This window comes from Aptenodytes forsteri, unplaced genomic scaffold (genome assembly GCF_000699145.1).
Source record: "Aptenodytes forsteri isolate BGI_AS27 unplaced genomic scaffold, ASM69914v1 Scaffold15, whole genome shotgun sequence".
In the NCBI taxonomy this organism is placed as follows: Eukaryota; Metazoa; Chordata; class Aves; order Sphenisciformes; family Spheniscidae; genus Aptenodytes; species Aptenodytes forsteri.
The window spans coordinates 25,347,711-25,419,799 of NW_008795129.1; positions in this window are offsets into that span (position 1 = coordinate 25,347,711).

The following is a 72,089-nucleotide window of genomic DNA, read 5'->3' on the forward strand; positions in this document are numbered from 1 at the left end:
GATCAGACCATCCAGACTGACTTGTGGACTTGAGAACTGCTCATTTATTTCATGTATTACTGTAAGCCTGTCTTGTCTCACCCCAACACACAGCTGTTGCCTTAGGGAACTCCATGGCGTCAGCTCAAGCATACTTCCTCCATGTCCCCGCTCCATTTCTGGCCTCATTACTCATAGATTAGTCACACCAAGATCTTTAAAGAAGCAATTCCTAGGCATGTACTGAAGAACCCTTTTCTTTCATTCAGAAACCAGTGATTTTCTTTCAATTCTTAGTTTGGGATGGTCTTTTGAAAAATAGACACTATGCCTTGCTGCTACGACTGCAAGCCCTGATAGGGTAGAGAGGTAGTTTTGCTGCTATTTAAAAGCAGGAGGGAGGAAGAGAGGGGAAAATCTCAGAGGTTTTGCTAAAAGAGTATCAAACCCAAATGTATTCTGTCATGCTACATGCAGAAGCGTTGGTTGCCCTTCCATTTCAGCCTGTGTGGAAGCCCTATGGGGCGGTCAGGAGTAAGTGTATTCTGCAAGAGAAAAGTCAGCGCACGGGGATGGATGCTTTTCACTTCTGCAGCTTTGCCCATTCCTGCGTCTGATGGGGAGCTTGAACATGCTGCTGGGTCTTTGTCAGCCCTTTTATGCTCAATTATCAAAAAACCACAACAGCCAGTAACAAACATTGTATCCATCTGTACCCTCCTATACATACCCATACCCATAAACCAATAATTAATTTGCAAAGTGGAAGATGAGATATACATAGTGGATATTTTTTTTTTTAAATATTGCCCCTGACCTGCCTTTACTTGTAATAGAGTGGCAGTGATCTATTTCCTATTTATTTCTGTTTATGTTTCTCATACAGAATAAAATCTATCAAAGATTAGTAAGAGTTTTTATGTTGTTAGGAAAAAAAAAAAGGTTTGGTTTTGCATAATAATACACTTTTTCCTAAAAAAAAAAAAAATTAATATAATGTGTTAAAAACTCATGATTCTAATTGTTCTTGCAATGGAAAAGGTACGACTGAATCAAATTAATACATAGGAGACTTGTTTCTTTCTGCAGAAACTACTACTGTTCTTTGAAAGGCTGTTCTTTTTTTTGAGTTCCTTATCTGAAAAGGTTTGCCATGTCTTCATGCAAGTAGTTGTCATGCTTTAGAAAAATCACAAGCAGCAAAAAGTCAGAATTGTCAGTTCAGAAGACACTGCTTGTTCCACTGGGTAAAACTGAGAAAGCAACGCTGGCAAACGATCTTTAGGAAAAAAAAAAGATGGAAACAGCAACGGAATGAAGATAAAAAGGGTTACAGGCTTTATTCTCATTGAAGGTTGGCAACGGGAAATCTGTTGGAGTGGAAGAAGAATATCTGATAGGTCATCTGTTGTGTAATGAAGAATAGAAGACAGAAGACAAGCTAGGAGAAGCAAGGTGATTCCAAACCTCGGAGGAATGTAAGATCTTATGAGAGAAACATGAAAGCAATACCTTTATAAACTGACCAAATTTAATTTACTATCAACGAGCCTTGTAAGACTGCAAGGTGACAAAATCCATTTATAATGTTATGGGTAAGGCTGAAGTCATACATTTTTCTCCTGTAGAATAATTTTATTATGTATTCGTTTCTTTTTTTGTGCAGGTTTTCTAATTAAAAATTACCACTAAGATGTCAAATATTTCCTTGTCCTCTGATATCTGGGCTTAATTACCCAATAACTTTTTCTGCCTATCCATCTTCTTTAGTCACAATAAAACGTGTTTTCAAAGGACAAACAAAAGCAGATAAATATGCTGTCATTTAATATGCACAGTTTTCAGCAAAATGTCCATGTTGTTCTGCTCTGTATGTTCCTTGAGAGACACTGGAGTTGTCAGTATGTTTTGTTGCAATATTTTAAATGCTTGGCCTCATGATCAATGAGCATCATAGCAAATGCAGTTGTGATTTCAAGTAGAAAGTCAGGAAATGCTCCGCGTGAGGTTGTGGTCACTATTCTTTTATTTTGTGACACTTTGAGAGATGCAAGAACTGGATTCTTTACATTGGGAAGATGTTTAGATGGGATGTGATAGAGCGGATTGGCATTGCGCTACAGGAATGTCAGGTACTGACATCCCCAGGCCAGGCTGTGTGGAGAAAGAGAAAATGGTTTCTAAATTGATTTTCGAATTCAGTGGTGGCCACTAAGCGACTCACTCATGTCAGTATGTTTCCGAGGTCATTTTTACAGACCCGGTAGGAATCTTTGCTCTCCACGAACAGAGCTGTTTGCCCTGGGAGGAGACTCTGAGCTTTGTGGTTATGAAGTTTAGTTCAGGAGGAGGAAGATATGACCAAGTCCCACCAGCTTCTGAGCTTTATAGACATGGGATTCATTAGCAGGACTTCTCTCTGGTCTTCCATGCCGTGGAAAGAAGTTGGGGTTAGAATGCTTCATGCTTCCATGGAGCTCCGTGTTTCTCTGCAGGCCAAATGGGTAAAGAAAGCAGAGGAGAGGGGAAAGCTTCCCATTACAACAGGCTTTGGAGAATCTTGACTGTCTTGTTTTAACCCTGATTTAGAGGGGCAGATCTGCAGTAGGAGAAGTCCCTCCTCCTTGATCATGGAAAAAATGGCTAGAAAACATAAGGTTAATTTTATAGAGGGGATAACGAAGCCTCGTGGTTGCATTTCCAGGATGCGCAGCCCACACTGAATGCGGAGTTCACCACAGCATTACTGAAGGGCTGATCTCTTTCAGCACTATGGGGTGAGTCCACTTCAGGGACTCAACTGCAACTTGGGAGATACTGCGGCAAAGTGCAAACCAACTTCTATATGATGTAATATGGAAAAACGTCAGTGTTGTGATGTCATAGTGGTGTAGTAAACTAAAAAATAAGAATGCATTAACAATGAGCACTGTATTACATTGTAACACTGTATTATAGTATGGGAGTTTCTTTGCCAGAATCATTCTTGAGCCATTATGAAAAGAAGCTCTGTACGTGGACACGCTAATTTTATTTAGTCTTGTTTTAGAAATCTAAGAGAAAAACAGCTAAATTAGGCTAAACCACTTGATTCTGCTATGCGCTTCTAAAATGTGGTAAAGTAAGACGGTTATGTTACCCCCTTCCCCATAAATCAGGATTAAACCTGCATTTTCATGTTTTTGTACCAACAAAATCCCCGATTTGTTGAGCTCAAATTCTCTAATCTCATGGCAGAGGCCAGAAGTAGCGATGCACTTCAGAAATGGCAGTGGCTGTATTATGGACATGGAAGAATTAGGACTTTTTTTCTAAACTATCAGTGCACTATTCCTCCTGCCATGCAAAGAGCAAGCTTCTTGTCTCTATAACTGTTGTGCTTTCTCAGCATGGTCCATGTCACCTTGTTTCTCACGTACTTGTATTAGAATCAGAAAATTTCACCTGCAGCATAGCATGCATCTATTAAAATCTGTGCCACTGTGCTCTCATATTATTTGTAAGAGAATGTAAGTTTTCCTTCATAAAATTCCAGTGGGCAATGAATTAAAAATGACAACTCTATGTACAGTGAAAACAAGAAAATAAAATATACAAAACATTGCTAATGATCAGTTCTTGAAAAATTTAGCAGACACATATTACCCAGGGAGCTAAACTCATTAGCAGAGACTGATAGGAAAGCTGAGATACTCCAGGATGAGGCTCAGACACAACATATTCAAATGAAATCTCTTTAGCAAAGTTGTTTTGTTTCCTTCACAGAAATATTTGGCAACAGCATGTCTTCCTTTAAAACCAAAAAGTATCTGGGAGGTTACAGCATGTCATTAATCAGTCATCCCGATGTTTATGTGCTCAGGAGCTCTTCCCTCCTTAGGGAAGGCAGAGGTGTTCCTAATGATGGGCCGGAGATTTTCCCTGTTTTATCAGGGTGGGTCTCACTGCTGTTCTGCTCGGCCGCAGCCTGGCCCTGCATCCCCCGGGTGATCCTGCACATCGCCTTCTCTCCTGGAGGAGCCGAGGGGGAGTTACAGACCCAGGGCACGCTGCAAAGTGACACAGGCCATCTATACAGTGCCAAGCACACTGTCAGCACTCAATAAATTGTAATAATTAATAGTATCTGGATGACCTCACTCGATGACTGCATGACATTGGATATATTGGATGACAGTATACGCCAATCCATTAACTTAAGAGAGCCGCGTACATACTATGTGTGGCACTTGAATGCTGACACCTTCTAGAAACAGACAATTGTTTCACACCTCATTTGCAAACTAAAGGAGATACGAAATGAATTAAACTTCCTGCAAACACTCAGGAGGTTTACAAAGAGTCCTATCTCTAAGTCTACTGTACTATTTGCATAAAAGAATTCAGTATCAATGTAATTATTAGTGATAATTCTAAAGTAGTTGTGCTGCTTCAGGATTTTTCAGATTAAGAATGTAATGAATTAGTAATAAAATCCTAACACAAATTTATTCCTAAATACAATTTCCTTTCTGGTTGTGAATCTCCCTGTATTTGTTATAAAAGATGTACTTGTTGAAATAGCTTTTCTCCGGTGGCGTGCATTTAAAGATGCATGTCTTCGACAAAGTCAAATTTCTATTAGCGAACCACTTTAGAAAAAGTCTGCCTTTTCTTTAAGCAGAAAGAGGATTTGACTGATGTGTCCTTGCATGCCGTAACGATAAATGTCTTATAAATATCTACCTCATCCATAGCCTTACCCTACGTGCAGCGCAAGCAGCGGCAGCATGCGGCTGGCAGCGCAGAGAAGGGAGAAGACTTTGAGAACTTGAGCTGTTCCTCTCCCTAATGAAGCCCATTAACCCACAGCAGGACCCAGCCTAATAGCCATGCCTAAGTGAGAAAGTCAGCCCTGTTTGCTCCTGATTGCGCCTCTTTGCTGGCTGCCTCCTCGCTCCCAATCTAAATCCTCCACCTTCTGAACTGCCTGCACTTACCCCCCTAATCGTTAACACATACCTTTTTATTTGATCCCTTTGCATGCTGTTAAGTCTGTGTGACGCTGCACATCTGCACCTCAGCATGCCTTTTCTGCAGACCAGTGAGTCATTAGGAGAGATAAGATGAGTCCCAGATGTTGAAGAAACATGGTAGCACTTCGTGGATTACAACTGGGACAAATAAAAGCCAAAGGTTTAACGTTTATTGGGCACCACAAGGTAAGCAAGTTCATTTAGTTACGTGGAGGTGGTGACACCTTTTAATTTAATTCTTTTTTTTTTAAAGCCCATTTCTTGAAATTATTTTCTCTTGAAATAATCATGAAATAATTTTCAAATGGTGAAGGCTGAATCCTAGCTGCAAAGTAAGAAAATTCTCCTCCCATCTTTTCTCCTCCCATTGCTCTCTCTCCATGAGGCAGCTTCTGCTCCTGGGACACCGGTACAAATGCTGTTACAAATTTAGCATTTGCCGAGTTTTCAGTTTTGGTGAAAGATGTGTTTTTCCTGGGAAATTATAGGGCTTTGTCATCAGCTCTAGGACAGGTTACAATTCTGTGTTGGTAATTTAGAACATTTTTTGTCTGTTTTGATATTCTGTGAAATTAGAAAAAGCAAAATGTAGTTAATCTGGTTGGTGCAGTAAAATCTGGACGTTGGTTTCATTCAAAGCAGAGGTCTGCTTCTTTATTTAATACCTAGATGGGAACATACCTTCCTGGTTTGATGGTGAGATCTGGCTCTGAGCATCTTTCCAGTGGATGTGGTCATTCCATACCCACCAGTCCTCAGCAGGAACCGACCACCAAACCCAGTCCTTCCAGGGAAGCTGATGGAGCTGAAATTTTCGTAACCTAAAGAAAAATCCCCATGCATTATATATATATATATCCAGTTTTGGCACCCTACCCTGTGCTAACTCCCGGTGACAAAGTAAAAGCTAAACCCCATGCCCCCATCGCAGTGATCTACCAGGTGACAATAACCCACCCTGGAAACACCTCAAACTCTGCCACGGATGAATACATTATCATCTTCCTGCTGCGGCAAGGCTCGCACTTAAATGGGTGAAACATTGCTAAAATATTGATTACTTGGCATGATAAAAATCCCAGAGGAGAAAGTACTTTTGTCCTGGAACACTCCCAGAGAAATTTTGCACTGACAGGATTGTTTAATGGTATTACCATGAAAAAGAATTGATGTTTGCTGAAAATGAAGATATGCTCTTATTCCATTCTCAACTTTGGCCTCCAGAGAACTAATTTACCAAGACATACTTTTTCTTGTATTTAAGACCACTGGAGCACACACTTTACATTAGACATCCTGATCTGTGTTAATGATGGCTCTGGTAAAATTTTCATCTATGAATGTATTTTTCCTAGTGATCCAATTTTCTGTTCAGATTATATTAGCATATTTAATGTGAATAATAGTGGATTCCTGTTTGTTTTAAGCCATGGCAGGAGCTCTGGAAAAGTGGACTTGCTTATTCTCTAAGTTATCTCCAGAACTGAGAGCTACAGGATGTAGTACGTCCTAAGCATGGTACGTACCTGTGTTCTAACACAGTGCTGTATTTTAGTCTTATAGCTGAAAGGTTAATTGTCTTTAAAATTGTTTGCACATGGGCAGAGCTGCAAGTCCATGTGCTTATTTTACTTTCCTTTCAAGCTGAAGTGAGTGGAGAATCAAAATGTCCAAATTGTTTATTTCAGGTTCGAGGCTGTAAATGGCTTGTTACCACCACCAGTAGTCTTTCTGAAGGAAGCAGTCTTAGAGCAGCTTTAATTTACACCATGGAGAGTGGAAAAGCAAGATTAGTGGCTAATTTTATTCCAGCAATACATAGCCATTTAGAACTCACTTGAAATGCTATTTCTAAAAGCAACAACAACAGCAAAAGCCTATTTTGTCCCCAAGTGTGGGATCCCCACTGGCTGCAGTCTGGGAACATCTGGGCATGGGTCTGCACCCATCACGAACCTCAATGTAAAACCCCGAGGGAGAGATCCTAGTTAGACCCAACAGTCACTCTTAGACTTGGAAAGGCTTGAGAGTTCAGACATAAAGTGTGTGAATGTTTTAGATCTGGAAAAAGAAGTTACATTATTTGTTGTAGGAACAAGTAAGTTTTATAAGTTCCCTGAATTTTGCTTCATTAAAATGGAGAAAATACTAAGGTAATCTTGAATTTGCTTTATGAACTACTAAAACTGAAAAAACTTTGGGCATATTACTGTAATGTTTAGTTAATGATTAGTTAAAAGCTGTGTCAAGAAGTAACATTGCAGATACCCAGGATCTGAGTTTCGAGTAAGGGATGCACAACTGCATCAGCATGAAGACCATGATGAACGGCTGTCACAGCTCTGACCTGTCTGCCCAAAGAAGTGAACGGGAAGAGAAGTAATACCTGATATTTCCTCCTGGGATCTCTTGCAAGAGCCCTGCCACTCCTCCCTACTTCTCTGCAACCTTGGTAGATGTCATGGAGGAGAGTGCTGTTGCCCCAAAGCAGGAGAGAAATCTACTTTCCTGTATTATCACAAGGAGGAGGCAGGGAATGTCTTGCCACTCTGAGACTCAGGCTCTGGGACAGCTGTTCCTAACTTGGGGTCATTTGCTAGGTCATTATTTAAGTTGAGCTGTGTGGGAAACCGTGAAGGAGGAAGTTATTTTTTGTAAATTTGTATTTTAGTATGTCTTTTCTCAACTAACAAGTCTTTAAAATTCTCACTGTGAAAAGTGCTGCAAGTTTAGTATTTGAAAAGACTCTTTTTTTAAAAATCTTGAAGTTTTTGCATCATGGAAAACAATTTCAGCCTACCCTGGCAGCCTGCCTTATCATAGCATTTTGGTTCAGCACTGTGCTCGTGAGTTTTCATGGTAATCTCCAGCCACTGAATGCAGCACTGCCAGCAATGCTTCAGCAGGGTCGCAGGTAGGGCTGATTTAGGAACTGATGCTGTAATGTGCTGAGCGCTCCTGCATGTTCCTGAACATGCTTTTCTCTGTTCTCTTTCATGTGTTCGGTACCTCCTTGGATCAGACACCGTGTGGCTCCGTGTTTTGGAATTGAATCATGACCCTACAAATATTAAATCACTGTACTCTGTAAGAACGATGTGAAATGCTGGACCTTGTCTACATCTTGATTGTTTGCAGATGTTGGGGTTGTCCTGAAGAAACAGTCAGTGTCTTGACTCATCCTAAAAAATGTTCAACATCTGTGCAAGCACTTTAAAATGTGATATATGTCAGGTAATTAGCACCACATGCCTCCCCCCTCCCATTCATATTTATTGATTTATTTATTTTCTCTTGCTAAGATAGCAAGCGAAGAATTAAGCTGTTTAGTACCTGAAATTTTCTGGTTTTCAGCCTGTATAATGCATTCTTACTTCTGCCACTTGTGAGACTTCTCTGTTTATCAGTGTGTTGTTTCACCTTTTGTTCCAAGCAGTTGTTCACTTGCAAAATAGCTCCATTATCTGTGCATTTGCCTGTTTGCTGTAATGAAGACAACTGGATTCGTAATAGTCTATTAAATGGTCTATTAAATAATGTAGTTGCTGGAGGGACCCTGGTAATACTGTATGGAGTGGCAGGGTAATAATTCTGCGATTCAGATGTTGCACGGATTTCCTTTCTATTACAGCTGTTTGAAATGTTTTCTTGAGAGTTTTCATAAATCTTCCTACTTCTCAGCTGGCATGCAGCCAGGATGGATCCACTTGTTTTGCTAGAACCTGAGATATTCAGCAGATGGGGCAAGTTCTTTACTGTTGGAACTGTCAGTCCATCATCAGGTTTAATGATCACTGCCCTACAAGATACAGAAAATACTCTGGCTGGACTGGCCACTTGGCTGAAGCTAAAATCACAGTTTTGGTTACAGGAGATAGAAATCTGTATTAACTTCAGCGAACAAAGGTGTGTATTTACTTTTCTGGATGTGATAGCAGAACTGTGGTCTAATGGTCCACTGACCTTGATCTGTGAATATCTATGAGCAGCTATTATTTGTATTGTAGTTTCAGCCAAAATGGCATCTCCATATATCAGGTGCCTTAAAAGCCTACTGACCATCTCAGCGTTTCTAAGGTTTTCTCTTCAAACACAGAAGTGATGCACCATTTTATAAAGTTTTAATTGATGCACAGACTGTGTAAGTGACTTGCTTATGTTGAAGCAGAGCCTGAAAATTATGTTTCTTGACTCATACTCCAATTCTTTAAGATCAAGGCTTAATTTCCCTTTAAGAACTTGATCCCAAAGGCATGTGAATGGTCCTGCTGAGGTTACAGTTTAAGGATTTTTCTGAATTGAGGATTAATTCACTACCTTGCCATTTGCAGCGGTGCTAGTTGTTAGACATTACTGCATTCATTTGGTTTAAAATGTGTACTCTACTAAAACTTTTTGAGTTTTTCTTTTTTCCTCCACAAAGAGAATAGTTTTCCTTTTTCCTCCGTTCTTCAGATTTTCTCCTCCACCTCTGAAATACTGCATTTACATTCCAATTTATGCATTATTACTCCAAATCTTCATCATGATATAGTGTCATAGGAAGTCTGTGCAATGAAACGTTTTTTGGGACAAGTGCTCATTCTTCATTAGAAGATGGACCTTCACTCAGACGTGATTGAAAATGAACAGTATTAAATCCCAACACTCCTTCTCCTTCCTGTTCCTTTGAAGTACAAGTAATCATTGTGCATTAAAACCACTTCAAGTGAAATGACAGCAACCATGAAGGCAACTTTGTTTAAAGTGTTTCTATTGGTAAGAGTTTTTATTAGTGTGACTGTGTTTTATATCACTAACAGCCAATTATTTTGTTCTCTGCCCTTTGAACCGAGCAGGAGAGGATGTTTTTGCTTTGGTCATATTTTGATTCATTTAAAGCTCGATTGGATACTGTCTTTCTGTCTTACGGTCTTTCTGGACTCAGAGCTGCTCAGAAGCCCACTGCACTCTCAGGGTAAGAACTTGTTTCCATCCCAATTTTGGCTTACGTGGAGTGACTCTGTCCTCTTGTTGTGTGGGGAAGGAGAATGACAGCGGTGTTTGCGTTATGGTTGGATGGTTTGATAGTATTGTTCCCTTTTGCCATCAGGTTTTATTCTGTACTGTTATATTCAAGAGAGAAGTTGATTCCAGAACAGACATGACAGTTCTTTTCTAGATGAACTAGCCATCAATGTTTGTTCTTATAGGTCTTGTTTCTGTGGTATTCTTTACCCAGAGACTATGGTGATGTTGGACTACTGGAAATGCTGAGACCCTGTGGGTGACCATCTTCCACCCTCTACATTTTTTGATAGTCCTGATCCCTCCGTTCATCATCATTTTGCTTGTTATCTGAAATCAGTGTACATTTTTAAGTACTATGTTGTTTTCTTCCCCTCTCACTTGCCCTAAGAAATTATTGGATGTCTCTCTGAGAGCTCTCTACACTAAGAGTTTGTTTTTGTTTACACTTTGTACTGCTGTTTCAACACTTGATTTGCTTTAGTACTTTTGCTGTGGCACCTCGGCATATTCCATGTATACTGCAGGATCCATTTTTTTAGTACATTCAAAACTTCCTGATGAACTTAAAATTCAAACTGTTGCTGACTCTAGGGATCAGAGACCTTCACAAACATTGCAGTTCTGTCCTGGAAGTGCATTAAATTGCTAATGGAGATGTATCTTGAGAGCACTGAAGCTCAAAAATGAAAATCTTGGAGTGGTGTCTTCAGAATTTGATTTCAACACTTTTTCTTGCTAACTGCATATCATCCCAGCACAATCCACTCCACTTGAATGATGTGGATCACACTGAGCATTGGTTGAAGCCGTGACATCATCCTTCTGATAGCAACTTTACAATTACATATTTTGGGTATTGTACTTGCAAAAATCCGGTGTAGTTGGAGAATGAGGTTGTGTGTTAGGAGCCAGAAAATTATTTTATTCTGTTGTTATTGTATGAGGGGACTTAATTCTGAAAAAAGTGTTGGCTTTACTTAAACTGGTTACCTGCAATTTGTTCACAGTATTGTTTCAGTTGGGAATCCCATTTCCCTGTGTTATCAACCTCAAATAATCATCCTATGGATTTGAACTGCAGTTGCTCTGGTTACTTCCTGAGGCTCACTGGATATCTGTGAATGAATTATTTGGCATGATTAGGTGCAGCTGGTACCACTATCAGAAAGGGTGGCTTTTGAAAGACTATTCAAGATGGTTTTGATAAATTCAAAGTTCGAGAGATTTTATTTGCTTTCCGTTAAAAAACTATAAAATAGAAGACTGTTCATATGTTGTAGGAGGAATTTCTTTACCCTGTTGAGAGATGGCAGATGGAAAAACAGGAATTTTATGTTTCAGTGGTACCCGGCATGTTGTATATGTTAATGTCCTGCTTCCCATCTTCAACAAATCTCTAAATTTAGAGATGAGACAGTGGTAAGATTACAACCCATATCACGATCTGTGTTTGTGGTTGCTTTCTGTTCTGTATGTGTGTGACTATGTTTCCCAGATGCATCTGTGCATTTTTGCCACTTATTTTTCCTGCCAGTTTGGAGATGGAGGTGAAGGTTTGACTTCCACTTCTGCTTTTCTGTGGCATATTGTATTTCTGGTCACTGTTAGTGTTTTGAGCCAGTGGTCTGCTGTTGGTGTCAGGGTACGCCTATCTCCTTCAGTATGGTGTTTGGGGATGTGGAGTGGGTGTTCAGAGAACTTTTCTGGTGAGATGTCTGTTGTATGCCCCTCTCTGACTGCAGCAGAAGCTGCTGTTAGTTGCTGTAAGGTTTTTTCCACCGGCTGCTATTGAGAACAAAGGCAAGGGGCAAGCTGAACATAACAGATGTTCCTGTTGCTTTTGCTGACATTCAAAATCCGCCTTTTTTGATGTAACAGATAATTTTTGTGTCAGCTGAAGAGATGAGATCCTTATTTCCCTGAACATCTCAAATGGATATGAAAGCAATATTTTGCTTTGTCTGATTTATGGGTATGTGTTGCCATTGCCAGTAGATTATCTGGACTGATAATGGATTTTTACTTGACGTTGCGGAGACTTGTTACAGATGTATGTTTCTTTCTCTTATCTTCCTCCAGAAGATTTGTATGTTCTGGCAGACATGACAAGCTTTCATTTTGGGTTGGGAAGAGAACAGAAAAGGTTTATGCTACTGTTTGCATGAGCCACCAGAACTGTATCAGCTTTCCTTGGATTTGCCACTTGTTTAGGATTTGCTTCTCTCCTCCAGTCCCTGGGAGGGAACTTGTATTGCCATTGCAGATGATGAAACGGGATCACTCACTCTCTTAGCAGTTTGCCTTACTTGCATCGCCGGCATTTAGTAAAGTTTTGTCAGCTCAGTTTTAGGTCATATTTGGCATCAAGGACTGGCTAAGACGCATCCTGTAGTTTGTTTTTATTTATTTCTTTGCATCAGCCTTTCATGCCAGTGGGTTTTCTGCTGTCCCTAAAGTCAGCGCAGGTGTATTTGCCAAGAGAGCGGACCCTGGCCAGGGCACGGCTCTCCCACATCCCCACCCCACAGTCGGGTTCCTGCACCTCTTTCCACTTCTATGCATTTCAAAAGCAGTGAAATATGGTAGATTTACGTCCCAGAATTGCTTTTTATGTAATGCAGTGTGACAGGAGCCGGTGCTTCACTTTCTGCACATGCCAGCAGGATTTGACCGTTCAAGAGATCGTGATAAGGCTGCATGTGTGGGGTGTCCCTGTGCAAAGCCCCAGGCTGCTCTACGGGCACACGAACCCTGTCTTGTGTTAGCAGGGAAGTAGAGGGGTTCAGGAGACCTGGGAGAAACCCCAGTGATCGGCTTTGCCATGCGCTTTGATGTCCGCTCAGGCTCAGCGGTACCTGGGTGCGAGGGATTGTCACCAATTCAGGAAAGGTTCATGCAGGACCTCATCCTGGGGATGCCTTGACAGCAAGATATGACCCCAGGACATTGTTATTCAGGTGGGCAAATAGAGAAGTTGAGGAAGACACTTATGGCTGCAGGAGGAGATGTCCCCGCTCACAGGGATACAGCAGGGACAGGCTGGGAGGTGGTGGTCCTTGCAACCCCGCTTGTGCAGCGCGGTGGGAGCGTGCAGCTTTCCGAGCCATCCACCCGATGGCAGCACAGCTATGGATGTCACGCCGCGCTGCGCAGCCCTGCCCCTGCCGTGGCCTTGCCTCGCACCACATGCTCGCCAGCTAATGAGCGGCAGTTTTTCCACAATCCAAAAATAATTCTGCATTTTTTTTTTCCTGTCATATTGTCCAACGCTTTTGCTTAAATACTTTGTTAAGATATATATTTAATAAATAATTCTCATAGTTAAGGCTTATGGGAAAATGCTGCAGCGCGTATAAAACAGACCGAAGAAATTCTCAGCATGTGGTCAAAATATCCATTTTCTGAATGGATGAAACTGGGTTTTAGAGTTTATACTTGTGCTATTGCAACTAAATTAAGTCATGAAAGAGGATAATACAATGTACCATCATTTTAAAGTAATTTAATCATGAAAACTAAAAATTTGGAAGCAAACAGATATTTTACTTAATAGAAACCATCTGCACTGTACAGTAGGCAAATTGTATAAAAATGAATAAAACTGTCTCTGGAGGAAAATGACTCAGGCACCAGCTTATATAATGAAGATGTATATGTGCCTTTTAGCATTTGCATTGTCTATTAGACTAGGTAAATCGCAGCACTAGTGTAAGTGAAACAGTTACAAATTTTATTACCATCATATGACTGATGACAAAGGCAGTAATAGAAGTAATGCCTATTAGAGAGGGCTTGTTCCAGACCCTAAATAGCTTTGTGCTTTGGACTGGTCTGTGCAGCTAAAGCTGTACTGAGGGGGGGTCACTGCGACATTTTCGGCAGGTTGCTGTTTTTCCTGGGGAAGCCTTTTCCCTTGTTTGGGCTTTTCCCTGTTTGATTTGGGCCCTCCAAGGGGGGAGACTCATTTATGACCATCCAGAAAGGATTTCCTACCAGACTTTTTATTTGGCAGAACCGGGCATATGTTCTTTAAACCTGTCCTTTAGTCCTGCTGCCGCGCAGCAGAATGCGCTTGTTTGACACAGAGATGCTTGTCTTCCTCACTGCTAGCACGTCTCTTTTCCCCTGTTGTTGAAGGACAGATTTCAGTACTTTTCAAAATATTTATTCGTTTGCATTCAGCATCTTTCCTAAATGACTGCAAATAATATGAATTATTCAATTTCAGGGCTGTAATAGCCCACGCCTAGTCTGTTTTTAAAATTAAGTTTATAAGAGCCACTTTCAGTTGCTGAGATTTAACACTCGAAATAAATGTGGCCTGTGTTAAAAGCTTTGTACTTTTTCTCCCAAATCTACAAAAACACCTGGTTAGAAAAGCAGGAATTTTCTGACAAAACATTTTTTACAACAAAGGAAAATCCCAACCCTCCCGGCGACATTTGTGTTACTTTCTCAGCTGACATTTTAAAGGGTGGGTGTATGAGGGAAATCTGTGTAATGCAAAAGCAGAATTATTTTTGGTTTAGGAAGAGTAAGGAGGTGAAAGCAGAATCGGTTTTCACTTGCATATTAAGCATATTTGGCAACGAGAACATTTCACATTAACAAATATGTAAAGTAAAAATACGTCCCAAAAGATTAAGACTTCTGTGAATTTAAAACAAATTAGATGTAATTTTCTACCCTGATATTCTCACTTTCTGTTTTGCTTCATGTTATTGTAATATACAAGTCCACATGCCTAACCTGCCCTGGTAACGAAGCAGAGTGGCGAAGAGCCGTGGAGCTGCTATTTCACACTTGGGAGCATAAGCCCCCGCCAGCTCTTAGAAAGCATTTTCGGTAAAACGTTGTTTTTTTTTTTTTGAGCATGGCTTTGGGTTTTTTTGGTAAGAGTATCAGCCCTCCTGCGGTGTTTGAATTCAGAAGTTCTTTAAAAAAGAAGCAAATCCTTGGGATCTGGAGGCTGCTCTTTAGCAGAACATAACGGTTTCAAAGCAGGCAGCTCAAATTTGGGGCCTGAATTGTTTAATAATGGATATATAAGGACAAGATGTTCTCTGGGGGCTTGATGCCACCCTCATCAAGGCACTGTGGGTCATTCCGTTGACTTCAATGGACCTGGATTAAAAACCCTCTGACAAAAGAACCCCAGATATTTAGTCCAGATCTACTGCACTGAGAAGGAATTAGGCCATCAAGTTCAGAGAAGGATCAGTCCCATGCCTTTAAATATCTTAACAGTATTTCATTAATTAATATCAGTAACTTTAACAAAAAGGAAAATATCTTTGCCCGCCAATGACCATTCAAATCTGAAGAAAAAAAATGCTTACCTGTTGTGTTTTTGTGAAAATGTAGCCTGCTTTAGGAAATCTCAGTTGTTTCCATTTTTTACTGAAAAATGTATGGAATTTAAAACCTTACAGATTTTTAATATTAGGAATATAATCTTTTGCATATTACTAAACCACAGGCACAAATAATAGTTTATCTTTTTATTTTTTAATTTGGTGATTGAAATAAATTAAAACATGTAACTCTGAGATGCAAATAGCCCTGGAGTCCAAAAGCACAAAGGAAATGGCTTCAGAATGAAGGCATTTATTTTCTTCTTGCTTCCTTGTAACATGGTTTATTTAGTTTCATGTGATTTGTGTCAGGACAAAGTGTGTTCTATAAACAAAACAGGGAAAAGGTTAAACCAGTAATAAAGTGCAATAATAATAAAAAATAACAATGATAAAAAAAAGATTAAAAAAAAAGAAGGGTGAAAAGTGTTGCAAGTATTGAGTGGGTGAGTCAGTGGGACCCCAAAACAGAGTCATTAGGAAATTAAAGATAACTATGTTTGGTGGGGGAAGAAGAGGCTTCAGAACCATTTCTGTGCTTCCTGGGCTGACAGGCTCCCTTGGAAGCTGCTGGGATTTGTGCTCACAAATCACTTGGGCATTTTGGAGGGCTTATCCCATGCTCTGGCTGTTGTTGTTTGGCGCTTGGTCAGATTTTTGCTCGCTACCAAATCCCACCATCCCTGAGATGCTGTGTAGGTATTCTGAGAAAATCGAGGAGTGGTACTTTTTGCAAGCGAAATATCCCCATGTTGGGGTGGCCGGAGTTTGAATCCCTCACCTGTGGCTTTTTGGGGATGGTGTGTGCCAGCCCCAGCCGGGGGACTGCACTGTGGCACGGTGTCTGGCCGCCCGGGGAGTGGGGCTGCAGGGGCAACCCCGACCCTGCTCCCATCCCAGGCCCATGGAGCGGGGACACCGAGTCCCTTATCCACACGATGGCACTCTTAAGCTTTCAAACAATTTCATATAACTCGGCATTTAATGTGAAACCTATTTTTTCCCCTGCCAAAAGCAAAGGAGGAGTTGGCGGGGGTGACACAGCACACACAACTTGGAGTCCCCCTTGAAATCCAAATGTCCCATGTTGTCCCCAGCCCACCCCATGCCGTGACCTTGTGAGCTGCACCCCAAGCACCACCACCACCGTGGGGTGGATCCAGCAATGATCAGGGCGCCCACTGCGCTCCCCGTTTTGCAGGAAGGGAGAGTGCTCAGTCCCTTGAGTGTCTGAAGGGCAATGGAGAGCAGCTGGAAATACTATTTTAGATGCACCAAAAAAACCTGTTAAAAAAAGCCCTTCTGCGTGGCAAGAAGGCCACAAACACTGCAGCCCAAGAGCAAGCTCGTGTTTGGACATTTATGGGGGAAAAAGGTCATATTTTTGTTTTGTAGCTTATTCTGCGCAGCCTAAGCTGTACAAAAGTCAGGAGCGCGGGCTGTTTTCTTGAACAGTTTTAGCTATTAAGTGTCTTTTAAAAACAAGAATTCATTGCTATCAATCTGGCAACTTCTAGGAGTGCTAAATTTCCACCATATTAAAGTGCGTGTGGGAGGGGAAGAAGATGGGGGGTGGTGCGGGCAGATCCTGTCCTTCTCAGTGCAGATATTCTGATGGCTATATCGCCCTGTCTGGGAGGTAGGTGTGTGCCTGTTGGAAAAGTCAGCAAATCACTGCACACCAGCACAGCCGTGGAAGCAATTTCTGCTCTTTTCTCCCCGCCTGCCAGGTGGGTTTGGGTATTGTGGTCAGGAGTCTGGAAGGATTTTCTGGGTCTGAAGCCTCATGGTATATGGTGGTTGCACAGGCAGCAGCTTGCTGTTGTACTTGTGTACAGGTCGCTGACCTGATATGTTTTCCTGGCAGGAAAAAACAAGACCTTGCTCCTTTGTTCCCTTCTTCACCTGAAGTTATCATCTACCTATTGGATACAGAGCTTCAAACTTCTCCATCAGGTCTTAACCACCAGCACTTAATGTCACCGGTCCTGCTAGGGCAGCATGTGCCAACCCATTTTTCAAGGGAAGAGAGTTTCACATCACCATTTCACTGATGCAAAAAAAAGGGCCGTATCATCACCAGGCAGGGCAGCAGCTGAACCAGGAATGAAGCTCCAAGGGCCTTCGGCATAGCCCCCGTGTCAGCCGTCCTCACATCAACGAGCCCATGCTGCTGGAGTCGGATTTAATCTTGCAAAACTGTGTGCAACCCCTTATTAAAAACTAAGTAGCAACGGGTCACTGCATCGCAAAATCAAGGGCAGCCACAGCACATGTTGCAAAAAGGACAAATTTCTGATGCCCTGCACACCAAATGAGCCCTTTGTGGGGATGCTTCCCAGGTACCAGCGTAATGCACATCCTAAAGGTACCAGTGTAATGCTCATCCTAAAGGTACTGATGTAACGCACATCCTAAAGGTACCGGTGTAATGCACATCCTAAACGTACCGACATAATGCACATCCTAAAGGTACCAGTGTAATGCACATCCTAAAGGTACCAGTGTAATGCACATCCTAAAGGTACCAGTGTAATGCACATCCTAAAGGTACCAGTGTAATGCACATCCTAAAGGTACCAGTGTAATGCACATCCTAAAGGTACCAACATAGCGCACATCCTAAAGGTGCCAGCACATTAGGAGAGGGGTTGATACTGGATTGGGATCTCTGCAGGCAGAAGACATCCTCCCCTGCTGTTGGGGTCTCTGGTGTATTGGTGAATATTGGGGTGGTGGGGGGAGCTGGGCTGGGGATGGGAAGCGAGGCGGTTTGGGGCAGGGGCAGGGCAGGAGTTGGGAGCAATGGTTCCCAGCCCTTACCTGCCCTTGGCTTCTTGTTGACCATTTCTGCTGCTTTCTGGGTGTTTGTCCACTGCGGGGTCCTGTTCTTACCATCACTGAGCACCCATGGGGGCACTTTTGAGAGTGGTTGGGGAGAGAGAGGTTTTAGAGCTGTGCTAGATTACATCTTTCGAAAATTGCCAAGCTGGGGTTAGAGGGCATTCTCAAGGGAGTGTCCAAAATCAACACGATTATCTTGATTATTAATATTTGCATTGGCAGAACTACTGTAGATTTGTGTGGAGAAACAGAGTCCCTCCACTGCTTATTACTGCATGTCTGCAGAGCCAGTTGAGCAGCAGCTAATCCATCTACATTGTGGATAATCTTATTTTTTGCTTTTTCATAAATGTCAAGATAGTTTAACATGCAATCTGTATTAGTGGCTGGCTGACAGCACCTCTTTTGGGTCAAATCCTGACAATCACCCCAGAATAAGATACAATGAACCCTGTGCAGATAGCCTGGATCTTCAAAGGAAAAGGAGGACCTGTATTTTAGATGGCTGTGGGAGATTTGTGCATATTTGGCCTGCACTCCTAATTATCATAGGCAGCTTAATTCTCTCTCTTTTCCATCTAAAACCAGTCAATTTTTGCTGAAACTTAGGCCTGGGTCATTTTTTTAGAACCCCCCCCAAACTTTACAAAACATTCTCTGGCATGCCAGAGGTTAAATATAATTCACTCATTGAATTCTTTAGCGCTTAATTAGACAAGAGATTATTTGTACAAACCAGGAAACAATCATTTGGGCAGAGTTCACTCACATGGTATGTTCTGCCTCATTTTTACTAAAGAAATTCTTTTGTTATGATTTTGGAGCATGAGCAGGTCATGCGTCATCCCTGGCTTTTTTTTTTTAAGTGTTATAGTGCATTTAATAGAAATATGATGGAGAGACCTATGCTGAGGTATTGCTACAGATATATATTTCTGTTGATGTACAAATATTGGGTTAAGTCCATTACTCATAAAACTCCACTTTTTTTTCATCACCGAATGTAACCTTACTATATTTTCTTGTTAATTGGAGTAAGAAATGGGGTTGTTTTGTAAATATGTGGTAGATATGCTCTAACTTGTTGCAAGAAACAATAGATATGTGCATAAGAAGAAGTTAGTGTTGTATCAATACTAAGTTATTTACAGTGCTTTTCTTTCTGTTAGCTAGAAAGGGGAATGCGGCAGGGACTCTTCACTACAATTACAAGATATCTCTTGAGGTCACCTGCATTTTCGGTTACATGTATTGCAAAGGGAGCATAATTTATTCCAGTTAATTTTGGATTTGAGGAGCAAAAATGCACAGGCTATTAATCTGACAATTGTGAAATGTTTGGTGCATATGTTGGTGTTTGCAATGTTTTCCTCTGCTCTGCAAGTCTCGGTTGAAGAGGGCAGTTCATCAGTTGGTTTGGGGGGGGCAGAACTGATCTTTCCCTTATAAAATGCAGAATGCTCAATGAATGGCAAAAATGCTTTTAAAAGGGGCTCGTGGAACACTTTGAAAATATTAATTAGTGTGTTGAAGCATTCTGCATAGCATATCATAGTAAAACTGCTCCAGGGGGTTGCTTGGAATGAATTATTAATATGAATCCCTCTCTCCCTTATGCTTCACACCCTGATTTTATGGGACTTGGCGTGGGTTGGGGTGTCTATTAGATTCACTTATTGCCTGTTTAGTGGGAGTACTTTGTAGACTGCATCAAAAGGTCACTAGTTTTTTTCAGAATCCCAAATTTTAATGAGTAAAAAGACTAGGGTCCTCCAAATGTGAAAGGCGAGCTATTGGGAAAAAAAAAAGAAGAAAACTCCCCACAAAGCCATGATTAAAATCGTATTGTCGTTATGCAGTAGAGAAGGGGAATATATCCAGACTGCTCAGTCCCTGTGGCACCGGGACCAAGCTCTTTTAGGTGCATCACCACTGGGTTGTGCTGAACTGGATGTATGCCACAGCCATATGCAAATCTCACCCACATGCTTGTCCAGACAACTCCGAGAAGAGCATGTTCGCTAAAATGGGGTTGTAACATGTTCATGCTTCTTTCACATGCATTTTGATGCCTTGTACCACAAGTAGCAAATTAATTAAATTCACAGAGTACAGTTCCTTTTCCCCTTTTGGCTTTACAATATCGCAAAGTTGAACCTGTTAACCTAACACTGAAAGAGAAAAGCTGTGCTTAAGAAAAAAATTGTTTTGCAGCTCTTGAGATGTGTTTTGATGAAGTCCCTTGTGTACAAATATAAATAAATCCATAAAGTAATTTGACTTTTAATTCATACTTGCATTATGGAAATATTTGTATTTTCATGGCTGCTAGACTGAATTACAAAGGGTTTTGAGGGTCTAGTTTTCAGTCTTATAAGCAAAAAAACCCCAAAATTGATGGTTTACAAAACAGTGGCACTTACAACATGGTGATTCTCAAAGGACTAAGTATTGTGCCAAAACCCAGTTTGTTATCTCTAGTCCATGAAGGCAGAGGGAGACTGAACTTTGGGCTTGACATGCTCTCATCGTACATTCAGAGTTCCCAGTGTCTCCAGTATGAACAACAAACAAGTCGGCTGGGAGTGCTGAGAATGAACGGAACGTAATAGCAGGCGTTTTTCCCATAATATTAAAAAAAAAAAAAAAAAAAAAGACACGAATAAGGAAGGAGTTTATTTCTGCATCTGAAAATAGATGCTTAAAAATAGATCTGTGTGTCATATTTGAAAGTCTAAGAAGATGGTGCGTTTAGGCTTTCTCTGAAAGAAGGAAAAGGCAAGAAGAAAGGGAAAGCTCCTCACAAACAGCATTGACATTCTTGAAGCATAAAGGTTTTAGTTTATTTATGGTGTTAAAAACTTCAGTTAGAGTCATCATTTTAAAAAGTAAATCACGGTGTGGTAAATGCCAAGGAGATTATTAATAATACCTTTTTATGTATAAAAAAAGGTGAAAGACAGCACATTATATCAGAGTCTAATAGATAGCATAAATTTGCACCATCTGCAGAAGTTTGACATGGAAGATTTTACTCTTTTGCTGTACTTCCCAAGAGTTCTGCCAATGCGAGGTCTTAGCTGCAATTTCTTGTTTGATGACAGCTTGCTGCAATTATGACAGAAACTTATCATTAGCATCAGCCGTTTCTTACTTTTAAGAAAACGAACAGCTATTTCATTTGTTTAAAAAAAACAATCCTGAGAACAAACTCTGTTTTAGGAGTTAAACTGGTGATGGATTTTTCTGAGGAAAGGATCATTTTACGGTTTCTCAAGTTGTGAGTGTTATTGGCTCTATGTAACATGTCTTTTTTTCTTCTTCTTTTTATATTTTTTTGTTCCAGAAGAGAAAGGTTGCCAACTGATTAATATTTTAAACATGTAGACAACCTGCAGACCTTGCTCTCAGACTCAGATTTCTCCCTTATCCCTCCCAAAAAATGGTTTCATTGCTAAAAAATCATTGTTAGAATTTCATACTCCCAGGTGAAACATTATTATTTATTCACTTTATTTCACCAAAATTAAGGACAAATAATAATAGAAAGAGTTCAGCAAAGAGTTAAAACAATATCGCGTGTAGTCTCCGTGGAGTTTGGTTAAGATTTCAGCTTCTTGCTTAAAATTATGTGGGTCAACCTTATGATGTGGGCAATGAATAGGAAAATATGCTACATTTCAGGAACTGAATTTTATATGTCTTTAAAGAAAATGCTGGTAATGCTTAGTGCAACAAAGTATAAGGTGCCAATTTAAGCGTTTGTATGTGCACAAGGTACTGCAAAGCAAGTTGTAGTGTGCTGTTGTAACCTTCTCTGGATAATTTATGGGGATTTGTTTTTATTTATTATTCAGATGAGGATTTAAATATTCCACATTCTCATTTGAAAGTATAAGCTGAGAAACTGAAAGTTTGCTGTGAGATAAGAAAGGTAAGGAGCTGAGAAAGGAACTTTCAATGGCCCTTCCATCCCGGCCAAGCCCCAAATCCATGATGGCTTTTTGACGACCTCAAATCTAGGTGTGATTTGGACTGTGTAAGGGGCTTGTCGCAGCCACTCTGAAGGCTGGTGTGATGGTGTAGGCTCATGTTATGTCCCAGGACTGCCTTCCTGAATGTCATGAACCAAATTTAGCACCTGCTTATGTCAGTGCAAATCCAGAGTGCTGTATTAACGCCAGAAAAGCCACTCCAAAATTGCACCAGCAAAACTGGGAACACTGGTGTTTAAGCTGAAAAAAACCCTTGATACAGTTTTGCTCTGAAAAATTCTGCATTACTGCTCTCCATAGGGCCGCCTTCTGCTCCGATCTCATTTATTTTTTCACTGGGGCTACTTTTGATTTATACCTACATGACCATCGCAAAAAATTTTGGACTACTTTAAATAAGCGCTGAAATCAGACTTTAATTTTGATCATTCATTATTATTTTCATTCCGTCCCTCTCATCCCAGATTTCTTCTGAATTGTATGTCAGACTCTGCTCTTGCATCTGTGAAATGTTTATAGGAAATAACATATATAGAGTCCAACAGACATGGCAGATACGTACACCCATTCATGTCAACGGCAGTGAAATCAATTCTGGTTTACAAATCAAAAGGAAATAGAGGTTTTCTGCATATTCAGAGTCCTGTCAAAGAGCCACTTGCAGAAAATATGCTAGGCATACTTTACATGAGATACCTACAGAAAAATATCTCCTTTGCTGGTGAACGCTAAGTAGATCTACGGTTCAGAAAAGGCAGCATGAAAGATGCTCTTAGTGATAAAGAGCAAAACCCAAACAAATTAGAAAGCGTTCAGATCTATAAAAACACATTTGTGGAAAAAACTAGTTCAGCATATTAGATGTTCTCCATTTCTTTTGGCTTCTTGTGACTCTAATTCTGCCTTTTCCTCCTGCTCCCTGGTGATATTCAGTATCTAGTTATCAACTTTCCGCTTCCACTGAGATCAGGGACCTGTTTAGGTGCATTCAACCTGGGTCTACCTGAAATTTTCAGCTGTAATCAAGCTGGATATGTGTTCATTTTAGTGGTAAAATCTGCATCTTAAATATTTGCAGAGATACACGCATCTGTTGTAAAACCACAGATGTGTGTCTCTGCAGATATATATACTTCAGTATGATATATTATGTTTTATAATTAAAATTTTATTGAATTTTAATATAAAAACAAATTCATACATTAAAAATTAAGTAGAGAACAAACATGTGTGGTATCAGGAGGATACAAGCTGTGGTACAGTAGGACAACAACATCTGACCCATAAAAAACACCCTGCTTTAGTTATAAAATACCTTTGTGGCTAGGAGATTAGTGTGATATATTATTGAGGTTCCAATATTTGGAAAAATAATACCATTTTGTCACTTCCATTCATGAGTAAAGAAACAGCTTTTGAAGTCCCTTTATTAAACATTCGAAAGCAAATGGATTTAGACAGAGCAAGCATGGTCTCCCAACAAGCAGAGTAAGTATTATTTATGCTATATAGTTAACATTTTTGAGCAGGCTAAATGGTTTCTCGCAGTGCTCAATACAGCACGTTCATTCGGATGCTGGAGTCGCGTGAGTGGAAGATCTGAGTGCTTGAATCAAGAAATAACGCAGCCTTTGCCTATCCTTACCTGGTCAAATCCCTCAAGGACATCAAGGTAAGTGCTGATGTTGCATAGAGGAACTTACTCTCCTTAGGACGCATGATAAGTGTATCCTATGGTGCCCAATATGAGAGGGGTCCAGAGTACATTACTAACGAGATTTAATCTTCATATCACCTTTGGGGGCAAAATTGCAGTACGGAGAAAATGGATGACCCACCCTAGGTCCCAGAGGAAGGTTGTTGGTGACAACAGTGATAACCAGATGACTTGTCTCTACCAAGTCCAACTCATCGGCACCACATTGCACTCCCTTCATTGAAACCATTTTCTCTGTGACAAAAAACAAACCACAGCATAGGATGTATGCAAATACAGGACAGAAAATAGTACTGAAATATTTGAATACTGTTACGTAAAGGGGTGATGTGCCTTTGCCTTGAACGCTGTATTCATTTCCATTTCAGAAAAGGTACAGCTGAAATATAAATACTTCATAGACAGTTGATGGAAATGATTAGACAGAGGGTTAGATTTGTGCATGACGAGAGCCTGTCAAGATTGGAAGATGAATTTTGTGGGCAAAAGAATGAAAATGGTAAAGAGCTATCAAATAATGAATAGCATTCAGGAAATTGTGGAGGATACCTTTTTTTCCCCCCTTTCTGCTGATGCAAGAATACAGGAACAGCCAAAGGACGAGGCAGGGACCGCATCTCAGGGTGACGACAAGAGACAGACGTTTTGCAGATGGGTTGTAGGACTCTTGAACAAGAGTTCAGGAAGTTTGAAGGGTCATGGGTTTAAAAACTGAGCAATTGGAGATTTGGATAGCAATATTTGCATTAGATGAGGTAAAGCTAAGGGATGTGTAATCTCATTCTCCATTAGCTGCTGGGGCTGAGGAAGGTGTTTCCCAGGAGTTGCATTGCTCCTTTGTGGTGTCTCTTGAATCTTTTCCAATGCTTTTGGAAGTTGTTCCCAGAGCTGGACGTGCCCCCTGCCACCAGCCCTCTTGTATCCTGCACCACCATCCTGAAAAGAGAAAACAGGCCCAGCTCTGTTTAAAAGTTAAAATTTACCATTTAAATCAGTTCCATAATCCCCTCTGCATCATCATTTTTCCCTCTTATTGAGAAAATTCTGCAAATCAGGTAACAGCAGTATTTGGGAGCTTCACTGATGAACAGAGACAAGCGTATCATGACTGCAGACTCCAAGAATTCAGGGCAAGAGACTTTTTTAAGGACCACATACAAGTGCACGCATGCGCACACATGCCTGCACGTATACCCTGAACTTAGCATGACTCTGCGCCTTCAACTTTTAACACACTTCCCCAATTAAGCTATTCAGGGCTCACACTTAAATAGCTGTCCACAGCTGCTGCAAATTGATTTATCCCCTGATGACAGTAAGAGCTGCTGACCAAACTGCTGGAGAGAAAGAGTTTTTTAATTTAGGTGTTGTTTTCTTTCTTACTTTTTCCTTTTCACACTGACTTTAACCTGCTTTTGCTTTATGATTATTTCAAGATTGCAAGTTTAGTGTGTATCGCAGTGTATATCTCGGGTCCATTTGACATAAATAATATTTGTTTTCCTGTTTCTTAAATGGGTGAATTAAAATAGGGTTTATTAAAGTAGATGAAACTTTTTTTTTTAAAAAAAAAGAAGGATTTTTAAAAGAGGATTGCTGAGACATCCCAATGTTACAGATTTTTTTTTAAAGTCATCTTGTTATTTGTGCTCTGAGAATTTACTGAAATGGTGGTTTTCAGATTGGAAATGATGTATTTATTCAGTCTATGAAAAGGTGATGGTTTCTATCTGGTGAAAAAGGGGTATTTTCCTCTACTCATACATTTACTTTGTTAATCTGCAAACTCAACAATACGTCTCAGCATGCAGCTGAGTTATATACCATTTACAGTTTGTATAAAATGTTGCAGCCCGTCCAACATAAACCTGTGATGAAAGGTTGTACTATACACAGATAATCTATAGCTCTCTCAAATGATCACCTTATGATTGTGCATACAAAGAACATATTCCTTGCTTATTTTTGATTTGGAGAAAAAAAACCACACCAAACTTCAGGAATGATTAATAGTAAGTGTCAGTAATTTGTTTTGAAGAAGGACGGTCTTTATGTTATCACATGTCCCATTAACCTGGCAGGAGGATATTGATTATACACAAACTAACTATACTTGCAATTATTTCACTGGAAAGGATCAACAAAACGAAAGTAAAAACCCAAGTTTCAGATTTAGAGATTTATAGATATGTTTCTTGTGAGTCTACAGCAAAATAATATATAAATAAAACAGAAAAAATAAAATTTCTGTGCTAATTTTATTAGATATTGTTTTGGTACAGCACATATTTAACATTTTTTCACTACCAAACTGTGCAAAGGAAAACAAAAGTCCTGTGAACTTGCAATAATCCCCAAAATCTTCCTAGCTGGATGACAGTATTTGTTGAAGATACTAAGTGTGTTTTATTACATTTTTTTCCAAGTTGCTCTAGTGCTGAAACCTGGATGCTCTTATGTTGGACATGCAGCTTCTTCTTTCAGCAGCTGCCATAGACAGGTCCAGCTTTCATGTGTCCCTGTGTTGTGCGTCTTGGAACAAGGAAAGGGAAAATTATCTTCCTTGCTATGCCAATGTTCTTCTTCTGACCCAACGTTTCACTCAACTTTCAGGAAAATTCTCCTCACTGGCTAGGTCTCAGCTCCGGCTGTCTTAAATCAGGCCTGAGAAAAAGCTTGCTGAGCTGTCTGAGAGCCTTAAAGAAAAACTTTATTGTTCATAGAAAATAACAATGTTTATACAGTGCTTTTTATACCAGACTGTAAAATTTAATTGAGGGTTTTATCTTACTGTAGAAATTTGTTTTTTATAAAAATCCCAGGTAACATTATAATTTCTGTTCAGTTCTTCTTTTAAGTAATGTCTCTAGGAATTCATTCTATTTTTATTTAGGTATTTTCAGGAGCTGCACCTGTTGAATGCCACAGGACTCCTCCAAGGGCAAATTTATTTCCTCAGGAGGTTTGGAAAAACCTTGAACCCCCTCATGATGTTGAAGATTTTTTTCACATATAACCTAACAGTGTTTTGGGGAAAAGAAAAATTAAAAATAATTATATTTCATGGGAACTTAGTGAAGAACACAGCCTCTGCCACTCCCTGACCTAAGGGGGATGAGAAACTGCACCCCAGACAGGGACTTTTGTGGGGATGAAGCCTGTAGGGTCAAACCATCTCCTTCGGCATCAGATGGAGTGTAGCAGGAGCCGGCTGGAATAATCCCAGGGGATGGCCTAAACGCTCATGTGTTTTGCAACACTTTGAGGCGTTTTTGATGCTTCTAAGAAGGCATGCAATTAGCTTTTCAATGATAAATATAGTTGATTTTGCCTTTCACACATTTGTTTTCTTTGCTTTCATAAGAGACTGCAGCCTGTTTATGATTTTCTTAGAAGTCTGAGACACTTGCTCTCACTTAGTGACAAATTCTCCCCTCTAGGCAGCACAAGAGGGAAAAAAGAAAAGCAAAGATGGGAAAGTCCCAAAAGTGGGAACCTGAAAATGGACAGTGTGTCTGCTGGGAAGGGAAACCCCTCAGGATCCCAGTGGTTTGGGTTGGTTTCTGGCTGTTTATGTACGTAATTAGAGCATGTAATTCCACAACAACACAAAGAGAAATAAAAAGCAGCAACAAAGGAAAAAAACCACAAAAAAGCACAACCAAATAGGCTGGTTATCAAGGACTAGAGTAAGGCTCTGGTGGACCTTCAAGACTGCAAGCTCAGGATGGCTTCGGCTCAGCAGCTGGCAGTCACCATCTGGTCTCCAGCATGGATGGGACTTGTCTTCTCCTGCTCAGGTACCCGAATATTGTGCAGAGATTTCCTCCACCACCACCACAGGCAGCTGAGGGAGAAGCTCCTCACCAGTCTGGGAGATCGTTGAGGACCATGCTTTAGAGAGTGTCATCCAATGGTTTGCAATATAAGACTTGGTTTTAAAGGCTTTAATAAGCCTTTATTTTGAGCTTGATAATTATTTAATACTTTACAGCTTTGTGTTCATACTCATGTAGACAAAGGCTTCCTATAGTTTCAGAGTTTCAAATAATTCAGAGAGGTTGGTTGAAGAAGGAAGGTCAATACTGCCACCAAGTTGGAGCTGCTAACAGGCTAGAATTGTAGTATTTGGAGAAAGTCTTTTGCTTCAGGACAGAAACTATCTGAAGAAAAAAATGCTTAGAGTAGCAAGAGTGGGGCTTGGAGTTTGTACAAAAGAAAGAAAAAAATACTTGTAGAAAGCAAAATCCAAGTAAAAAGTCTCTGCATAGTCAAATTAAAAGTAAGGTTATTAAGGTCAAGGAAAAGTTTTGTTTTGAGAACTATACAGCTGAGGAGTGTAAAAAAAAAATAAAATATTGTGACTTTTTTTCTAACTCCTCCTGAATGCAAGAGACTGCTTCTGCGGAAGGTCAGTCATCAGGAACTGATCCAGGATGATAGTGGTAGGTCCACGACACGGCTGTACAAATAATTTCAGTAACATTATGTATGACTGGTGGGAATGAGGCTGTTCCAGCTTTCTGTCTCTGTGCGTATTTCTATCATGTCCATCACTGCTGTATCTGGTGTGTGAGATCTAATCAAGTGCATTGCATTAAAGCAAGGAAATAGGGTGAGCAATAGCCCAGCCAGTGGGGCATACCCAGACAATCAGAACAGCCTGGCCGCCCTGAACTGAGACTTGATAAACTGCAAGAAGTGGCAAAATGTCATTTTTTCCTTCCTAGGTAAAGCTTTTATCTGTGTGCGTGTGTGAGTCCATAGAGCATCGAGCAGGTGGGGAAAGGGAGGGCAGCCAGAGCTCTTCCACCCGCCCGGGGCAGGAGGCAGGGGGAGAAGGATCGCCGTAGACCATCTGCTCTGAAGCACCCCCCATCATCTTGTAGGGGAATCTGCTGGCTCTGCAAAAGGACCCATGCGGTGGAGTTGATGTCTATCTACTCTTACCCACACTGCAGTAGACTGGGTAGTGCGGCAGGTAACGAACAAGAGGGACTATGAGGAGATGTAATTAGAAATGACTTCCAAGCTGCGGTTCTCCTCCGAGAGGAGAAGCGTGGGAGGGCTGGTTTGGCTAGGTTCTGTGGAAACAAATATTTCAAAGGTTATGGAAAAAAGTCTTATGGATGATGGCATGGAAAGTAAGCAATGAGTAAAGTGGAAAATAAATTGGAGTTGTCCAGCATTGAATGGTCAGAAATAGTTGGAGTACCAGAAACAAGATGACAGGCAGCTGCAGATGTTTGGACATCTGCTGATGCTGCCTACCAAAAAAAAAAAAGAAAAAAGAAAAAAGATTTAAAGAAAGCAAAATACACGATTCTCATTGTCATAAGAAACCAGTCTTAATGTGCTTAACTCAGGCTTCAAGTTGCCCGACCCATCGTGAGACTGGGAGGAAAGAGCTACCCATGTAGTTTGGGAAGAGTGTGCAGACACAGGACAGGACCGTGGGAAGTGGGCAAGTATGGGACCTGCGTCTGTTTGTCAGGCCTGTAGTGAGCACCTTTCCCGACATTAAGCAGAGACAATAAGTTTGTAATGACCTAAATTCATTTAAAAAAGAGAATTACTGATGTATATATTCAGGTCAATAGCACTTTCCCCAGGTTTCAATAATCGGATCAATTATCTGAATCCAATAAAATCTTATTAAAGAAATTCAGAATTATCTTTAAAATAGCTGGCCTTGTAGTCCCTGAGTAGGTTACAAAAACTGCTATGAAGAATTACTGTGACCTACTTTCTGGGCGGTACAGACATCATTATCATATCAGAGGTGCAGTCTGATAAGACTACATGACTTCCATCTCTTATTGAAGATAGTTTGGCAAAGAACTAGAACGAAACTTTAATCTAGGTCCCCAAATTAATTTTTTTCATAAATATCAGCTGAAATTAAAAAAGTCAAAGCATTGTATGTGAAGAAATGTTTATTTCATGGATTGCACAAGTTATAGCCAACAGTGCAATGAACATTTTAAAGTGCATGGGGTGGGCATGAGTTATTGTTCTTGCATATCACAAATGTTTGTTCATCCCTTGAAAGTGTAAGACACAGCTACGCTGGTGGAGGGGCACTTTGCACCTACTTCCCACTAGTGTAAATGAGTACTTGAATTGCAAGGTGGAGGAGCAGGACCGTTATATTGCAAGAGCTAATGGAAAGCCTTTCAGCCTTGGCTCTGCCAGGTGAGATATTTGGTTATTGTATTGCTTCTGAGAAAATAGCTTTGCTAAAATTTCGGTGGAAACTCTTCCTTGTATTTGTAAGCTGTTCTCTGACACGGCAGCACATGCAGACCTAGACTGGGCAGGACTGTACCAAAGGCACTCAATGGCTTTGCAAGAGCAGCTCTTTTTGTGTCTTTGATATCTCTGAAGTAAACCTGTCCTCCATGCTGGGTGCATTTAAAAGCAGTGTTTGCTTAAGAAATACCCTTATCTGCATTGGGGCTAAAGTTTGGAGCTGTGGAAGACAGCGGGCATTTAACTGTGATTGCAGTGGAGCCAGGATGATCTCTGCACCGGCATTTTTCTGACACGGCAGCCCTCTCTCAGGCAGAAGGTCCACTGAAAAGAGCAGTAGCAGTACCTGAATGGTTGGTTTTACCTCCTTTCTGCCCTGTGCCATGGCGCTTGCCACTGGCTGGTCCAGCTGTAGCCTGTTTTCAAAGATGCTATGCTCCTGAGAAAAGCATTGCCGTTCCCATCACAAATGTTAAGGAGCTCCTCCAGGCTGTGCAGAGTCCCCCTTTTCCAACAGGCAAAGCATGAGGTTGACAGGAAAGGTGATACCAGCACGTGAAGCTGGTACTGCCTTGTGCCACTGGGGGACCGGTGGAGATGGCATCAGCAGCACCGTCGGATGCGTTTGCATCCCCTCCTGTGCCACTCAGCCCACTCTTGCCCTCCTCGATGCCTCTCTCCCAGCGAGGCTTTGCCTTTCCCTTCCAGTAAAGCTGGGCAGCCCTCACCCATCCAACTTTTGCTTTGGGGGCGAACATGGCACTGCCAGGATGAGGAAAAGCGGGGAGCATTAGTGGGGCTGCGGGATGGCCGTGGGACCCCTCCACCGCCGGAGCTGGCTGGGGCAGTGAGGGGGGACAGAGCATTTTTATCAGTTAATTAGAAAGCTGAGCTGGTAGGAGCCCGTGCTGTCAGGCTGCTTTCCGCTTTGAGAGTGCACAGAAATAGCGGTCCCAGCTGCTGTACGCTGGCCCTGCTCATGCAGACCAGCCAGCAGAGTCAGGCCCTCCTCCCTTCAAACCAGCTGGCTTTGATCTCCCCCGTATCAAACCAGTTACAGCCTCAGTAGGATGGTGGGAGGCAGCAGGCGCCGCGGTAGTTAGTGGTGGCATGTGGCTTAGGGCAGGCACCTTATCTCCGTGCAGTGCAGTCAGCCTCCGATCTGCGGCATGACATCAAGGCAGGTCCGACTGGCTGGCACTTTAATTAGGAGGCTGAAATTATAATATTATGTTAAAGAACAAAGAGTCTCCAAAGAAAAATATGTGCCGCATATCTGACAAAGATAAATTGGATTATTCAAAATATTCCTGATGAAATGTTACATTTTGCAACTAATTATCAATCTGTTTTATCTCCAGAACAGCTGGGCTTTTTTGTGCATGCAAGACCTGCCTTACCAATGATCTTAAGATGTCACTGTAGCGTTTACATCTTTTATTTCAAGGTTTAAATAACTAGGAAGTAGCTAATGTAATTCACTGCTGAGAAGAAAGGCTAGTTAGTTGAATGCTTTCCAAAGTGATCTTCTCCTAATGAACTTCTTTGGACTGTGAGTAATGAGGCTTTATTCAAATAATGTTTAAGAAAGATTTTTATAATGTAATTTTGAAAGAAAGAGCAATATTTAATACATTTAAAATATCTTTATTAATCCTATACTGCCTAATGTAACATTAAACCATTGTGGAAATTTGGTGGTGCTCTTTCTGAATGCTACTTTCGAGATTAACAGGTTCTAGTTGCAATGGAGCTATAGAAATCAGGCAATTATCTCATAAATGTTCAGTGATATCTTACAAATTACAGTCTGACATGATTACAGTTCCATTTTGCCATAAAAGCATGTATTGTTTAAATATATTTGTATATCATAGTAGTACATAACTCCCCTGATCCCTAGTCAGACAATATACCTACCTACAAGTAGTGTGCTCTGCTACCTCTGTTATAGCTTGCCGTTTGGGACAACTGTGCTTGGATTAATCTACTGGAGGTGTCATTAAAATTTTCTTTTGTGTGTGATTTTGTGGTAGTTTTGTACTGGAATAAGAGAAAATATGTCATAGGTTCCCTTCAATAGCAGATTTCTGCAATATTTTGCGTTCTTGGTAACGTTATGAAGTTCTGCTGGAACCGTCCTGGCAAATATTGCTTTTATGGGACTAAACTGACAGGGTGGCCAAAAAAACCCCAAAAACCTCTGAGTTGAGGTTTGCTTGGCCAGTTGCTAGGAAGGGACTACAATAAATGTATTTGAGCAACCCTCCACATTTTTGATTAACTAATGAAGTGTAATCATTGGACATGAGCTGGTCTCATCCTTCAAAAAGGCTGACTCCCACTGCATATGGGAATCTGACTGATACACTGTGTACTTAAATATTTCTGATGCTAGCTTTATTTGCAGCAGAGGATCAGCTCAAAAAGGACTACTTAATTCTAGAACTTTAATTTTTTTGCTTTTATCTCCCAATAGTTAAATTTTGAACTCTGTATTCAGCTTGTCAGAGTTTTCCCAAAATAGGAACTGAATAAGAAAGCAGGATTTGATCTCTTGGGAAGGCTATTTTTTTTCTCCAGATAATTCTTTGTGATTATCAATGCAGGAGAAAATCCTGGTGGTCTTACTCGTGTAAACAGTCCCTGCCCGCATAGCATAGTGAGTGGGGAGTAGATCTCTACCCATGTAATAAAGGCCAGCAAGGTATATCTGTTCATCTGGGCTGCTTCACTGCAAAGTAGGCTAGTGGCATCAGAGGACACGAGCTTCTGCTTCCAGATGACTTAGGCTGGAATACAACTTGTTTCCTGGAGCCAGGTCAAAAAATGTGGAGAGTTCAGCCGGTGGCACATGGGATAAAACCAAATCAGTTTGCTCAGCTCGTCATTTTTACTTCCCGTTTCTATGGAGTAAATTGTGTCCCAACTACTAATCATGTTAACTGTTCATAACAGCTTCCACTCCATTATATAAACAAATGCTTTCTGCCTTTTTAATCAGGGTCTTCCTGAAGCTGCTCACTACGTCCTCTACCTTTCCATGTGCTATCAAGGCCTAATCCTGCAAAGAGCCATGCATCTCCTCAGAGGTGCTCGGCACACTCACTTTCTCACAAAATTAAGTTAAGAGTGGTCAGCATCTGGCAGGATTCGGCCCTTGCTTTGCACAAAAAATCTCTTTCAGTTTGAATGTTTCATAATGTATGTTTAAATAGTTGCAGCTAGCAAAGAACTTTGATGAGGCAAAGGGGTAATTGGATTTTCTTGTTCTATAATTAAAAAGGTATATATTACATCCACATTAATACCAAAAGAGTTCATCATGATCAATGTTATTACAATGAATACCAAAGGATTTAACAGTGATTGGCCACTTAGTTTAAAGGGTACCTGGAATCATTAAATTGTTTGCTGGAGGGCTTATGAAGGCCTATTGGATCGCTTGCAACTACATTTTTTTTTACTACTGGCCTGCAATGTAAGGTTTACTCTTACAAAGTAGGAGCAACAGGGTGATCATTTTCCTTTATTATTCCCTTATTGACTTCCAGTTAATTTTAATCTTTGCATTAACTGACCTCTATTAAGCATGCCACGTATCTGATTACACTGTCAAGGTTGAGACCGGAAAATGACCTATTGCACCACGTCAATTGTCCTTCACAGAAGCCCTTACTGTTAATCAAGAGAGGAAGATTAAAGGAGATCAGAACTACCACCCTGAAGTACATTTTGCATTTGACTACACCTTTTTATCAGTGCACGTGTCTTGTCCTAGAAAAAGTCAACATACGGAAATGTAAGCTGTTAGGAGCAAATTCTGCTCAAATCTCTGCAGGGAGAAGTTCTCAAGGTAAGGTTACATATGCAACCTTAGCTCTACCCTTAGACATTTTAACAGATCCATAAAATCATAAATTAAGTTATCTCATACTGCTTTTAGACAAACACAACAGATGTTTTTTCTGCAATATTAAAAAGCTCACGTTTAATTTGGTTCAGTTCTACATGGGTATACATTAGTTTAATTGTCTCTCAGGGTGTCTTGCTCACCTTAGGTTGTTGTATAGGTTATAGTTGACTCTTCATCAACACATGAATGTTTGTCCAGATTTTGAGTCAGCTACTCAGGTGGTGTTGGGCTTTGAGCAGGATTTGGGTTTGTAGAATTCTTCATGTTAAAGCAACAACACAAATTTTTATCAGTTTGTGCATTTAAAACAGGTTTTAGCAGGCCACCTTCCCACATAAGTGAAACTCAGGGTGTAAGAATGAGTTATGCATTCAGGATGTGTGATTTCTTAAAGATGTGACCTTGTTGAAATCAAACCCAGTTTTTGTCACAGTGTTCAGTAACATGTTTGGTTGAATGTTATTTTTCTGCCATATTTCACCTTACTACTCCCAGCTATTGCAGTGCTAGAGTGATTCCAGAGGAACTTTTTTTACTGTCATGAAGAAAATGTACAGTATGAACAAATGAAAGCAATATTGCTACCTCAGCTTATTGTGGTCATGTTCATATTAATAACTATAAAAGAAACTTAACATAACACTGATGTTTGTAAACTTTTCGCTTTTAAACAACATTCTGCTTCTAAGCAGACGATTGACTTCCTCTATTTCTTGGCTTAGCTCACTGCCAGTCCACTTCCAAAAATATCTTTGCAATGTGAAAGAATTTACTGAAGAATTTTGCAGATGCAGCAAGCAAAATAGATCAAAGAATGCATGAAAATGTATTTCTCTCAGTTCTAACATCTTCTCCATGTGAATCGTGATATTGAAAAATTGTCAGGTCCTCAGCAGAAAGGTGATCTATCAATAATCAGAATTCCTTCAGTTGGTTGTGTGCCCAAGCATTGCTGCCTTTTACTGGAACAGAATAGCTGGCTTTGCAGGTATCTTGTCACTGATAAATGTTTTATTGACCTAGAGTTATTGTTTTGAGGGCTTTTAAAAAAAGTTCTTAAGCTTATACAAAAATCCATGTTTTTCACTCTTCTGAAAGGTTTTTGCATTCATAATAATGGTATTCATTACTCTTCAGCTCTTTGGAAACACTTACTAGATCACAAGGCACAGGTAGCTGCTTTTGTTGCCTCTGTTGCAGATGAGTGTATGAACATTTTCCTAGATGGAACTGGGGAATGTTACTGAGTGTTAGAACCCGGAGGGATGATAAATAGACATGTCAGTATTTAACACTAACCAAAAGCATTTCAGACCAGATTGAACTAATTTTACTAGTAGTTAGTGTAATTAAATGTTTTCACCAGGATGGAAAGTCATGGTTTGATTTTGAAGTAATTTGCTTGACAAATATCAGATGTTAAAATAATTAAAGCTTAGCCATTTATATTTAATCTCAAGTGGATCCCTAAAAACAAGCCTCTAAACTATATCAGATTCATATATTAATTGACTCATGGATTTTAAGACCAACAGGGACTATTATGGTCATCCAGTCTGGCCTTCTGCATAAGTGGTCATGGAATTCCACCAAGTAATTCATGCATTCAACCGGTATTTTTAGAAGAAAATTATGGTCATGGCCTTCTGCATAAGTGGTCATGGAATTCCACCAAGTAACAAGTAATTTCAACCGGTATTTTTAGAAGAAATCCATACAAATTGAAAAGCTTACGGTGACTTTGTAGCCTTTGTAATCTTATTACATAGAAAATCTGTAGAAATACAGAAGCTCTAGGTGAGCATGGAAAGATAAGGTTTGTTCTAGAGTTATTCCCCAAACTTTTGCTATCAGATTCATATATTAATTGACTCATGGATTTTAAGACCAACAGGGACTATTATGGTCATCCAGTCTGGCCTTCTGCATAAGTGGTCATGGAATTCCACCAAGTAATTCATGCATTCAACCGGTATTTTTAGAAGAAATCCATACAAATTGAAAAGCTTACGGTGACTTTGTAGCCTTTGTAATCTTATTACATAGAAAATCTGTAGAAATACAGAAGCTCTAGGTGAGCATGGAAAGATAAGGTTTGTTCTAGAGTTATTCCCCAAACTTTTGCAGTCCTGTTGAAGTGATTTTTAATACCGCTAAAAGGGAAAGCATCAAATTGTCTTTCCCGTTACAGTCAAAATAAGGCTCTTTGTGCAATTCTCACAAAGTAATAAAAATGAGCTTGGTTTCCAGTCCATATTCTGTTTTGCTTGTTCACCAAATGTGATGATAGCTCTGTTGTGTTATTTTTACGGTATGTCACTCAGAACAACTTTGACTTGAAATAGAGGTTTGACTTTGCTGTTTGTCAGACACCTGTGTTATGACATCAGGTAAATAATTTTACTGAATTACTGTTAAATTCAAATTAGTAGTTGTAAAATGCAGTAGTGTTAATTTATTCTTATGATAAAACACCCTGTTTTTCATGTGGTAAATCCCATTGACTCCAACTGGTTAAACCACAAATTGTTTTGTACAGGTGCAATTTTGGTAAAAACTTAATTTTATTGTAATTAATTCTCTTAATATATTTCAAAACTTTACAAAACAAAAATTCTGAAATTGTTGTTGAAAAAATTCTGGAATTATTGTTGAAAGCTACATACATCTTGTGTATAGAAAAAATATATATGAATGCATGTAAAAAAAAATGTACTGATTTCTCCCTGAATATAATTGTTATACATTATGTTACTATAGTTTAAAAATTTCACCTCTTCTATTGTAACAATCATCTTGCGTACATGACTTTACCTTTGATGTAAAAAAACAGTGTCCTTGAAGTTGAATAAGAAGGTAAGTTGGTGTTAAAGTCAGAGACTTAGTATGGTCAGCTAATTGCTAGGTCAACTATTGCAGTCTAAAATGTTCTGAACTGGCTCTGAATATATTAAATTAATAAATATATTGATAAGAAAAAAATATGAAAATAAAACCTCTTTCTAGCTAAGGAATCCAACAGGTGCTTTAACAAGTGAGATGGTGTTTTTGAAAGACCTACTTCAAAATCTTAAGATCCTCTCTTCCTTTTTTTCAGTATCCCCAGCCTAAACAAAGCTTCACAAGCTTGGACAGTTTTTTCAGCTTTCCTAGGAGCTTGTTGAGCTTAATTTCAGTGTAGGGGATCCCCAGAGCATTTAGCTTTTATAATCAATTCTACAAGTACTAGCTTATTCTTAATATAAAAATGACTGGTTGGCACATAATAATGTCAGTTTATTGGGATTCAGGTCAATAGTAGTATTTGTTCTCTAGACAGAAGAGTCACCTCCAAAACACTATGACATTCGTTAATTTGATCACTGTGCTTTATGCATACAGGCTTAACAAAACTGGACTAACCTAACTCGGAAATGCTTCTGCTGTCCGGTTAAGTTCTGTTCTGAAAAATAGTTTTATCATATAAAGGCTGCTATCTACTTCGATTAGACATAAAAGTTGCACAGCTCTTCAGATCTTTAAGGGAAATTGAGAATGATTTTAAAAAATATGTGTTTATGCATCTTTATGACTTAAATCACTGTACATGTATTTATAGCTTTTAAGGCACTGAGCATCTGTTCTTCTTCTTCTAAGATGTATAAACAAGTATGCCTTGGCTTTCCATAAAATATACCTTATTTTTACAAGTCTAACAGATGCACTGTGGCCAATTACAAGGCATCTTTAAGGCAGTCAGCTCCACTTGTTCTAATCAACTTGCTGTATGAACTGGAGCACCAAGGGATTGGCGAGAGTCGGGAACAGCATTTAGCACTTTACTGACCTTGAGTCCACCTTTTCAAAACTCCTTCTGGAACTAAGATTTTTTCCAGCCATTTTCAAGTGATTTCTTCCACTTTCTCCTGAGACTAAAACACTTGATTGACCCATGAAGTTAAGTGAAATTCTTTCACTGGAAAAGAAAAAAAGTTGGTAGTCCTAGACATGAAAATATTCATGAACTTTTTTTTTAGTGGCTAGAATTAAAATCTTCAAAAAGTTTTCAACATATCTAACATCTGTCTAGACTACTTAACAGCAGGTATTTTGGTTTTTTTTCATTGTGAAGAAAGATACAGAAGCAAACATGAAAGCATATCTATAAATAGTTAGATACTGAATTTTAAATGCATGATTTTTAGCTGCATTTTAGCCTTGTAGATACCACAATTATATATGTGTGATAGCATTTTGTCTCATTTGAGAGTTGCTAATAACTGGGAAATGGTTACTGAGAACTTCTGAAATTACATCAAGTAGAAAATTAAGGGGTGCGAGAAGCCTTTTTTAAGAAATAAAAGCTTTTATAGCTGCGATCATAATAAATTATTTCTCAGCATTCCTTAGAAAGAATGATGGAGCTGAAGTTTGTACCATGTGTATACTGTTACTTGATAAATCTCTGGCTAACTGTACCTACATGAAAACATGCTTCCCCAAAGAGTTGTGATGACTGTATGCTAAATAAGTTAACACAGGAAAGGTTTTTTATATTTCTAAGAAGTCACAGTTATGTCTTATATGCTTGCTTAAACTTGGTAGACTTTGTGTGGCATCAAAAAAGCAATGGTCTCGCTGCTTTAAATTTAGAACTAGTCCATGCTGAATGAACTAAGCGGTAGAAATGACTCTCACGACTGAGATCTGTTTTCTATGGTAAAATTAGAATTACCAGTTTCCATAAAGGAAAAGCAAGAAAAAGAAAAAAAAAAAGTTTTTTCAAAGTATTCAAAAGTATTTTTCAAATATTCAAAGGTTAACATTATTTTGAGGCATTTACCTGTTACTTATTTTCCAAATGACATCATGAATCAATATAGAAGATATATACCAAATAAAAAATTCTACAACAGTAATTTTTTTAGTGGTTATAATATGGTTAATCACATTTCATATTACCCTGCTAATTTACTCTCTCAGTTCATTAGACGGGAAGTTTTTCTGTTGAAATGTATCAAACTGACATCCAAAAATGTAACGCACTCACACTGAAGCACAATTTGTAATCCTGTTTTCTGACATAATGGATCTTGAAAGGTTAAACTCTCTCTGTAAATTTCTTCTTATTTCTCTTTAAAAATAGTCCCCTGGCCCAGAATTAGCTTTTGCTTATTTTTCTGTGCCAAAAAATGGACCAAACACTGAACTAATCAATGTTTAAGATGAACACTTGGAAAGAAGATATGTAGGGCTTAATTTCTTATATTTGGGACTCTCTATTTGTTTGCTCTGAATAGTTATCTTGGCTGGATGAATTATTGGTTGCTAGGTATTCATCCCCCAAAACATCTAAAACCTATGGCTTGCCATTGGCCTCTGGGTACTAGTGAATTACGGTGTTAATTTTATTGGTCATAGGGATTTCCTCCTTCTGGTCACTTTTCTGTTGAAATAAACGGTGTAACACCTAGGACCCAGTTCAGACCTCAGCTGCACCGACAAGATCTCTTCTGCGGTACATAAACTGGGGTATGGTGTGTACAGTATATGTAATTTAATTTTACAGGCTGAACAGTTATTCTCTAATCCCCTTGCTCTGCAGTGTCAGAAAGCAGGACTTGATGGTTTGCCTGGGTTTCTGTGTTACAGAGGTGATACTGGGTCAGTAAAACAAACAAACAGATGAAAAAAAGGAAGCCGTAAAGTTGCAGAATAGTTATATGCTACAGGCAAGTTCATTGGGGTTGAGAGAAAGAAGAGTTTTATAGCTTAGGAGAAAATCCTATATGAATCCCAGCAACGGAATAGGATTCCAGTTTATGAACACGTGGTACAAAAATTTGTGTAGCCTTTGGTATGTTATTTAATCTGGTTGCTCATCTATAAAATGAGAATATCGATTCTTATCTCTCACCATCTCCTGTGAGGTTTTTAAAAGTATATATAAAGCAGCTATAGATCAGTATACTCTACAGAGATGCTTTAGAAGTGCAAAATACTTTTAAATGGTACAGATGTATGCTAGGATGGGTTGTGTTTGAGGGTTAATTCACCTAACAATACTCCACTTTTTATGGAGACGATGCTTGAGGGCTTGCAACACTGCCTTGCAATGGAGCTAGCAGTGTCTACTTGAAAACAGAGCTGGAAAAGTCAATTCAGCTATTGCTCAGGTTAAAGTGAAGATTTCATTGTTATACCTTTAGTTGTAATTCTGAGGACCACTCCAGTTGAATGCAGACTGTATTAATGTGCATCAGTTATCCATACACTGAGTCAGTCAATGACTACATTGATCCAGTCCTGTGTGTTCTTTCAGAGGATGCTACAATAAGGCAATAAAAATCATTAGGACTTGTGATATTGAAATCCTCTTGGTGCTGGCAGACATGGAGCTCACATTTCACATACTGTTGCAGCATTGCAAGAGCAGTCATGCCTAGAATTTCAAGTTAAAGTTTTTGTTTATATTTTTGTTGAGTATATCTACACTGTCTTGTTCCTTTCTTTTGTACTTAGGTTATTTCACTGAGATCATGTCATGTGTGCCTGACATGTCATCCATTTTCTCATGTGTTGAATGTGATACTGGGTATGTCATTATGCTAGTTTCTTGCTTTGATGCTCGATTTCTACTTATTGGACCCCATTGACATGGGTCCTAAAGACCATCCTTACTTCTCACTACAGTTTGAGAGTGCTGTAATGTATGACAGATTAGCATTTGCAAACTTGATTACAATGTATATGCTTGAGCATGCCTGAGAAAATCTGCCTCTGAAGGTCTGACACAGCTCTTCCAAAAACTTAGGATCTCAACGTTACACGGTTTCCTCTTCTTGAGGGCTCTGACCTTCTTAGAAGTAGTCACAAACGTTTTAGAGTTAGCCAGGGTTTTTGAACCCTCACTTTTTCCAAGAAGCTTTTGCAAATGGCAGAGTGTCTGCACACTTAATAGGCTTCCAGAGTTGATATCTTGTTCATTAATAGTGGTAATTTGGTCATTACAAAAATGGTTATGAGCTCTTCTACAGAGGGCAACACAGAGGCATGGAGCAGAAAACAGTTCTTATTCAAATCTAAGCATAAAGAGTCTATTACAAGTAGAAAATACAAAGAAATGATGTGACACTTACTGGTTAACATAATACAGGGTAGTTTCAGCAATCTGCAGCCTCATTATTGTCAAGTTCTTTAGTATATTCATAAAGGGAGAAGGTGAATAATGATCTAGAAATAAAGAGCTGGAGGCATGAATCAAACAACATTCAAAAAGCTGCAACTTTAATTTGGAGAATAAGGCTAAGGAAGAAATGGCAGAACTGAAAACAGAGGAGAAATTTGAAGTGGAGAACGCTCACATGGTCATGCAAGTAACACGCCCACTAAATACACCAAGTAATATATGCTAATAAATCTGTGTGAGAGAAGGTGAGTTGTCAACAGGTCATTCCAATTTTCAAATAAGGTTTGTCCTTGCAGGTTTTCTTCACACCTCTCCTGATGGCTGCAGAATTAAAACTATAAAAAAGCAAGTCACAGAAACAAATTGAAAAAATGCCAACCCTCCCTCTAGCTTCAAGTCTCCTTTTGAAAAATTGCTAAAAAAAAAATCTCCTAAGAAGAACATTGCTGACTCGAGGGATGGAAGAACTAGAGTATGGATGTTTTAGGAAATGTGTCAGGCTATTCGTAGGTTATGGAGTTGATTCAGCTAATCTGGATATATTAGGCGGCAGTCTCTATGGTCTATCCTGCCTGAAAATGGCAAATATTCCTTTCATTTCCTGCAGTAGACCTGAAGATGTGTTACAAGGCAGCTTTTTCTAGATGATCCTGAGATAAACAGAAACTTAATGAGAAAAGCTGTTCTTCACGTAACTCCACTGCAAAACCAAGGACTTTTGGATAAAGTTTTGTAAGCATGCTGTTAAGGAGCAAAATGTTATTGAAGGCATTGTTGTTCAGGTGAGGCGCTAACCCAAAATCTTGACCGTTTGTTACTATTAAAGACCCCTTGGCACTTTTCATGAAAGCAGAGGTGTGAGCCCTGGTGTGCTGGCCAAATTCCAGCTTGGGTAATTAAATTCTGCCTTCCTAAAATCCCCCCTGTAGTTTCAGCCGAGTACAGTATTCTTCATTTCCTCTCCGAAAGTGCTGTACAGAATTGCTTTGTGCTGGTAAACAGCTGCCACATCTCACCCCAGAGGAATTGCTGCATTTCGGTACTGAAGCTCGCTCTTTCTCTCTCTTTCTCTCTCTCTTTCACACACACGTACAACATGGTATTGCCCCGGAGCACCCACGAGCATCCCTTCTCACCGACAGTGTTGGAGGCAGTAAGTGTGCAAGGTGCAGCAAGCCAAGCTCTGTCTCTGCAAAGCAGCCCGGGACCACTTTCCCCTCTCCTATTGCAATATTAGTAAGCTGTGCTTGACTTTAGGAATTCAAACTAAAAATACCTTGCTGTTTCTAAAGAGCTGGGAAGCTGAAGTGTTGCTGGTGCTGCTACCTTTGATTTCTAGATATTGGTCATACCTGGTAAATGGTTTCATTTTCTTTGCTGAGGAAGAAATCTTGAGTCCACTCCTACTGGGGCTTGTTAAGCTGTTGCCTTGGGGGCCAGTTGATCAGTTGTTAAGTAGTAAGCAGCTTTGGCAGTCAACAGGCATAGGATCCCCTGCAGCTACTCCAGCCTGCCTGTCTTATCATTCTTTATAGACGTAGCAGAGTATTGTCTTAGAAGTGCAATAATGATAAAATACAAACAGATATTGTTCATTCAATTTTGCATGTATGGGTATTTTAGAAAATTGTGTGACATCTGTATGGACATACATACATATATTTACTTGTCAATAGTGGCTATGAAAGTCCTGCTGAGAATCTTTTGCAGAATTTTTTTGATGATAGATCAGGAACTCTAAGTGAAAAGACAACAGCCTGAGAATTGCGTGAGCTGTACCTGAATGCTTCTCAGCTGTTCATCCTGGCTGTTATCAGCCAGCTTCAATTCACCATGAAAAACTATGAGAAAATATGGCAGGGATTATGAGGTTTTTTCTAGGCACTCCAGCAAAAATCATGGCCAGGCCACAGAGAGCCATGCTTGGCGCAGGGCAAACCTGACATGCTTTTATCTGACAGCAAGGAAGTTCTTCAGTTGTAATGTCTTCTCTGAATTGTCATATCAAATAGTGCATTCTTATTTACTCTGTAACATGTTGTGACATACTTGCATGAAAGGTGTGATATGTTCTAAGTACTGGGAAAAAAAGCCAGCTTTGACATTTCTCTATCTCAAAAACATTTCAGTGGTTGCAGAAATATTGTTTACTAATCCACGTGCACATTAAGAAATTTTGCCCATCTGATTTTTACTTAAGTAAAAGTACAGGAGGAATAAGTACACCAGGAATAATTCAAAGCAGGCTCGACAGATTTCTACTTTTCAGATGCCAGTAGGGTTTTTTAAAATGTATTTTATGCTGGGGTTATTTTGTTTGGTTTTTTGGTTGACTGAATTACCTATATTCCTTGAAATGGTGTTTAGTAATTCTCAGCGACTGCAGAGATGCCTACTGGGAAGTGGTCAACTGATCACAACAAACCCCACTGACTCTGGGCTCTCCTACTGCTTTAACTCAATTGCACTTTCTTATCCAAAGCCACATCTCTTAGGAAAATCCCAGAAATGCTGTTTGCTGTGAAGCATGGTTTTAATATTATCACAGCTATTTGAAAAGACAAAAGATTAGAAAGACTATTTGGTACTGAAGGAAGAAACAGTTTCAAGGGATGGATTTACTGAAAACAAGAATCACATTTGCTGCTAATGTTTACTTCATAGTCTCTCTTCAGCTGAAACATTTCCCCCTTGATGCTGAATGTAACTTCTATGGATATAAAAGGGGATGTCCATTCTTCATCTGTGTCTTGATCTCCTACAGTCTGTAAATAATTACAGGCAAAATGGAAGCTTGGGATTTTTTTTTCATTTTTGTTCTATATTGATAATATATTGTTGGGATTCAAAACTCGTTATAAAGTCAGATGGGGAAGTTTGGACATGATAATTAAAAGACAGATGGATTTTAAAGAAAGCTGGATGCTAAAATCAAAGCCCGTAGAGCTGATTCATAACAAAAGCTCTTGCATCCTCAGGAAGAACTATGAACCTAGTTATGGTTCTGCAGCGAGGGATACGATAGAAGTAGGCCATTTAGTCTAAACAGCTGATATTTGTCACATGCATCATGACACATGATGACAAATATATTGTTACCCACACTTGCTGAAAAGAGATCAGGCAAGATTTTCAGAAGTGGTTAGTAATCGCAGCAGTTCAGTTTCTGCATGCCCAACGTGAAGTCCACAGGAATGATGGGTTGAGCCCAATTCATTCCACACGGGAAAGGACAGGGTTTTAATGATGAGTGCCACCTCCTGCAGGGTGGTACATGCCCGAGGTTTCTGCATGTCTGCACACTTGTGCATATTTACTGTTGTTTCCTCCAAAAATGACCTCTCCTCCTCCTCTTCAACCAGCTTCTCTACAACAGCACCGATAATCAGGTTGATAGGAAGGAGTTGCAGGTAAAAGATGGAAATACTTTAATAAGAAGAACCACAAATTAAAACAGTTAATGGCACTTTATAGACAGAGATCTTAATTTCTAAATTAGGATTGCTCTTTGCAGCTTTCTGCCTTTCTCTGTAGCGACTTTCTTCTGGAGCTGATTCTTTATTAGTGGAAACACCACAGCAGTTTGCTCCTTGCCCCATAGGAGACCTCCAGCAGACCTATTAATACTCTGCAGCCAAATCATTCAGATGGCCTGTTTTAGGACAGCATCTTCTTTCTTTGTTTGTTTCTCCCTCTGAGATAAAACTTTCTTTTTCATTTTTAACACACAAACAAGCAAAGAAGATTCTCTGGTTCTGTGACTTTAGCCCTACTGACGGCAGGAATCACAGTCTAGAAAGCAGCATCCTCTGCATGTTGGATCTTCAATACATCAAACGACAATGTTGGCATTGTTTTGAGAGGGTTAACTAAGATTAATGAGAAAAGAAACATGAAGCCATGGAGGATCAACATTACAAATCAATGACTGAATAAATTTAATGTGTATTCCAGCTGTACTTTACCTGGCATTAGACTGATTCTTAAGAGTGTATCTTTTATGCTTCTAAATAACCCACTAAGACAGGAACACTGCTTCCACTTTAATAATGCTTTATTTAAGGTTTATACAGTAGTCAATGTATTGATTTAGGAGGAATTTGTAGAATAAAAAAAGAATGCTTAATAAGGTACAAATAAACTCCAGCTTTCTCCATTCCCCATCCTTAACATTTGCAAACTGTAGCTTCAATATTTTAATTCTGGAAAAAAAAGTCATTAGAAAATAAAACCAGACTTGCTGGTAGTCAACATTAGTTCAAACCTTAGACTTTGCATGGATGAAGTAACTTCCTTGAAAGGTGAACTCTTTAAATTGTATAGCTTTCTCTAACACCATTCAGTAACTTTTGAAAACATCCCTTGTAGCAGCAGATGAAAAGAGAATGCATATTTTATTTATTTATACATAATTATTGCTTAGAGCTAGGAAATGCGACCTGTGTCTTTGCGAATTAGATCCTTTGTCGTTAAACTTCACGGTGGAGATGGCTTGCTTTCTTCCTTTAATGAAAATACTATTACCCCTAAATTGCCTCTTAAAATTGCCATTTGTCTAGCAAATCTGACGAAGTCGCTTACCTCCCGATAATTACACGTATAAAGCCAGCGACAAAAGGAGACCTTTTACATGTCTGAATGGTTTTGCAGTCCAGCCTCATAATCAGATTCCAGAAATTGAACTTGCAGAAAGTTTGTGCTAGCCTTGTGGATTTTCATTTCAGATGTTGTCAACTCAAGGGCATTTGGACCAATCAATATCTGTCTGTCTTCTCGCACAGAGAAAGTTGGCTATTAGAAAAGAGAGGCTTACAGCAGGCTCAGCCAATACCATTAGCCCTAGCCTAAGGGCAGTTGTGTCCATGTGCCGGGGTAGGCACCTGCCCCCTCCCCTCCCCCACCATTAAGAAGGCCACTGGGGATGTCATTTGGACATAGCGGGCAAAGAGCACTTCTTTATTCTTTCTTTTTTTTACACCCAGACTTCACCAAAAATCAATAAATCTGTTCTTTGCTTATTTTCAGAACTTTACTTCAATATAAGCAAGGACTTTCCTTCCAGCTACAAACTCCAGTAACACCAAGTCGGGGATATTTTGTGTGTGTGTGTGTGTATTTTTTATTTTCCTTTCTCTGTTCCAATTTGAGAAATAATTGGAAATAATATCTACTGTTTCTTCTTTTCCCTGCTAAAGATTTTTTAGAAGAAAGACCTTGATCTGCTGACTCTTTTCATGATTCAGCACTTGATTTTTCTCTCCTTGCTGTCCTTTTATTGTTAATGATTTTAGATGATCAGGTAACGAAATGATATATTTCTTTGTTTTTCAATCAACAAAGTTTTCTCCATCTTGAATTAGGTTTTGCTATCTTCTGTGTCAAGGCACTCTTAGTGACACTGCTATTGATAATTCTTTAAATATGAAACCATTACCCTTCAATTTTAGGCATAGCACCCTTTCTGTATTGGGGAACCAGGTATGTATTCTGGGAAGGCATCAAGCACATGCTTGAATGTTGCGAGATTATTTTTTGAAAGAAACATTTTTTAATCTACTCTTTCTCTGGAAAAATAAAGATAAATTAAGGGATGATTGAACTCAGTAACACAATGACCAAGCCAAGTGGCAGTGGGCATAAATTATTTTTTGAAAGAAACATTTTTTAATCTACTCTTTCTCTGGAAAAATAAAGATAAATTAAGGGATGATTGAACTCAGTAACACAATGACCAAACCAAGTGGCAGTGGGCATAAATATGGAGTCTGGATGTTAAGAAACCTGCAAGAAATGCAAGTAAATAGTCACAGGACAGCTATTCACTGAGAAGATGATGACAGAGGACAAAAGGAGAGGACAGAGGACAAAATGGAGTTGATGTGGATGGAGATAAAAGCACTGTAGAGATGGCCCACCAACCACCAACAGAAACAGTTTGTAAGGAAAAATTTAGGAATAAATCTTGAAGACAGAAAGCTGTTGACCAAAACTAGTGGAGGGAGCTAGTGGCAGTAATTTCATTTAACAGATCTGTTAACAAGAGTTCATCTACAATGAGCTTTAATAGATACACTAAACCTTGTCCTTTTGGCTATGAGAAGTCAAAATGGAAAAAGTTCCTGAAAACAGGATTATCTCATCCTCTGACCAAAAAGTCTGGTCACATAATGCAATCCATTGAAGGCTCAAGTCCTGAGTGGGCATAAATATGGAGTCTGGATGTTAAGAAACCTGCAAGAAATGCAAGTAAATAGTCACAGGACAGCTATTCACTGAGAAGATGATGACAGAGGACAAAAGGAGAGGACAAAAGCAGAAATGGAGTTGATGTGGATGGAGATAAAAGCACTGTAGAGATGGCCCACCAACAAAAAGAAGAAACAGTTTGTAAGGAAAAATTTAGGAATAAATCTTGAAGACAGAAAGCTGTTGACCAAAACTAGTGGAGGGAGCTAGTGGCAGTAATTTCATTTAACAGATCTGTTAACAAGAGTTCATCTACAATGAGCTTTAATAGATACACTAAACCTTGTCCTTTTGGCTATGAGAAGTCAAAATGGAAAAAGTTCCTGAAAACAGGATTATCTCATCCTCTGACCAAAAAGTCTGGTCACATAATGCAATCCATTGAAGGCTCAAGTCCTGGAAGTCTCGGAGCTGAGATGACATTTAATATTTTGGTCTTAAAGAAAGTAATGAATAGTTAGGCAAATACATCTTTTCCACTCTGTGATTATATTATCCTCAAGCAATTTAGGAGCTTTGTTTAAATAAGAAGCCTAAGATTTATCTCAACTAATTAGTGAAGCTCTGTTAAAGTCAGCAAAGCTGCACTGGTTGAGACCCACCACAGATCTGGCCTGAAACCATCAGCCAGTGAGGACAACTCAGCCAGGAAAGACCTTGCTGAACTCCTATAGATACAATATTTGGGTACTTAGGAAATACCACAGCATGAAGATTCCTTTTCTGTGTTGAGCCGGGCTTGAACTGCAGAGATGGAAAGATGCACAGGATTAAAAAGAAAGAAGAGAGAGTCCTGTAAACCCCATGAAACCAGAGAGGGGAAAGTGCTGGTTGGGTCGTGTTTCACTGAGACAATTTGGCATTTTTTGGCTATTTCACTCTAATAGCAAGCAAAGAATGTTATTATTAAATATTCTTCAAATGACCCGTGAGAACTTTTTAAGGTTCAAGTCTTTCCATCACCCAAAGATCTCACAGATAGCCTTGTGATAGGGGAAATGTGCTGAAAGTTCAGCCAAGCTCCTCTTGCAGTAAATGGCAGAACCGCTTGGCTGAGAAGCTATGGCCAGTTGTGCTGTTTTGAGTTTGAATGGTTTAATTGGCACTTTACCTATTTTAGATCATCAGCAAGATGCTCCAAGCAGGACCGTTAGGACCAGAAATCTTTCTCACCCCACCATGGCTGATGTGGATTATGGATGTGTTCCCGTAAGGGAAGTGTATGGGAGGATCCTCGCGGCTGGATTCCCCAGGAGGTGTTAGAAAGATGTTAGGATGCAGAGAGCAGAGCCAATGCTATCTGAGAGGATGTCAGTAATTAAGTAGGGAAGGGGCTGTTTCCTTAAGGGGGGGATTTCCATGTGATCTGTGGATATGAAACAGACTAATTTCTAAAGTGGATTTAAATTAGCTTAATTTTTGGTTTTGGAGGATTTTTCCTCTTTTTTTTCTTTAAAATGTACAAGGTTCAAATTTTGGGTTCATCTCACAACCTGGCAAAACTCATGCATTTTCAAGTGTTCATGCAGCAGTACTTGCTGCTTCACTGAAAATTATAGTACTGTGCTAAACAGCATCATCTTGGGATCACTTACGGGGTTTAGTGGTGTTTGAGGGGTGAACGCTAGGATACTGTAAAGTGAAAACCTCCAGTGCAAAGAAAATAAGGTGCATTTCTTATAAAACGCTGAAATAGCTGCATTTAGTTTAAGTGGTTGAAATGTATGTGGAAAAAAATATACCAGAAAAACTTTATTTGCTGTCTAGGTTATAATGACTCGGTAGGATTTTTTGAGACTGATGGGTAAAGGGGTAAACTTTGTGGCTACTTAATCTCCAGAGCGGAAAATATTTCTTCATTTGAGTGAGGAAACTTGTTATGCCGCTGAGTGGTTATTCATTGTATGGGTTATTGTTTTGAGCTAGAGCAAGATCTTTTATTTTTGATATTTAAATGGAAAGAAAAAATAAATAGCATGTCCTTTTCAAAGCAAACATTTCAAAATGACTAGTCAATACTGACTATTAAAAAAAAAGATCGTTCCCTTAGCTGGACTCCCACATCATTAAACTCTGAGGGAGTTTTGTTGGAGAGATTGCGGAGCAAGATCCTACCCTTATACACCTGTCACAGCAAAAGATCTGAGTAAACCAATCACTTCTAACACTGCTAGCTAAATGTCATTATGATCACTGAGTTATTTGTTTTGGCTTTTTGGTAACATTAATGTTTGTGCTCGTTTACATTTTTGTATTTGCTTTGGAAGGGGCTTTTTGGACTAATTAGATTTTGGAGTTAACATCCATGATATGGGTAAATACAGCAGGGTCCCAAGTAAGCTCCATATAGACTCAGTGTCCTGCCAGTGCTGCAATGCGCATTTCCACTTCGTTATTCCGCAGGCTTTGATGAAATCTCTAATGCACACACGGCACTTACCTCAAACCAAAGAGATACAGCTATGGAAAGAGAAATATCAAATGATTCAACAGCACTTGTTTCTTACCTGGCCGTTACTTGCCAGTTCAGCTAAAGCAATAAAAGCTGATTTCAAATCGCAGACATTCATCTGTCCAAAGGTACAGCATGTTGAACAAAAGGTATGAAATAAATTAAATAATGCATTACAAAACTGTAAAGTATCCTTAAGAAAAAAGTCATCACAGAACTGTTTTTGTTCTATTATTCACATTATCCTTTCAGAGAATCATTTCGCCAAAACATTTCACTTAGGTGCATAGAGGTCTTTTTTTTTTTAAATATATTTTAAAACTGGTCCTTGTGTACTATGGAGTTTGCTACTATATATACAGGAATTTGATGGTGACATCTGTCATTAGAAGAAAAAAGGCATCTGAAAGTTTATCTATGACCTTCTTAAAATGAAATATGTCCAAAACTAAAATCCAATAACAAAAAGTGTAGAAGTGATTTAGAGTATTAGAAAAGTCCATGATGAAAACAAGGTCCCACCTCTCAAACTTGAACAGCCCTTTGTGTTTCTGGGTGTCCAATTCTACATGGGAAACTGAGCTCTTAAGGCTGAAATATGAGCAGGAGAAAAACACATACTTAAACACATATCTTGACATAAAAAACATTTGAAGATGAGCACTCGCTTGAAACACGCTATCTAGCTCTTTGCTTCAACTTGAGCTGGGAATCTTGTTTTTTTCTCTGAAGCTTCTAAATCCAGCCTTGGCCTTGTCAGTAACTCAGTATTCCAGTAACATTTCTGCAGGCTCAGCAGACATGGTCATCTTCTGCTTGTGTTGCACAGCTCATAGCAACAGAGTGTTTCCAATTGGAAGAAATTTCAATAACTGTATAAATTAGAAAGCCCACTCAAGCTGCTTTTGAACTCAAGTCTGTAGAAAATAAATGTCATGAATTTGCCACATAGTCTGCTCATAGGTTCATATTGTAAAGAAACAGCATGGTGTTGCCTAAACCAAGTATGAATTCAAACTACAGCAGGAAATGCATGAATACATCTCAGGATGTACTTTAAAAATAATGTGGGTTATTGTTTTGCTAGGATATTTGGAAATTTCAGTATTAACAAGGCATGAAGATAGGGACAGATGAAGCAGTGGGGATGCAAACTCCCTCATTTTGTTTTGCCAGACTAGTTCACTTTTTAACCATGCACGCAACCACAGGTATGAACACATTTTTCTGTGGGTTCCCCAGTGTCAACAGTTGAGCACATTAGTGTCACTTGTGGCTGCAGCATCCCTGGTGAGGGCGCCTGTCTAATGGACAGTGGTGGGAGCCGGCAGACATAAAACCCCTGAGCTGGAGCCCATCAGGCAGTGAGCGTCGGATGTGTCAGCTTCTGCTTCTTTGCAGAAAATGTTTCTTATCGTCTCCAGCTTCATTGCTCCCAGTGAGTGTGCATGCCAGCTTTAGTGCCTGCTCCACTTATTTCAGGTATTTTCATGTCAACATCCCGATAACAGTCTAAAACCTTATTTTTTGCTGAGAGTGGTAGGAAATATTCTTCATCTTTGACCAAATCCTGACTTGTTTCATTCTTGTTCAGGCAAAACTCTGGTTGAAATCCCTGACTGGAACAAAGAATGCTAGATTCAGCCTTATTGCATATTAACATAGCAAAAAAATTAGAACTGTGAAGATTTTTTTAATAATCTGACCCATCATTGGTCTCTAAGGAACAAGAGGAATCCATGTCTTAGAATTTTTAAAGACCTAATAAATAATTTGCCATAACCACAGGGTACCATAGCATAATGGAGCTAAGGTAATATTTAATTTGCTTATTTACAACATTAAGTAAAATATTCTGTTTCTTTTTTTTTAATATATATTAGTGTTTATTATGATAAATATTTGAAATCTCACTGCTTGGTTCTCAACAGACCTTCTTGGTGTGTTTTGGAGCCTCACATAGTTAAAATTATTCCATTATGCTATTAAAGCACAGAATGTGCAACATGCCATATACCTCAAGGCATTTCTCGGTTCATTTTTATCTTTTTGAATACCTGTAGCTTCCTTTCTGCACTAACATTTTACTGCAAGCATTCTCTCATATCTGCCAGTTAACTTTCCCTTGAAGCCCAGTGGCCTTCTCTGCTCTGGTGGTCACTCATCTTGCCCCTCTCAGATCTCGGAAGGGGGTGGCAAGTAACACAGTGAATGAAATATCAAGCAAATTCACATCAAATGGCAGTGTGACCCCCCCAGGTAATAAACAGGCATCAGGTGTAAAAGCGTTCTGCACCGTAACTTGTCATTCTCCTTGGCGTTTGCGCGAGTCCCTTGCACTGATTGTGCCAAGGTGCCTACTTTGTCCATGTGCATATTCAAGCCTGAGTAATTCGGAGCAGCTCTGTGTTATCCCTTACCAGATCACTGGTGTTAAGATTCTTAATTAGAAATGCAATGCGAGGTAGATGGTGGTTGGGGGAAAGGAGAGGGAGAGAAATGAACAGCAGATAGTAACTGTTTTGTTGATGCCTGTAGTCTCGGCTAAAATACAGCTCCTGCTGCATTTCTTCCAGCAGCACAAGCTGAATCTTTTCCCTCATTTGATACAGTGACCTCTCAAGTGCATCATTGCCCCGAGGGCTGAGGGCAGTCCAGCAACTGTTAAACCCCTTGGGTTGATAATCTTCTCCCACATTTGCCCTTAACACCAGACATACCACCATTAGCTACAGCTCCACTGGTGCTCATTAGAGCCGATCAATATAGACTAACATAAAGAATGCTGCTGCGCCTTCTGTTATTTTTCAGTTACTGCAGATTTACGGACTTTCACCTACAATACAAGGCTTTGCTGCTGTACTATGTAAAAAAGAGGATTTGAGACCAAAAAAAAACCCTGACAGTTTTTATTAGATGCCTAAATGTTATTTATCTTGCTGCTTAAAATACCTTGTTACTAGAAAGTGTACAGAAGATGTTCTGTACAAAATTATCTTTGGATTAAGTTACTGTAAAATTGCAACTTTTACAAATCACAGCAGATGCATTGATAAACAAAATCAGGCACATTTTAATACGAAAGAGTGTTTGAGCCTGTAAAGCCTATGCAAATGCTTTCATGAACTTGGCCCGATATTTTTAAGCCCACTCGCTGAGTCTGTGCTCTTTGCAGTTGGATAGCGATTGCACTGCCAGTTGAAGGTCTATATGTTGAAGTGGCTACAGCACTGCATACTACCACCAGCAGGTGTTGCCAAAGATCATAGCAAGAACGGCAACAACAATTAACAAATATATCGTTCTTTTTCCACATTTTATCCCAAAGAGTCTTTCAAATCATTCACATACCACTGATCGCAATAGGAAACAACTAACAAACTAACTATATGAAAAGGTACAAAACCCACCTAACATCTATTAGGCATTTTGCAAGCAATAATACACAAATACTCAATTCAGTGGGAAGAATAATTTTTTTTACTTTTCATTTGTATTTGGAGAAAAGGAAGGTAAAAAGCTTCATGGGATTTAGCAAAGGGTAGTGCGATGTGAATATAAAAGTTGGGATTTCTCATGCTTTGTTCTTTAGTCAGTTTGGTCATTCACACTTTATAGTACTGTTTAGGACATAAAGCAAGGAAAATATAGCATCCAGCCAACTTAAGGAAAATTTTAACGAGATAGAAGACAAACATTTTATTCAGTATAAAGACAGGTATTACTTATCATGGATAAACCTAGCCACCCCAAGTAATAGGATGGTTAAATGGGTATGTGGAACATAAAAAATACTGGCAGCATGTTGAATTCCAATGAATCAAGAGTAAAGAAAGCCTCATCTACACCAAGTCTTTTCATATTACTAGGACTTAAGGTCTGCTGTGTCTTACTCAAAATGGTGGCTTAAAGAGTTCAATGTCAATTGCTGAATTAAAAGGAATTTCAAACTGTCTATTTGAGCTAAAGAAGTAGTATATGGTAACTTTTACCTGTTTTCATCAGATACATCATTCAACAGTTTAACTTTTTCCATAGTTCTCCAGTGCTGTAGGCGATTAAATACTTCTGTTGAATAGCTTATTTATTCAAGACCTTTCTGAAGAGCTGAAAGGGTATGAGAATTTCATTTGTGAAACTAGGGATTTCTCAAAGTCCATTAAAGCACCTTTACTTATAGAATGACACAACTTCTCCAGATGCGTCCTTTGCTTTAGTGGACCTATTTGCATCTTAGGTATTACTTAGTGTGAGTAATGTGGTAGGACTGAGCCCTTGATGATAGGCTGATTAATGAAATCCGTTCTGCTGGGTGAACATAATGGAAAATGTGATTCTGTTGGCTTCTAAAGTCTGAAATTCATCTCCATGCAAACGACACACATTTTATGTATGTCGTAAGCCTTCTACTATCCTTCTGCATAGATGGGGATTTCATTTGGTGAATGGAAGGGTGGTTGTTACATCCATTAACGTCGTTAAAATGTACCCAGTAAACCCATTGCTTATGACATTGCCTCAAGTTTGAATCTTCCCTTCAAGAAGAACTTGGATAAACTTGAGGAAAAATAATCAGTGAATCAAACCTAAAAAAAATTTGCTTGAAATGGAGCACTTTTTAGGAAAACAAAAATCATTTGGTTTTAAGACTTAGTGAAAGAACACTGGCAAAATCACTTGGTATACAACTTACAGAGTTAAAAAATGGGAGCTAATTTCTAATTTGCACCTTTCTCACTCAGCTTGCTGTTGTCAGTCGTCCTTATTCATAGTCTGCTAAATTAATGAGCTGTATGATCTGAGCTCCCCTGTTTATTTCCATGCAACTGTAAATCTTGCCCTTAAACTTCTGGTCAATTGGCTATGAGTTCCTTACTTCTCCCATGATGAAGACAGAAAAGAGCCATATTTTCCAAATCATGCTTCATTTCTGTAGTTCTTTTCTGAATTCCCTCCAACTTTTCCAGCATTCACATTTCAAAGCGTAGGATCCAAGAGGGAGCACATATCTCAGCAACGGGTTCACAAATCTTGCTGACAGCAGTAATAATTCATCACCACGCCCCCTCGATAGTCCATAATTTTCAATAATATCACAATATGGAGTTAACAGTGACTGTCCAATTGAGAGTAATATATTGTATGTTTTGATCAACAGGGAAAGGTTTTTAGGAACTTTCCCTTGTCAAAGATGGATATATATTCCAAGCCCTAATTATTGACCAAGTTGGCACTTCATGCAACAATGTCTTTGGTTGTAAATTAGCTGGTTTTAATGGTCTGCAGCAACGCTTTTAATATCCTCTTTAGTGCCAAGTTTGAATGATGGAACTTGCTATAGATGCTGACACTTTTTGTTCTTAAACACCTAACGTGCAATATGTTCCTGTGAGTTTTAAAGGGTAAGATAAAATGTCAAAATTGTTCAAAAGTATCATGTATATTTTTTACTCGGAAAGTTACATACTCAAAACTCTAATCAGTCCACCTGGATTTATGAAATCCCTTGTTATCATAGCGGTGTGAAAACTGGACTACAGATAAAGAAAATGGTATTTTTATAGAATGGTCCTTTGAGATGGGACTGCTCCTCTGTTGTCAATGTAGGCCAAAGTGCCAGTGGGAAGTGCAATACATGACCTTAGTCAATTAGCAGGGTCTTCTTAATCTCTTGGGATTACTTTGATCTGCAATATCAAGTCTAACACCTTAATGAAATTTTACAGATAGTCACAGAAGACATCCATGTAGCGAAAAAACAATTTCATTTTATACCTAAACTCCTAACACATGCTTAATAAATCCCCAGAAGGGAAATAATAACTATAACCATATTCAACATAAATTTCTCCTTTTTTTTTTTTTTCACCTATGTTTACGGCTGAGAAAAACAAGATTATAATAGATGGGACTTTGCTTGTGAAAACTGGGAACAGATCAAGCTGCTGATTCACATTTTCTTGTGGAAAACATATTATTTGTTGCTGTTACATTTTAAATCTCCTGAAATAAGGGTGGTGTGCCAAATCCTAGTTCTATTTGTTGTGTGAATATATTTCAGATATATGAAATTTCCATAGCATATCACTATCCTGATTTGTGTATTCAACTCTGCTCATTTTAAAATTTATGCTCATTCAAATATTGTTTGTCACTCTGGTCTGAACAGTTTTGGTGGAATTAATTGGACAACCTGGCCCATTCCTGATATAATTACTAAGTAACTGTGTGACAAAAAAATTTTGATCTTGTGTTGATTTTGCTTGCTGTTATCTTTTCTGCTTACTCAGAGCATTTCACCTGAAGATCTTGCAGGGCCCAGCTTGCAGATATGCAGAAACACTTCAGTGGGAATTTTTTTTTTCTGGGAAAAGACTCCAGGATTCCCTGCCCAGAAGTGAAAACACTGCACGGATTCGCACTGTCTCAAGAAGAAGGGAGTGAACAAAGGATGGGGTTTAATTAGGCCACAGCTTTATTAACTCAGTTTATCTGGGAATTACGCAGTGACAATTCACTCGGTGGCTGCTTCCTTCTTTGCTCGTGGTGTGTCCTGCCACCGACCCCATGCTGCTGGGTGCCCCTCAGGGGCGGGTGGTGAATCCCAAGGTTTGACCTTCTCCTTTCTGCTGCTTCTTGCCTCTTCCAGCCTCCTTGGCTATAGACACCCAGCAGGGTCCCCCTCTGCTGTCCCTGAGCAGCTCGTCAGAGCATCCTGCAGTCAGTCCTGGGGAGAAGGTTCTGCGTCTGCCCTGATCTCCAGCTTCCTTGCAAAATCCCCAGCAGTTTCCAGGTGGGAATTAAATGATCGTGTTGGATGCCTGGTGGTGAAAAAGCAGAGAAGAAACCACTCCAGCCACTGCCGGGCACCTTGGGTGTGATTTGGGGAGGTACCCAGCTGTGCTTGGAGGGGCCCACTGCCCTGTCCAGTGGTGGCGGTGGTGGAGGTGGGGTCCTCTCTGCCCTTTGCAGGACCAACTTGTGCGGGAAAGGGCTCAGGCAGGAGAGAGAGGGTATCTACACTCTGCAGGTGTGCAGGGGCAGTAGCCCCGTTGAAGCTAATTGGATGGCTCATATGAGTAAAATAAAGTGGATGTGATCATTTCTGCTGTAGCCACCAAACCACCACATGAAAAGTACAGCATTTTATTCTCTGCTGCTGTTGCTTGCAGGGCAATCCTTCTGCTTATCTATGGCATTTCACAAAAATCTGTGTTTCTTGGGGTCTGACCTGCGTCCTGAGGCAAAACGCAAACTGGCTTTAAAGTAGAATTTTGCCCGAGTGAATGCTCCAGCATTCACCACCACAACTCGAGAACATGCAACATCTCTCCTGATACTCTACATACAGAACGTATCTATCCATAATTAGATATGATTAGAGGAACCAGAGATGTTCAAGAGCTCTCTTTTATAAATTGCTTTTTGCAGTCAAATTAAGGTTTATTGCTGAGTGTCTTGTGGTTTACGCCGACTCTGATTTGCACAGTATTATACCATTGTTTTGCTTGTTGTACTCATGGCTATATAGCAAAACTAAATCAGGTCTCCCTGTAGGCCCAACAAGTGAGCTTTCCAGTGTGTAGAATTCAATGGACAATCCCCATAACATTTTCTGGTTTTTAATGCATTCAGTAACTGTAAAAACCTCTTAAAATTGAACAAGGTTATAAAGCTTGGCTCTATACAGATTCCCCTAATTAACATATGACAGATACATGCAGTCATTCCACTGTGCTCTCCTTTGGTAACTGCTTAACATAACTATAAAACGGCTTCCATGAGGTAGTGCAGGCACTGGCTTTGTCTTCGCACACATCTGTTGCATTTTTTAAAGGAAAAATAAAGTTTTAATTTTTAAAATCTCAATTTTAATAATGCATGAAAAAATGGAAAAATTCTGCTTTATTTTCATCCAGGTCTCATCTTACGTCTCTTTCAGCATTGCCAAATGTTCCCAAAGTACTTTCTGTCCCCTATGTCATTCCAACCGTGGCAACATGCTCCTGATGACCAAGGTGAGCAGTGCTGAATCCTGGCACCGATGGGTCAGTCCTTGCTGCAGTTTACAGCAGCATCGAGACTGCTGCAAGCGCATGTGTTTGTGGGACGCAGGTCTGGCTAGGAGGTTGTTTCAGAGGGTTAGTAGAAGAATATGGTGTATCTCTCTTCAAATATTTGAACTGTTGGGCAAAACTCACAAAAACAGTCATTTAATGTCAATAGGAACTCCTCAAAAGCAAAATTACAAAAATATCAAAACCACAGAAGTCACGCGCATTTTTGAGTGAATTAGGCGAGTTAGGATTGCAAACACAATTCTCAATTTTTTCCTAAGGAAACAAACCTTTCATTAAGTATATATAGAATATTTGGTTTTCAGTTAATGACCTGTATCTGAAATATGTTAAGTAAAGTATTGTTCACAAATATACATAGGTCTTTCTAAATGAATTAATTTTTAACCTTTTTGTTCTTCACTTTCCACAAATATCCCTGCAAACAAACCTCTAAGAGGAATTCTCATCAAAATAGGGATTTGAAATAGATGTTCAAGAATGTGTGAAAAAGTAAATTGTGAATATCTAAGATAAATTTGTTAGTTTTAGCTAATTTAGCTATTACAGTTTGATAATTTGAATTGTTTTAACCAGTCAATGCTTTTTTTTTTTTTTTTTAATCAGGGGCATCATAAAATCTATCTTGCTAATATTATTTGTCTTCTATTTCTAGGATTCAAATGAGTATTTGGCCACATGTGAGGTCTTACAAACAGAGACTGAGAAGGTTCTTCCTCCTGATTTTTACATTTGAACAGGCAGCGTAGGGAAAGGGTGAGTGAGGGAGAAAATACCACCATCCCCATTTTACTGACAGAGAATTGAGTGTTTTAAAGATTAAGTAATTTATGCCAAAAAATGTAACCCAGATTTTTGAATCCCTTTTCATTGTTTTAACCTTAGGATCACACTTCAGGTCATTTGGCTGATAGCATCCTTAAAATATGTTATGAAGAAATATAATATTTTCTCTAGAATTTTCTATTTTGTTCCATGAAAAGTAGCACCTGTTCCCTGCGCTGTACAGCAGTAATGTCAGGTTTCTGGGTGTTGTAGCCCTTGCAAAGGTGCAGGAAGGAGTTTATTCACAGTGAGCACGGTGATCAACTTCCATAAGCTGGAGATGTGAAGGGAAACCTAAATGCCTGAAAAATCGTAAACGAGACAGTAAGTGGATGAGTCCAAGGTGAACAAACTCAAGCTCAGAAGAGTAGCACAGAGCAGTAAAATAAGGATATGTCTCTCCCCCCACCCAGAGCGATGCTGCTGTGCTGAGGCATGGAGCATTATTTCCTCTTGCACTTGCCAGGGTCCTGTATGGTATGTGAGGCAGTGATGAGACCCAGATGGGAGATGGCAAAGCTCTCCTTAATGACCGCTGATGTTTTCCTGCGCGTAGCCTAATAGAAGCAGACAGCAAAGATTCTTATCATGGGAAGCCTGACAGCACAGTATTTCTCTTGATGCCAGGATTATTTTGTTATAGACTCTAAAAACATGCTCCAAAAATTACTCAGATTCATATGGTGTTTGCTTATGCCTGTATGCTAGTACATTTTGGTTGTACAGGTAAGTCCCATATGAATTTTTAATTTAAAACAATCTTATATAACAATAAGAAAGCTTTCAAATCTGAATATGTGAAATCTCTGTATATAGGATTAAAAGATCTATATTCATTGTGGGGGAACAAAAAAAGAAAGGATTACAAAAGACCAAATGCTCTAGGGTTCAAGCTAATTTTTCATCTTTTCCATGGGGAAAAACACTGGTAAATGTTAAGAAACACCCTTCAAGAACCTTTAATTTGTTTTTCACTCTCCAAGATATAGATTTTTCTCCTTCCCATTTAAGTAAAAAAAAAATCCTGTGGGTTTGTAGAGTCATTTGAGAAAATATATATATATTTGTATAATATTACATGCTCTCTAACATAGCTTTGATTATGCTGTCAGATCAGCCTAGGCAGAATTTGACTTGTAGCCAAGTCCACTAACTTTCATTATCTTCTCAGGAGGTATTTGTTCCTGTAGATCACACAAATCAATTGCAGGATCAGGTCCTTATTCCAAAATCTTGGTTTCATTGCAGTCAGTGGCAAAATCCCTGTTGACCCAGCGTGGGTCAGGATGTTGCCATAAATATCGAGTCTTTTGAAGTTAGTGGGAACAAGATTAGGTCATTTTATATTTGTTGTAACCTGTGATGTTGCAGTTCTACAATTGGTTTTGCTGCTGACCTGCCACTGAGTTCAAGCAGATACAAGTGGATCCAGCCCTGTTTATCAGCAAAATGCAGAAAAAGAATTAAAACTAGAGCTTAACCCTATGTTTTAGCATGGTCCTAGATTAACAGAGGTCTGAATATGCTTTTATAGGTGCACACACACATATATATATAATGTGTATAAACACACATAAATAATACCGGGGATTTAAGTAAATGTATAATAACTTGCCTTTTCTAAAGTGATCATTTTATACTCATTAATAAGTTAGCATCCAAAGCATTCTTTGAATACCTGTTCAGAAAGGTACATCTTATAGTCTCCATTTTACAGATGGGAAAATTGAGGCAAATTGACAAACGAGGCTGATGACAGTGGGTCGTTGCCAGCTTTAGACACAAGAAATTGCCCGTGGAACCGGCAGTGGTGAAACGGGGAGTTTGAATGCTTCTGCACTCATCAATCACTACTCAGTGCTGGTATTTCAAAGTACTCTGCTACAACTGGCTGTGTTTTATATTCAGTCAGAAATTGCTGTTCTTGTAGAATTCAGCTGTAAAGCTTCAGTTGTTGTAGCGAGTGTGAAATTGCGTAGAAGTTATGGTAGACTTAAATAATAACAGCATATGCCTCCTGCCCCACAGTTACGGATATGTGTATGTGGAGAGGCCTGTTTGTCCTTGCAAATTGCCATCACCTATTCTCTGCTACAGGAGGGTATGGATATGCATGCAGAGTGCTGTGGAGATTAAAATGGTGTGTATTTCAATATCTAAGATCGAACCTCATTAAAAGAACTTCCTACATCATTTATCAAAGCAAGTCAGAAGGAGGTTCAGCGCAGACCACAGTAGCCAATGACCTCCAATCTTAATTTTGTAACATTAGTTAATATAGTTGCTGTTATGCAATGTGCAGTTTCTTTTTAGCTCTACATGTCTTAAACACATGTGAAATGAAAATAAAATATTATTTCCATTAAATGAGGTGCTTTTCTTTCAATTTACATACCATCGGCAAAGTCTTGGCCTCCACATTAATGAGTTCCACTTGGATATTTGGAAGTTGCCTTTAACTTGGCTTTGTTCTCCAGAACTTATCCACGCAAGTATTTGCAGGTGTGTAAGAAAATAAGCTTTACATTTAATGAGTCGTACACTGCATTTATTACTCTCATCTGTCCATGTCTATATCTGGAAAGACATTCACCCCATAAATGCTATTGTGGTTGGGATGTTGAGTGGGAATTACACCGGGTGACAGTGGTCCTATGCAGGAGGCCAGCAAAAAGTCCGCTGGCCACTTCGGAGCATGATGTGGAGCAGGACAAATGGCTTGTGTTGGCATTCTGTGCAATTGCTTCTGTTGGCTGGAGCTAGCTAGGAAGGCAAGACATACTTTAATCTGCAGTAGTATAATCTTACAGCATGACTATTAATATCACACATTGTCAATAGCAGCTAAAAACACTGAAGAATGCAAAGTACAGCAGCATATTGCAATAGTTCACTAGGTGATTCAAAAAACCATGCCAAAAACTTTGAGCATGAGATGACAAAGTGAGGCTTGGATATATGTTTCCATTAATTTTCTTTGACACATTTTTTGGACAGTTGGTTGGTTTTTGAGTTGGGGATGCCATTTATATGAATACTCATTATAGTTTTTTATAGAGATTTTTGGAAGGCTTTTAAAAGCACAGCTAAAACGAGGAAATAAACCTCAAACAAGAACTTAGTCTTCATGCCTGAAATTATGCCATCAGTGAAGTCAGTGGCAAAACTATGAACTTCAAGATCTCTAGGATTTGACCTCTGGCTTTGGAGCTGTGTTGGCAAGCAAGAATAAATAAATCCTGCAAAATGATGTATGAACTTCATAATCTGTGCCTCACTTCTTAGACAGGCTATACAATAAAATATCCTAAAAATCTAGTACTGGCTTTCTCTATCGAGCTAATTTGTAGTCAAGCCAGCTTAGTACATGTTCTTAAACACGCTGAATAAGCTGAGAAATAGAGAACTATCAGCAGTGTGTATTTTAAGGGCTTTAAGGACCAAAACTTTTCAATATCAAAGTGCACTGGATCAAACCCTAATAAGCTGATCAATTAGAAACCAGGTTTCATCAAAATCTGGCCTTTACTCTTTGCATGAGGTTTGTTGTAATGCCAAATTTTTACCTTCCAGAGCACAGGTCTTTCAGAACTGATAAGTTGTTTTTATTATCAAAAATAACTTGAAAAAAATATTTTCTTACCTCTGTGCCTACAGAAAGATTAACAGGTTTTGTTCTGATTAAAAATGAAGACAAAATATGGAAAAATCTAGGCTAAATTGGCTTGGTTGAAAAAATAAAGTCACTGACAAGGAGGTGGTAATACCCTTAACCATCGCAAACCATTCCTGCAACCTCCCCTATAAATAGTCTTGCTAAAATCGATTCTTTCCATCCAAGGCAGCTTGTGGCAACCATTTTCCCAAGCAGCCTTTTCATCTGCTTGTTTATCCAGAGCCTCTCTGTGCGTAAGCGCTCTCTGGAATGTTGGCTCCTGGGGCTCTTCCCACTTTTAATTCCCTGCTGACAGGTATCAGAAACTCTCCTGTTCTCACCGCTCTCACAAATTTTGTGTGTGCCGGTCAGAGGAGCTGTGAGACAAGAGTCCAACCTCCTCTCTTTAGTCCCCCAGTGTTGTCTGCTAATGGGGCAGCAAGGGACCAAACCCAAGCAAGTTGCGTGGACTCATTTTGCTATCGCTAGATTGCGACAGCATCCTCAAGAAAGTCACTGTGAAAGAAGCTGAGCTCCTGGGGCTGTGCATGGCTCCTCCGCTCCAGCGGCCTTGCTCTTACTTCATGTGCTGGATAATGAAACATGGGGGAAAGGTCAAATCCGGCTTGGAAAAAGTAATTGGTTGTGGTAAAAGAAAGCGAATGCTGATGTTATGTTTAACCCCCAAATCATTACTGCAGGTGGAAAATTGCCAAAACTGCATTACCTGGATGTTGTAGATAGATGTGCTGGAGGATTGTTAACCTGACATGGGCATGCTCATGGGGACGGGGCTGGCGAACGACTTCTCCGTCTCCAAAACGTGCCCTTTGTGGCAGAAACAGAAGAAATGAGGAGCCCTGTGGGTTACAATCCAGTTGCTTACATGGAAGCGTGCATGGGTCCTGCCCTTGCAAAGCCAGACCCAGCCCGCAGAAGGAAGGTTCGGACCATTTCCCCTCGCAAGCTATAAATGTTTCATGTGTCGTGCTAAACCCACATATGTTTCTAGGACATATTCACTTCTCGAAGACAGGTGGATGGCATATGTGCTTGTGGGCTGTTCTTGTTTTACAACTACATATTTATGTTTGAAATCTGAGGATAAGTTACCTTCTCCTTCATCCATATTCAATTTATAACTCAGCCAGCCATTGTAAGAAGGACAAGGAAGTAAATATAGTAATATGACATATTTATTTTTATTTGGTTTATGTGTTTGTGATACTGCAATGTTTTATGTACTTTTCTAGATCTGTTTTCTATTTTTCCCAGGGTTTCATAGTAAGTTTGATAAGTTTGGAAAACATATATCTTTCTGGAGTTTGAAAATTACTGATTTTCCTCTTGCTTGAACTGTATTCTGCATGCTGTAACGCTTCTAGCTTCTGTGCCAGTGGTGCCTTTTCCTACCTTTCCATGATATTATTTTTAAACTATTAGATATATTTTCCCTTATTTTTTCCTTAATGCACTTTGCACTACCAGGCTTTAGATTTTACCTGTATTCCATGTTTATCCCATAGCTGCTTCTTGTCCTTTTGCATATTATTTCTATCTGTTATTTTTATACTTTTGCTGCTGCTGTTGTAGGAACTGGGCAGGCCACCTATCAACTTCCAGTTGCACGCAGGAGAGTAGTTTCTCCTACTCTCCAGAGGCAATATATGGAAAAGCAGCTGCCAAGTCTGGGAGTCCAGGGGCTTTTGCTGCACCTCCGAGTACTGGAAACCTTTGAGGCAGAAGAAGCGACAGGTCTGCACCAGCGAGCAGGGTGCAGGAGGGGGAATTGCTGCCTGCAAGGCAACGGAAGCAGCCTTTAAATGTGCCGCAGTCTTTAGCACTGTGAGCCATGAGCAGGTCGATAGGGGACTTTTTGTCTTGGGAAGGTTTTGCTCATAACTAGTTTTTTGAGAGATGCTGTAATTCAGACAGGCACTGATTCAGCAACACCCTTGACCTTTGGTGCTCACAGGGTCAGACCTGATGATCGTTGCAGCTCTTCCTGGTGTTAAAACCTATGAAATGGCATCTCCCACTGGAAAATTCTGGTTTGAGAAGCATGCAACACTTTTTCTTCACGCAAGGAAGGTTCCTCCTTCCCCTCGGACCATGCAGCAGATCCCATGTCTCAAGCAGTGCAACTCGGTACGAAACTCTACAAGTGCACCTTGCTGAAATGCCAAGCCAGAATTTAAATGTGAGAATGAAAATGAAGTTTTTTTGGCAACCAACCTGCTCATATTGAATGACTTGGGATGGTGCTTGAGGCACATGGCGTAGCGGGAGGTGACTAGGTGCAAGGCCAGTAAGTATGCCAGAACCAGCATTCCCCCATTAGTTGCCCAGTTTAAATGCTCCAGACCAACCAGCTGACAAAACACTTGGGCTGGAGCAGTGTCACAGCCCTGCCATGTGACAACCAGAGAAGATTTCCTGGTGTTCGTCTTTTTTGTTTGGTTGGCCACATTTTTTGACCCGAGAAGTGAAACTGGCCCCCAGACAAATCCGTCGCAGGGTACATTACAAAGCCAGAAACATTAAAAGGAGCAAAAGGAAAGCCAAATTGCTTGCAGAAACAAAGATTGCTTGTTTTTTTGCCATGGGAAGGCAGAGCTCTCTGTGCTGCAAGTGCTTCTTGGTTTAAGTGCAAAGTGCAAATATTGCCAGAAATAAGATTGCGGACAGAAATTTTTATTTTATTATTATTTTTTTAAATAGTGCTGATTGTAAAAACGGCATCCCTGGAAGGTGGAGAAAGGCTTCCAAAGTTCACTGACTTACCAACCATGACAGCGATTCTCCTGATAATGGCACAGCAGGTCCACAGTGGCAAAGCCTAATTGACAAAGATCAAAATCTAATTTGGATAACACCAGGAGCCGAGGGGGTCATGCTCCAAATAGTGCTTGAGCCACAACCATCCGTGTTTGTCATTTCACGGGGTAAATGCAAAAAAGATCATTTCACGTCCCCAAATGAGGAAGATGCCAATAATATTGAAAAGCATACGCAGGAAGAAGGCTTGCTCCTGAGGGTACAATTACTGTGGCTGTGATGTGAAATGATAAAATATATTAAGTAGATTTTAATGTTGTAACAAAGGGTGGCCCTGTACTGGGTGTGAATAGGAAAGGAAGATCCTTTGGGCACCTAGATGAAAAATAATACAACCGTAGCTATTAGCAAAGCCTTTAATTCCAGTATCTAACCCGTGCGTCATTGGGATGAGTATTTCCTTACCTGGAATATAAGTCACTTTTCCTTGTAAGAAGCAGGCATCTCATTGTTGTTATCTATTAATCCCCTGAAAGGGACTAGCCTAACCTGGTCTGTGGCTTGAAACTGAAACAGTTGTGCTGAGGGTCTTTGTACCGTCATTTTACTTTGGGTTTTGTGGGGTAAGAGGCCATCAATGTGTTTGCTGTTTGCTGCACAATCCAGCTGTGCCGTGTGTCCTGGATCCGGTCCAACTCCGACAGACTGAATTAGGATGACTGAGGAAATGAAAGGCTGATATTCAGAGAATTCCTGAAATCTTTTAGTGTGTATTTCAAGAGCTTTCCCAAACAAAAAAAAAGGTCTAAATAAGATAACAGGAAATCCTATAAGATACCTATTTATACTCAGCATCATTTGCTGGCAATAAAAAGAAATTTTAAGTAAATCTTGCAGCCCTCTTTACACTTTCTAAGGGGAGAATTCTGTATTTGACTTGTCCATCTATTCTCTTCCAGCTTCTGTGGGATTTTACTCACTCTTCGCCTCTTGTCTGTGAGTTGGATTTCACTTTCTCACTTATAATTTGCAAATCACAGTAGAAGATAAATAATTTCAAGACCTTCCTCTGTGTTGGGACTGAATTCACATGTGCGGTGCAACTCAGTGAAGGCACCAGGCAGCTTCTGGCCTTTGGGGCTGTAGTATGCATAGCAGTTGTAAAATGTATGATAAGAAGCTTTTACAGAAGAGATTTTAATGAAAAAAGGAAAATTATTTAATAATGGACAGCGAGAAGGAGGGCACTTGGAGGAAAATTGGGACTGAGCTGCGAGGTAACCTGGGCTCGGGGGTGGTGATCCATTTGTTTTCCATTTTGAGCTTATGAAAGGATTTAGTGAGATTTCCAAAGCTCTTAAGTGACTTAGGAGCATGAGGTCCATTGACTCAGCTTTTCAAACACAGAAATGAGTTCAAAGCACAACCCCCGGTACATTTGTGCTCCTAAGCAACTTAGGTGCTTTAGAAAACACAATCCCATTCTAATGTTTAATAGAAAAAATAAATACTAATAATATAAATTAAAGCAAAGAGGTTCATGCGCCTACTTTGGCAGCATGAAACTATTTAGAGGATGAATAAAAGGATAGTAATGAAGCGATTCCTGCCACTGGCCGGGACTCTCAGTTTTGGTAATACTTCAGTTTTGCAGCGATTTGGCAAACCTCTTGTAAACGGTCCAACAACGCTTCAGCGAAGCCTTTAGAGAACAGCAATCTGTACAGCACATTAATTTGGCATGTTTAGCAGCCCAGGTCTAGCTCAACACAGAGGTAGCATAAAGAATTCTTATACTTACTGTTCCCGGTCAGAGGTTAAAGTCATTGACAGGCAGTGTTGAAAAGATGGCAATACAGCTGCCTGCGCACCATCTGATCCAAGGGATGGTGTTTCCCCATGCTGACCAATACCAACATTATAAAAGAAAGGAAAAGCAGAGGTTTAGCTCTACCTTTTAATGATCTATACATTTTTTTCATGTTTGTTTCTCATGAACTGGAGGGTGATGGTCTGGACAGCGCAGGTTAGTGAGAGGCGGGAGGTGGATTCTCAGTGTGACCCACTGTTCTTCGTTCTTGTCAGGGTACCGGTGAGACTTAAAGATTTTTTTCATGACAGAAAAATGAATGATTTTTATATTCTCAGAGGTGAAATCAAACCAATCCCATTAATTTCAATTAAAATGTTACCTGTCTCAAGCTATCTCTTTTTTTCACCCTCAAAGACTGTTTAGGGATGGGAAAAATGAAATATTAATGCATTCTATAAATAATATGTGTGAGGTCCATGGGGACACAGAACCCCCACATCATTAGTTAAATTGATCTTCCTCTTAGATTTTGCAGGAAATCGGGGGTTATGTGGCTTAGTTTTCAGGAAAAGCGGTCAAACCTGGGTCTGAACTGCTGCGTATCAGATATGGAGCTGAGCTTTCTCCTGCTGTTCCTTATTTATGGTCATTTTACATATTGTCTCATGTCAGAAGTTTCAGGAGAGGCTCTGGTAGTCTGCATGGTAACCCTTACTCATGCAACGAATTCTGCTATGGTGTTTTCATGTGTAAGGGACTGCAGGATTGTGACCTTTAATAGGAAATAAGGATCAAAGCACAATTTGTTTCCACTGCGGCTAATTGTCTGCATACCATGATTATAATGTGCTTTCTGTAATTCTCTTTCTCAGTGCTCCAAAGACAACTTTTTGTCGAATTCTTACTGACATTTTAAATATACATGACCATCACATGGTGCGAGTAGCTTCTAACAAAGCAGGAGCTTCACCTGATTTCTGCAGGAGCCCTTGTGGGGTAGCTCAGCCTGTTTCAGTTCCCTCCTAAAAATAAAGCACAGTGTGGTCCCTTCCTCCCTCCCTCGAATGTAGCAGAGGAGCTGCTAAATCTAGCAATCTTTTTCCCTGTTTTACTCTTTTTTTTTTTTTTGTAATAACATAAAGTCACTGCATGAGCAACCAGCAATGTTTATTAATAGAGATCGCCAATTTTGGAGTCTTTGGTAAATTGAGAACATACTAAGAAAGAATCTTATCGCTCGAATCGTAGGAAATCAATTTCCAAGTTGTCTGTTTTTCATCAAATTAAAATTAGTTTCATGGGAATATGAGAAGGTTTTTATAATTAGATAATGGAAATTTGCCTAGGTTATCTTCCACTTATTTGGATGTAACATAAATAACAAGAATGTCACATCATGCCAGTATTTACTCATCTAACTCAGCACAAATCCTGGGTCAAGTAAAAAAAGATTTGAAAACATTTTAGTGCTTGTTGCTTAGAGACCATTTTTAACCACTGGAAGGATCTCACTCAAATCCATGGTTGCATAGCGAACAATCTGAAAATTGTGAAGAGTTGCAAGCCTCTCTCAAAGACCCCGCTCAGGTAAAACATTCCCAAGAGTTATCCATTAAGTGACTGAGAATGATGTTCCTCTTCCCCAGCTGGTGTAGAAACAGGATGGGGAATCATTTGGACATATTTCTCCTTTTCAATTAAATCTAGTCAGAAATAAGTAACTCTTGCTTTTGAAATTTTCTGTTTTAAGCATTATGATCACCACTGTTCTCTGCCCTATCCATCCCAATATTGAACGTTGAACCTGGGTGGTTTAGGTGAAAATCCATGAGGTTTGGAGCCCAGCTTATGGCCAGGAGGTTCCAGCGATGTCTTGGCGTGGCAGTGGCAATGGCTGGTGCTGCCGGAGGTGGCTGTTAGCCCTCCCATTGTAACGGTCTCCTCAAAGGATTTATGACAACTAGTGCTGCAACAAACTATTTCCCCTACAAACTGCAAAGTGAGGGAGCTGGAGGCCAGATCAATGACAAAGGGTATGAAAGGGAGTACAGGTGGTGCTGATAGAGAACCAAAATAGTGCTTTCAGGTACAGTTCTATTTTTTTACCCAATTAATAACAAAGAGACGAAGGGCTAAGTCCTGCTGTTGGGGAGGCACAGAGGCAAAACTCTCAATGAGCTGCGGGTCAGTGCTCAGTGAAAAACAACGCACAGCCTCTGTGGTGTCTGTGGTGGGCCTGGGTCTTCTGCTCTGCACCACCAAGCCGCACAAGCCAGCAGCAGTGATCACTGCCTCCTGCCCATTATGCCATGGTTGACATTCATCCCGCACAAAGGGAAGAATAATTTTATCCACTTATTTTTAATCAGTGGCAAAATTGAGGCAGGGAGAAGGAAAGTGGGTTTTTTCCCCCTTTTTTTCCTTTTTTTCCCAGGTCACAGAGCCAGGCAGCGCAGAGGCTGGTGTGCATGGTGGGTCTCCTGGCTCAGCGTCCTGTGCACTCCCAGCTAACACATCTGTTGATGGGGCTGAAATGCCTCTTTCCATTTCCCTGCAGACCAGGGTCTTTAATAATCTCTTAACTTGAATTTAAACAGAGTCTCATTCTTGTTGGGGCTAATATTATCTGCAACGGTATGGCAGGAGACCCCAGTCTCCACAGATAGCTCTGGAGATTGCTCGCGGGGGAATTACCCTAGATATCTTTTATCAGAAGTTCAAATGTCTATTAAAAAAGGGCAAAGATCATGTAACCTCGGGTGAACCTTCAGTCAAATCGTATTTATTGTCACAAGGTGGGTTGCAAAAGAGAGAATCCAAGAGTTTTGTGATCATTTGCACAGTGTGAATAAAGAAAAAGGTACCATCTTATGTTGTTCTTTTTGAGTAAGATATGTAATTTAAGCAATAGTGTGAGCAGTGAATGGGTTGCTCACAGTATGGTATAGTGTAATGAAGAGAAAGTGTGACATCACATCCCTTCCAGACAACTGCAATGTGATATCCCAGCTAGCACAACCATTTTCCTCCTCAAACATTAAAAAGTATGTTTTTCAGTAATCCCATTTCTCTCATACATGAAGTCTAAAACCACTTAAAAACGAACATCTAGTGGGGTAAAATATCGTGTTTGCCCATGCTCCTATCAGGCATTAATCCTCAGATGGCATTTCTGTGACCATTTCTTTTCAGGTGCACTAAATTCATTGCCTGAAAACTAGGAAATATCCCAATAATATCCCACGCAACTGCCATAGGAAGACTTTCCTCCTGCAAAAAGGTTGAGAGCTGGAATTTGTATAGGGGAATCTTGCAGATCCCAACCAAGCCATTCAGCTCTTTGAATACATGGGGAAAATTCTGCATCAGTGACTGAAGAGACACTAAAATTAAATAAACTCAGGAAAAGAGCATGTCCTGCATCATAATTTTCAGAGGAGCTTGAAATAAACATATGTAACCAGATTTTAGTAGTATTCAATGCCCTCCTGTTCACGCTGTTAAGACTGAAGAGCTTTCTCATGGGTTTTGCATACTGGGAGCTGTCATTTCTTTTTTATCCCTATATAGACTGTCAGGCTTTTATATATTAACTGCTGATTGTTTTTGTCTTCTTTTAAGAAATGCAATCCCTGCAAACACATAATTTCTCGGTGCGTACTCTGCACATGGAAACAGAGTCTTTGGCAAACTAACACCTAGAGAATGCAAAACCGTATCGATAAGCACTGCTGCACTGTTAAAAGCAGCCAGGGTGTAATCTTCTCATCTTCCCCTTTGTGAATCTCAAAAATTAATATATTCTATATGCTTCTCTCTCTCCCCAACGTTCTATTTATTTATTTTTTTCCCCTTGCCCTAAATTCTGCATGCCTACCCCTGGACATGAGATTGGTGAGAGCAGTTGAAAATTAGTGCCTACAGGCAAAGAATTTCCCAGCCTGTGCCTGTGTGATGCTCCTAACGATCCCCAGTCAGGAGCCCAGCACTGCACAGCTCGGGCTGGAGTGGAAAGGGGAGCTGGTGGCAGTTGCTGAATTGTGCCTGACATCTAATTATGTCCTAGTCCTTGGCAACAGCTTGAAGATAATCTACCTCTTGCCAATCATCCTGGAAAACTGCTGCTTTTCTTCTTGATGCCTTTAGAGGCTTCCACAGCATTGCACCCCCTTTGCAGGCTTTTGCTGCCAGGTACACAGTGGACCTGTGATCATCTTGGAGAAAGACCCCTTTCGGGCCTTGGAAACATGCATATGTTCCACTTATATGCCTGTTTTGTGGCTTCCCAAGTTTTCTGTGGGACAACAGGAGGAGAAGGGGAAAACGGTTTGCAGCAACTGTAGAAAGTTGCATTTCTGGCCTTATAATACAGCTGTCATCTCAGGCAAATACGATTACCTGTTTCCTAATTAGGACAAGTTTGGCTGTGATTATATGAGTCACTGGGAAGTTATATTCTTCATTTACCCCAGAATAGCTCTATAGTTCCATAAATGTTTTCCCTACAGAGTAAACCTTGAATTTATGATGAAGGTCGCATAACTCCCGCTCTTGAAGAAGGCATGAAGGAGGTGGGGCGCAGGGTGGAGGCTGCTTCTTTGCCGCTGTCTGCTGCCTGGGGTGGCTTTCCAGGGGTTGATCACCAAAGCATCTGGCAAAAAAACATGTAAAAGAGGAATACATGTAAAACAAAGAATGATATAAAGAATAAAGATCTCATTATCCAAAAATAAAGAAACATGGGATGAAACTCCAGTGCGAGCTTCCAAAAAATATATTTAAAAAACCTAAATTTTTTCACCCTGGGTACGTTTCCTCTGGAATTTTATTACTGAGACCAGAAGTTCCTACAGGCAATCTTTTGTGAATACTAGTAACCCATCCAATATGCCAGGCTAACATGTTACCGTACTAAAAATACAATGAAACAAAGAAAGAAAATCAAGCTTTTGAAATGATAAAAAGTCTAACATTAGGAAAATATGATGGGTT